Genomic DNA, 72,089 nt, shown 5'->3' with positions numbered 1-72,089 from the left:
ACTCATCTGGTACACACCTCCGTGTACGCCTCCTTACACGCCTTCTTTTACGCCCATGTGTTCTTATCTCTCTCTCTTCACTTGTTACGCCTACTGTATTCATTGCAATTGTACGATTTTACTATATATAATGTGTGATGTTAATAAAACGTTAGATATCCCCTCCTGAACCTTAGTGGTGATGGAACCCGATTCTCAGTGACTCGAGTCATCTTAATTAAAGCCCGTATGACTCAGATACCACGGACTCTGCCTCTCATTTTTATGAGCTATTCTTATTGTCATTAATGTATAGAAAAATAGTCCCGGTAATTTTATTTACCACATAATCTGGCGCCCGAACAGGGACGAGTCCCCTTCCCCACGCGCCGGCGATGTAACGCAGGCCCCTGACCCCTTCTACAGCCGTGACGGACCCCCTTTCTGTACACATTCGCAGGTTTTCCTGCTGACTCCCTCAGGCCTTCAGTTCTGCTTCCCGGTGAGTACCGTTGTTGGGAACGCATATAGACGGGTTCATTTATTTGAGCCCGGTCTAGACGGGTCTGGGTACACAGATCCGGTATAGACGTGTCCATCTAGGTGGATACGGTATGACGTGTCTCTTTATGGGACCGGTATGACCGTACTGTTCTAGCAGTGCATCCAGTATTCTAGTATTGGTTTTCGAGATTCTCAGAATTGGGTTATTTTACGTACCAGGTAGTATCTGTTCGCAATGTTTTAATATCGCGGTATGAATGATTGTTTGCAGTTTTGTATTGTGCTTCATGTGTCCACGTTCAAGTTGGTTCCAACATGCCGCTGTTTTCGAAATTACGTCAGATAGGAACCAGGAAAGGGATACTCGAAGAGGCAGTTCCCGTCCCGCCTAGGGATACTCCCGGACATTTTATGTACCATAAACATGGCTTAGATGCCATACTGTACTTAGATTTATGGGTTGACTATACTAAAGATCTGGAAGAGAAATATAGATGGCCTGTCTCAGGGACATGGGATGCTGATTGCATCATGAGAGTAGAAGAAGCACTGTGGAAAAAGAAAGAAAGACAATCCCAGAAAGATGCCATAGAGTTATGGCGTAAAGAAGCGCATAGAAGAACAGAGAAAGAAATTAGGAAAGCAGAGAGAAGTAGAGAAGCATCAGAAAAAGCCCAAGAAAAAGAATTACTAGAAGAAGGTGAACGAGTTAGAGCAGAACAATTAGACCGACAAAGAAATGCCCTTATTAAAGGCATGTACCCCCTTCTCGCTGAGGGCCTACCTAGGGTAACCCCGGAAGTACCCAGCAACTTACCGCCACCACTGATCCCGACTACACTCCGTAGCCATAAACAGACCGCAGCGGACATTTTCCTTTCTTCCTATTTAGATGATGCTGCTCCGGAGTATGTAAATGTACGTGTACCACCTACTAATCCTCCTCCCAACCCAGTTAATAACACGACTCCCCCACTGTTCCTCCTGCCATCGGTCCTACCAATCCTTTTCATACACCCGTAACCCAAGACCAACCTGCATTACCAGTAACGACGTTACCAGTAACTACACTACCAGCAACACAGCCAGTAAAACCTGATGCAAGCCTAGGCGATCCCAGTTTGGGAGCGGCGGGAGGAGGCCCCTCCACCCCGCCTCAGATAAAACGATCGTCACAACGAGAACTAGCATTACAGCGCATGCCAAAAACAGCTACATACGCAACCCTTAGACAGTACCTTACTGATTGTATATATGATCCAGTACCAGGTGAAGGTCCAATGCTCATATACTCAGTACGATTAAGACGTGTTAAAAATGATTTGAGTATTTTACCAGACATGAAGGAACATTTAGACAAAATATACCACTTCATTAGAACGGGGGAGGGACCAGATAGTATTCACGAGGCCATGGCGCAAATGAAAGTGGAGCTTCAACGTATGATCTTACAGTTTTTGATTAATTGTTTGATAAGGGAACAAGACCAGCCAAGTAAAAATAGAGAAGGGATTAAAGTCCTGACAAACTGGAGTGACAACATAGCTGCTGGTAAACATGATAAACAGAATTGTGTAGAAGCCATGTACAAAAAGATTCGTAAAGAAATCGTTGTGATACACAAGAGAGAACAGGCGGAGAGAGAAGCCGAGAAAGAGGATGACGAAGTCTCAGAGGACGATGACTTAGCACTTGAGGACACTAGCAGAATAAATTACGTAGGTAGGGCGAGACCCTTTGATAGACCCATACGACTAGAATACAAGAAACGTTCTCTTTCTCCCATACCAGAACAGTATTCCCTTGAACACATATTCCAAGCCACTGACCAAGCATTAAAAAGACGAGTAGGGAGTAGTGAACTTAGTACCATGCATGAACAGGAACTAGCCCGGTCAGCAGTACAGTGGGCCGGCAATACTAACGTATATAAGGATGACGCAGTAGCACAAACATTTTTGAGTCTTCCTCCGGAAGAACAGCGATTAGCTGGTATGTACATGATTCAACATCTCATCACATTGTACGAGAGTCAGCATTCTGATCCAGGTCCCCTATATAAATTATTGGACGATTTACTTCTAGCAAGATGGAGAGGTCTAGGTACTGAATTAATTAATGTCATTCTAGAACAACGACATAAATACAGGAATTTCCTGACTCCACATTTTGTTCCACACCAAGAAAGGAAGACCTTTTACATAGACAGACAGAATCCCTTACGAGAGGTTCATCCCATCAGAGATAATGCGGGTACGTTTCATCGAGTATACGTTTACACACCCTTGACGAAAATGGAATTATTGGAAATGAAGAAATTGCTACCCTGTCACGACAAAGATCCAGCAGGGTTCCACCGTGAATTAAAAGACATGCTCCGCATGGGAGAGTATACATATGCTGATACAATTAAAATGTTGAAAGTCCTGTTACCTGCAGGCATTTACGAAAAACTTAAAGAAAAAGAATGGGAGGTGGGAGAGAAAAAGATTACCTGGACAGAATTAGAAAACGAGGATAATACACAAATCCCTGGTACTGGTCTCGGGTATAAAGCTAAAGAATTACCAGAGTTATTGATACAGGTTCTGCTGAGATTATTGACAACTAAAAAGGAAGATTGGGATGCCATTTCAGGCTGCAAACAGAAACAAGATGAAGACACTAGTGATTTCTATTCTAGATTTGAGAAATGTTTTATTATTAATAGCGGCCTAAAGACAAGTAGTGAATCGTATCCACATCTTTTTGTGACCAAATTAGTAGAGAATACCTTACCCCAGGTTAAAAATAGAGTACTAAAGGTTGAGAGTACCTGGCAAACTAATAGCCCTTCCCAAATGTTACAGATGTTACAGTACCACCAGAACCGAATTTGAGAAGAACAGGAACACGAAAAGAGACGTATGAAAGACACTAAAATGAAAGTACTAGTTGCCCAATCAGTTCCACCCGCTGATGGTCAGAGAAAGGGCGCGCCACCTGTAAAAGGGACCTGCAACTACTGTAAACAGCCAGGTCATTATATAAATGAATGTGCTGTCCTGAAACACAATATAGCTACAGGCAAGACGAAAGAAAGACCGTGTCCTCCTAGACAGGAACACATCCCGCAGAACACGCAACCTCCACAGAACGCACAACAGACAGTAGCTGAACCCCAACCCATTGCTGCCACACAACATGTCACACAACAAATGTACCAGTATGCACAGTCTGATTACCCAGACTATCAACAGTATTCATGAAATGGCTAGAGAGGGAGGTTGGCTTGCCCCTTATCGAGGTTCCTGTAGATCAAGAGGGTCCCTATGTGCATAGTCATGTATTAGGGAAAGACAGAAAATTTTTGATTGACACAGGGGCGAGCAGGACTACCATCAGTCATGACGAGGTTCCAGGGGCACCCCTCTCAGGCTCACGAAATATTTCCCTGGGATTTTCCGGAAAGCCTATTGTTAACGAAGTGTCAAAGCCAGTTTCCCTAGAAGTTGGTCCATTGTCCCGCACTACAGACCTGTTAATTACGAAATCATGTCCAGAAAACTTGCTTGGTATAAAAACGTTGAAAGAACTAGGAGCAGTGATTTGTTGTTCTCCGGAAGGAGTGAGATTGTTTTTACGTGATTTTAAAGGACATTATGTGTTGAGAGATTTTGATCCAAGATTACAGAATGTACCACAGCATTTATGCGCTCAAGGTCCGACTGATGTAGGTTACATGCACATTACACCATACCGTGTCACACTCAAACAAGGAGTTGTACTGCCCCGAATCCGACAATACAAATTACCACCTGAGGCTGTAGTGGCCTTACTGAAAATTGTTGACAAACTAATTGCACAAGGGGTGGTTGTAGAAACTGACTCCAATGTATGTAATTCTCCTATCATCCCGATTCTTAAAAGACTGACCTAAATGCACCACCGGTCTACAGACTGGTGATTGACCTTCGAGAATTAAACAAATGCATAATACCCCAGTACCCAGTGGTCCCAGACATTTCTTCCCTATTGACTGCCATTGATTCCGAAGCTGCGTTCTTTACTGTAATTGATCTCAAGAACGCCTTTTTCAGTGTCCCGATCCATCCGGAAACCCAGTATCTTTTCGGATTCTGTTTAAATGGCCGAAGCTTCAAGTTTGCAAGGGCTCCTCAAGGGTTCACAGAAAGCCCTAGTATTTACAGCCAAGCACTGAAACGACAACTAGACAGTATTCACATGCCTCCTGACACTGCCCTGCTCCAATACGTTGATGATCTGTTGATCACAGCGCGGACAGAACGAGACTGCGAACGTGCATCACTGACAGTCTTATATTTCCTGGCCGAAAAGGGGCATAAAGTGTCCCCTTCGAAGCTACAATTCTGTGCCCAGCAAGTGGTATACCTTGGACACTTGCTGTCCAAGAGGGGTAGACAGTTGACACCTGACCGCATTCAGTTAATTGCACATCTTCCACTGCCCAAGACACAAAAGGAGGTACGTGCCTTCATTGGCCTCACTTCTTACTGCAGACAATGGATTCCTCAGTATGCATATCTAGCCAAACCACTCATACAGTTGACAACACAGGAGGCAGCAACTTCGACTGTCCTCCCTTGGACTCAGGAACATACACTTGCTTTTGATGAACTGAAGAAAGCTCTATATCAAGCACCTGTTTTAGCGACACCATGTTACAGCAAACCTTTTACACTTTTTGTCACTGAACGCGATGGCACAGCATTATCTGTTCTTACACAAGATCAGGCAGGAAAACACAAGCCTTGTGCTTATTTTTCTTGTACGTTGGATCCAGTGGCCCAGGCTTTGCCTGCGTGCCTAAAATCAGTTGCAGCAACAGCTCTAGCAATCAGACAAAGCGACTCCATAGTGTTAGGACATCCCCTGACAGTACAGGTTCCACACTCCGTGGAAGTTCTCTTAAACAGGACACAGACACAGCACCTGACCATAGCAAGACTGACAGGATATGAACTGACACTGTTCCAGCCACACATAGAGATCAGACGTTGTAACATATTAAACCCTGCTACACGTTTACCCTCAATCACAGCAGACCCTACACCACATGACTGTGTGGAAGTCATTAACACAATGACGAAACCAAGACAAGACTTGAAAGACATTGCATTGCCCGACCCAGACCTGACACTTTATGTGGATGGTTCATGTATGAATCCGGGACGCCGCCACGAGACTACAGACTGAATCCAAGCACCCGACCACAGGTGCTCGGTGGTCATTACTACGACCACCGCGTTCTACGGACCTCCACGGCTTCAATTCATGCCTGCACCGGAGTTGGACATTTAGAAATAGAAGAAAGGAACTTTCCTTGCGAAAATTAGACTCCCTGACGGACGCCCACACCACCTTGAATAATCGCCATACCTGGGCTTCCAAATTTCTGAACTCTGCTGGATTCAGCATCTGAATACCCACTGGGCCTTCCCACTCGTTTCCAGTTTAAATAACATCGCTGCATATAAGAAGGTTACATGCCTTGAAATCCCAGTGCTAGTTGCTGTCTGATCCACAGTGGTTTTTTAAACAGATTGCCAAAAACTCGTAAATTAAATTAATCCGCCCTGACGAAGTTCCACAAGGCTAATGGAACGAAACGCGTTGGCTGTGCCTGTTTTTGAAAACTGATAAATAAAGAAGAAGATACAAAATACACTATCCTTCCTTTGGACTCTGATTGTGTGCACCTTCCATTTTATGCTTTTGTATCCTTGACCTGAACACCTATTGGCAGCAGGTGTAGGAAGAAGTTTGCACCACCCAAAATTTAGGAACATAGAACCAGTAGTGCTTGACCTAGGTCTGCTGCCGTGACCCTTTTGGAATTCCACTTTATGTGGATGGTTCATGTATGAGAACAAACACAGGAGAGTTAGTGGCCGCGTATGCAATGACCACCGATACTGACGTCATAGAAACACATCGTATTGACACCTTGTCTGCCCAAGTAGCAGAGCTCATTGCTCTGACCCAAGCCTGCATTAGAGCCAAGAACCTGAAAGTAAACATATACACAGATTCACAGTACGCATTCGGAGTTGTTCACGACTTCGGTGTCCTCTGGCAAAAGAGAGGCTTTTTGACCTCTCATGGAGCTAAGATACAGCACGGTCCCCTCATTCAAGCTCTGTTAGATGCAATACACTTGCCTACAGCCATAGCCATCATGAAGTGCAAAGCACATACGAAAATCACTGACACTATTTCCCAGGGTAACGACCTGGCAGATCGAACAGCCAAACTTACAGCACAGACTCATACAGACATTCCAGCTGACACGACAAAGACTGAAACATCATCACTGACGAATTGCATGACAGTCAGGGATCCCACACAAGATATACTCGACATACAGACACATGCCACTCCAGACGAAATCAAGAAATGGACTGAACAAGGAGGGGTCCAGACAGATCAGGGATGGATGACAAAGGGAAAAGCCACATGGTTTCTCCCCGATTCTATGGTTCAAGCTATCATTAATACAGCACGTAGTCCAGCACACTTAGGAGAAAAAGCCATGTTAGACAGCATACAGAACATCTGGTCCAACAAACATTTACGTGCAGCAGCAAAACAGAAAGTACGTACCTGTATGATCTGTTGTCAGTTTAACCCAGGCAAAGGCATTCCCGTGGAACAAGGTGGATTTCATCCTCCTGACCACCCTTTTGAAGTCCTCCAGATGGATTATATCCAGATGGACAGATGTCGAGGATTCAAGTATGTCCTCGTAGTTGTATGTGCCCTATCCAGATGGACAGAAGCATACCCAGTCCCAGATTACACTGCCGTGACCACTGCCAAACAGTTGGTCCGTTAATTCTTCCCGCGATACGACTTGCCCCGTGTCGTGTACTCAGATAATGGACAGCCATTCTCCTCTGAATTAATGAAACAAGTATCTCTCTTGTTAGGGTACCAGTGGAAGTTCCATTGCGTACGACATCCAGAGGCAGCTGGCCTCGTAGAGAGGCACAATCAGACTCTGAAAACATGACTAGCAAAGATCTGTGCAGAAAAAGGCGTAGATTGGATGGTAGCCTTGCCGGTTGCCCTCTTTTACATGCGTATGGTAGCTCATTCCAGAACCGGACTATCTCCTTATGAGGTTGTCTTCGGTAGACCACCAAATATTTGGGGTACGCCTATGCCTAGAAAATTTACAGACGTTGACAGTAATATGCTGACAGATTACCTGGCTTCCTTGATGTCTGCACTACTCTCTTGTCGTTCACAGGTTGCCGCCTCTTTCCCAGACAACACCCAGGTTAAAGATCACGCCATTGTTCCAGGTGATCTTGTCCTTGTGCGTAATTTCGACCGGTCAAGCCCCTTGGAGCCGCGTTGGAAGTCACCGAAACTTGTACTACTGACAACGAGGACAGCTATTAAAGTGGAAGGTCGTAAGGGCTGGATCCATGCCCACCACGTGAAGAGATTTTACGGACTTGGCTCAGATTCCAAAGACTGTTTTGCGAAAGTTTCTGAGAACATTCCTGATACTGACACTAAACTCCCTTTTCTAGAAAAAACTCTGCAACAGGAGTATCGTTCTAAACCACGGTCTAGTAAGTCAGGCAGCGTTTAATTGTTTAAGTCCCCCTCGGGTGAAGCGGTTAGACAGGTTCCTGATATGTATGAGACTGTAGACCCAAATAGCGAGAGAGATAGACAGAGTCAAAAGAGAGACAAATATTGCAAAAATCTGCGTAGTCGATGCATAATCACTTTGCTCATTATGTTTTTTCTAAGTATTACGATTATATGTATAAGCTTGACACTACATATTTTCTTTCCTCCTCTTGGTTCACATGTACATTCTTCTTTCAATGATACTGTAGAGCACACATTCAGTGACCTGCCACCTCACGAACTATCCTATCGACTAGCACTGCGCAACAACACTTTTATACGTATGTTACACCATTCTCACCAGACCAGCAATGTCACAAATTGCTGGGTATGTGGCCGACTCCCACCTTACCAGAAAAAGAAGGGAGCTCTGCCCCTCTTTCCTTATCCGTTTTCGCACAATGGTTTGTGCGGAGCATGGTTTGCTTTAATGTCCTCATTAGACAGTAAGTCCACAGTTTCCCAAGGCGATTGGATATGGGGGGACCTGAATACAGTTATGAATAAAGCATGTTTCCCAGACAAGGACAGTCTTCCCCAAAGGACAGGGACTGATCTAGAAAATGAAGTGTACGATTTAGGAAATTTTTCCCTTAACCTCATGATTCTGAACGTCCAGTCTGAGACTAATTCAGATTTGCCGTTTATAACCGTCTTACCAGTGAAAGGTGAATTATGCGTTAGGAAAAATGGTTCAGTATATCTAGGACACAGTGATTGTAATACTGTGGTCGAATTCAGTGATAAAGGGAAGTCTACTTTCAAAGCTTCCCGCCATTCCTATTTTATTTGTGGTCAGACAGCGTATGTACGTCTGCCCTTAGATTGGGGTGGAACATGTTATATTGCGTTCCTATTGCCACCGGTATTTCTAGCCCCATCCAATTATCATTGAGATGCCCGTCTTGTGCATGTTAGACATAAGAGAGACCTTCCTCCTGTTATCGATTACTCTGAGTCAGCGTGGGACCAGTATAAGGATTACATTAAAGGATACTTATGGTTCATAGGTCCCGTCCAAAATAGTAAAATAATACGCAGGTTAACAAGAACTCTTGAAGCAGTAGTGAACGAAACTACTTTTGCCTTAGGTAACTTGACCGAAGAGCAGTCTGCTATGAGACTTGTTGTTCTTCAGAACCGCCTTGTTCTTGACGTCATCTTGGCCGATAGGGGCGGAGCTTGTAGAGTGATCGGCTCCAGTTGTTTTGTGTTTGTTCCTAATAACGCACCATCAGTGTATGCAGCAATAACAAGACTCCATAAGATAGCCCGTGAATTACATCAGGACCCATGGTCTTGGTCCGGCTTGCTCTGGAGTGTAATAGCGGGATGGGGCTGGACCGTATTGTCATTCCTAGGACTAGTACTGCTTATAGTATTCAGTTGCTGTCTCTGTCTGCAATGTGGCCCAGCGATTTGCTGCTTGTGTGCCACTGCTTGTATTCCCCGTCCACGTTCACGTTCCCGTACTCGAATGAAGAAAGACGAGCAAATGATGTTATATGAACAGATAGATGGTCTCATGAAAATAGATATATCCTAAAGGGCGCAGTAGGGGCCAAGGAGGGAATGAGGAAACAGAAATTTTTAGGTAGTCAGTGTGTCCCCCCACTGGCACCCTATCCATGTACCTATGCCCCATGTATGTCCCTGTTATCATGTAATTCCCTTCCCGTGCCTGTCATAATAATGCCCCTGCATTTCCGTCCAATGTTAGCATGTCAGTTATTAGGCCTTCCATGTATGTAATGTTAATTCCGCACTAAGGCCTACATTTCCAATGTATTTACATGGTGCACTTTTAAATATCGCGAAGCACACGTTATTGTGGCTCAGCCGAGCCAGGCCCTGAATTCAGGCTCCGAGCCTCTTCTGTCTCTGAAAGCTGTAGTTTCGGTATGCATCCCTGACCTCTACCTTACTTCCTGCCCAGCCGAGCGGTGCCCGGCTCGGCCTGGCCTGCCTGCCAAGACGGTATTTTGCCTACAGTTATCTGTTCAGCCTCCGCAAAAACACATTCCAGTCTAGTGAAATAGGTAAACATATTTCCGCCTGCAGAGCATAAGGCCCAGCCTTCCTGTCTCCATGCAAGTAATTTACTGAACCCGTTGCCATAGTGGGCTTATGGCCCCGCGCATTGCACGAAGAAATATATGCACCCACTAGCATTCAGTGATGAACGGCTTCTGCCCGAGAGACCTTTTACTTCAGATAATACATCCTCCAAACATACGATATAGAATATGCCAAAGGTGCAGGTCGTTCTGACATCCCAGACTCCAGACTCCTCTACTAGTGCTAAAGTCAAGCCCCCAGCTCTCCCCAGCTACACGTCAATCTCACGTCATGTTCAGTTGCGCACACATGTAGGGTGAAGGTTTCTGCTGACCCTGCAGACTTTCTCTATGCATCCACCCACCCATGACACTTCTATGACTCATCTGGTACACACCTCCGTGTACGCCTCCTTACACGCCTTCTTTTACGCCCATGTGTTCTTATCTCTCTCTCTGCACTTGTCACGCCTACTGTATTCATTGCAATTGTACGATTTTACTATATATACTGTGTGATGTTAATAAAATGTTAGATATCCCTTCCTGAACCTTAGTGGTGATGGAACCCTATTCTCAGTGACTCGAGTCATCTTAATTAAAGCCCGTATGACTCAGATACAACGGACTCTGCCTCTCATTTTTATGAGCTATTCTTTTTGTCATTAATGTATAGAAAAATAGTCCCGGTAATTTTATTTACCACATAATCATTAGAACGGGGGAGGGACCAGATAGTATTCACGAGGCCATGGCGCAAAGGAAAGTGGAGCTTCAACGTATGATCTTACAGTTTTTGATTAATTGTTTGATAAGGGAACAAGACCAGCCAAGTAAAAATAGAGAAGGGATTAAAGTCCTGACAAACTGGAGTGACAACATAGCTGCTGGTAAACATGATAAACAGAATTGTGTAGAAGCCATGTACAAAAAGATTCGTAAAGAAATCGTTGTGATACACGAGAGAGAACAGGCGGAGAGAGAAGCCGAGAAAGAGGATGACGAAGTCTCAGAGGACGATGACTTAGCACTTGAGGACACTAGCAGAATAAATTACGTAGGTAGGGCGAGACCCTTTGATAGACCCATACGACTAGAATACAAGAAACGTTCTCTTTCTCCCATACCAGAACAGTATTCCCTTGAACACATATTCCAAGCCACTGACCAAGCATTAAAAAGACGAGTAGGGAGTAGTGAACTTAGTACCATGCATGAACAGGAACTAGCCCGGTCAGCAGTACAGTGGGCCGGCAATACTAACGTATATAAGGATGACGTAGTAGCACAAACATTTTTGAGTCTTCCTCCGGAAGAACAGCGATTAGCTGGTATGTACATGATTCAACATCTCATCACATTGTACGAGAGTCAGCATTCTGATCCAGGTCCCCTATATAAATTATTGGACGATTTACTTCTAGCAAGATGGAGAGGTCTAGGTACTGAATTAATTAATGTCATTCTAGAACAACGACATAAATACAGGAATTTCCTGACTCCACATTTTGTTCCACACCAAGAAAGGAAGACCTTTTACATAGACAGACAGAATCCCTTACGAGAGGTTCATCCCATCAGAGATAATGCGGGTACGTTTCATCGAGTATACGTTTACACACCCTTCACGAAAATGGAATTATTGGAAATGAAGAAATTGCTACCCTGTCACGACAAAGATCCAGCAGGGTTCCACCGTGAATTAAAAGACATGCTCCGCATGGGAGAGTATACATATGCTGATACAATTAAAATGTTGAAAGTCCTGTTACCTGCAGGCATTTACGAAAAACTTAAAGAAAAAGAATGGGAGGTGGGAGAGAAAAAGATTAACTGGACAGAATTAGAAAACGAGGATAATACACAAATCCCTGGTACTGGTCTCGGGTATAAAGCTAAAGAATTACCAGAGTTATTGATACAGGTTCTGCTGAGATTATTGACAACTAAAAAGGAAGATTGGGATGCCATTTCAGGCTGCAAACAGAAACAAGATGAAGACACTAGTGATTTCTATTCTAGATTTGAGAAATGTTTTATTATTAATAGCGGCCTAAAGACAAGTAGTGAATCGTATCCACATCTTTTTGTGACCAAATTAGTAGAGAATACCTTACCCCAGGTTAAAAATAGAGTACTAAAGGTTGAGAGTACCTGGCAAACTAATAGCCCTTCCCAAATGTTACAGATGTTACAGTACCACCAGAACCGAATTAGAGAAGAAAAGGAACACGAAAAGAGACGTATGAAAGACACTAAAATGAAAGTACTAGTTGCCCAATCAGTTCCACCCGCTGATGGTCAGAGAAAGGGCGCGCCACCTGTAAAAGGGACCTGCAACTACTGTAAACAGCCAGGTCATTATATAAATGAATGTGCTGTCCTGAAACACAATATAGCTACAGGCAAGACGAAAGAAAGACCGTGTCCTCCTAGACAGGAACACATCCCGCAGAACACGCAACATCCACAGAACGCACAACAGACAGTAGCTGTACCCCAACCCATTGCTGCCACACAACATGTCACACAACAAATGTACCAGTATGCAGAGTCTGATTACCCAGACTATCAACAGTATTCATGAAATGGCCTAGAGAGGGAGGTTGGCTTGCCCCTTATCGAGGTTCCTGTAGATCAAGAGGGTCCCTATGTGCATAGTCATGTATTAGGGAAAGACAGAAAATTTTTGATTGACACAGGGGCGAGCAGGACTACCATCAGTCATGACGAGGTTCCAGGGGCACCCCTCTCAGGCTCACGAAATATTTCCCTGGGATTTTCCGGAAAGCCTATTGTTAACGAAGTGTCAAAGCCAGTTTCCCTAGAAGTTGGTCCATTGTCCCGCACTACAGACCTGTTAATTACGAAATCATGTCCAGAAAACTTGCTTGGTATAAAAACGTTGAAAGAACTAGGAGCAGTGATTTGTTGTTCTCCGGAAGGAGTGAGATTGTTTTTACGTGATTTTAAAGGACATTATGTGTTGAGAGATTTTGATCCAAGATTACAGAATGTACCACAGCATTTATGCGCTCAAGGTCCGACTGATGTAGGTTACATGCACATTACACCATACCGTGTCACACTCAAACAAGGAGTTGTACTGCCCCGAATCCGACAATACAAATTACCACCTGAGGCTGTAGTGGCCTTACTGAAAATTGTTGACGAACTAATTTCACAAGGGGTGGTTGTAGAAACTGACTCCAATGTATGTAATTCTCCTATCATCCCGATTCTTAAAAGACTGACCTAAATGCACCACCGGTCTACAGACTGGTGATTGACCTTCGAGAATTAAACAAATGCATAATACCCCAGTACCCAGTGGTCCCAGACATTTCTTCCCTATTGACTGCCATTGATTCCGAAGCTGCGTTCTTTACTGTAATTGATCTAAAGAACGCCTTTTTCAGTGTCCCGATCCATCCGGAAACCCAGTATCTTTTCGGATTCTGTTTAAATGGCCGAAGCTTCAAGTTTGCAAGGGCTCCTCAAGGGTTCACAGAAAGCCCTAGTATTTACAGCCAAGCACTGAAACGACAACTAGACAGTATTCACATGCCTCCTGACACTGCCCTGCTCCAATACGTTGATGATCTGTTGATCACAGCGCGGACAGAACGAGACTGCGAACGTGCATCACTGACAGTCTTATATTTCCTGGCCGAAAAGGGGCATAAAGTGTCCCCTTCGAAGCTACAATTCTGTGCCCAGCAAGTGGTATACCTTGGACACTTGCTGTCCAAGAGGGGTAGACAGTTGACACCTGACCGCATTCAGTTAATTGCACATCTTCCACTGCCCAAGACACAAAAGGAGGTACGTGCCTTCATTGGCCTCACTTCTTACTGCAGACAATGGATTCCTCAGTATGCATATCTAGCCAAACCACTCATACAGTTGACAACACAGGAGGCAGCAACTTCGACTGTCCTCCCTTGGACTCAGGAACATACACTTGCTTTTGATGAACTGAAGAAAGCTCTATATCAAGCACCTGTTTTAGCGACACCATGTTACAGCAAACCTTTTACACTTTTTGTCACTGAACGCGATGGCACAGCATTATCTGTTCTTACACAAGATCAGGCAGGAAAACACAAGCCTTGTGCTTATTTTTCTTGTACGTTGGATCCAGTGGCCCAGGCTTTGCCTGCGTGCCTAAAATCAGTTGCAGCAACAGCTCTAGCAATCAGACAAAGCGACTCCATAGTGTTAGGACATCCCCTGACAGTACAGGTTCCACACTCCGTGGAAGTTCTCTTAAACAGGACACAGACACAGCACCTGACCATAGCAAGACTGACAGGATATGAACTGACACTGTTCCAGCCACACATAGAGATCAGACGTTGTAACATATTAAACCCTGCTACACGTTTACCCTCAATCACAGCAGACCCTACACCACATGACTGTGTGGAAGTCATTAACACAATGACGAAACCAAGACAAGACTTGAAAGACATTGCATTGCCCGACCCAGACCTGACACTTTATGTGGATGGTTCATGTATGAGAACAAACACAGGAGAGTTAGTGGCCGCGTATGCAATGACCACCGATACTGACGTCATAGAAACACATCGACACGTAGAAACGTATTGACACCTTGTCTGCCCAAGTAGCAGAGCTCATTGCTCTGACCCAAGCCTGCATTAGAGCCAAGAACCTGAAAGTAAACATATACACAGATTCACAGTACGCATTCGGAGTTGTTCACGACTTCGGTGTCCTCTGGCAAAAGAGAGGCTTTTTGACCTCTCATGGAGCTAAGATACAGCACGGTCCCCTCATTCAAGCTCTGTTAGATGCAATACACTTGCCTACAGCCATAGCCATCATGAAGTGCAAAGCACATACGAAAATCACTGACACTATTTCCCAGGGTAACGACCTGGCAGATCGAACAGCCAAACTTACAGCACAGACTCATACAGACATTCCAGCTGACACGACAAAGACTGAAACATCATCACTGACGAATTGCATGACAGTCAGGGATCCCACACAAGATATACTCGACATACAGACACATGCTACTCCAGACGAAATCAAGAAATGGACTGAACAAGGAGGGGTCCAGACAGATCAGGGATGGATGACAAAGGGAAAAGCCACATGGTTTCTCCCCGATTCTATGGTTCAAGCTATCATTAATACAGCACGTAGTCCAGCACACTTAGGAGAAAAAGCCATGTTAGACAGCATACAGAACATCTGGTCCAACAAACATTTACGTGCAGCAGCAAAACAGAAAGTACGTACCTGTATGATCTGTTGTCAGTTCAACCCAGGCAAAGGCATTCCCGTGGAACAAGGTGGATTTCATCCTCCTGACCACCCTTTTGAAGTCCTCCAGATGGATTATATCCAGATGGACAGATGTCGAGGATTCAAGTATGTCCTCGTAGTTGTATGTGCCCTATCCAGATGGACAGAAGCATACCCAGTCCCAGATTACACTGCCGTGACCACTGCCAAACAGTTGGTCCGTTAATTCTTCCCGCGATACGACTTGCCCCGTGTCGTGTACTCAGATAATGGACAGCCATTCTCCTCTGAATTAATGAAACAAGTATCTCTCTTGTTAGGGTACCAGTGGAAGTTCCATTGCGTACGACATTCAGAGGCAGCTGGCCTCGTAGAGAGGCACAATCAGACTCTGAAAACATGACTAGCAAAGATCTGTGCAGAAAAAGGCGTAGATTGGATGGTAGCCTTGCCGGTTGCCCTCTTTTACATGCGTATGGTAGCTCATTCCAGAACCGGACTATCTCCTTATGAGGTTGTCTTCGGTAGACCACCAAATATTTGGGGTACGCCTATGCCTAGAAAATTTACAGACGTTGACAGTAATATGCTGACAGATTACCTGGCTTCCTTGATGTCTGCACTACTCTCTTGTCGTTCACAGGTTGCCGCCTCTTTCCCAGACAACACCCAGGTTAAAGATCACGCCATTGTTCCAGGTGATCTTGTCCTTGTGCGTAATTTCGACCGGTCAAGCCCCTTGGAGCCGCGTTGGAAGTCACCGAAACTTGTACTACTGACAACGAGGACAGCTATTAAAGTGGAAGGTCGTAAGGGCTGGATCCATGCCCACCACGTGAAGAGATTTTACGGACTTGGCTCAGATTCCAAAGACTGTTTTGCGAAAGTTTTTGAGAACATTCCTGATACTGACACTAAACTCCCTTTTCTAGAAAAAACTCCGCAACAGGAGTATCGTTCTAAACTACGGTCTAGTAAGTCAGGCAGCGTTTAATTGTTTAAGTCCCCCTCGGGTGAAGCGGTTAGACAGGTTCCTGATATGTATGAGACTGTAGACCCAAATAGCGAGAGAGATAGACAGAGTCAAAAGAGAGACAAATATTGCAAAAATCTGCGTAGTCGATGCATAATCACTTTGCTCATTATGTTTTTTCTAAGTATTACGATTATATGTATAAGCTTGACACTACATATTTTCTTTCCTCCTCTTGGTTCACATGTACATTCTTCTTTCAATGATACTGTAGAGCACACATTCAGTGACCTGCCACCTCACGAACTATCCTATTGACTAGCACTGCGCAACAACACTTTTATCCGTATGTTACACCATTCTCACCAGACCAGCAATGTCAAGAATTGCTGGGTATGTGGCCGACTCCCACCTTACCAGAAAAAGAAGGGAGCTCTGCCCCTCTTTCCTTATCCGTTTTCGCACAATGGTTTGTGCGGAGCATGGTTTGCTTTAATGTCCTCATTAGACAGTAAGTCCACAGTTTCCCAAGGCGATTGGATATGGGGGGACCTGAATACAGTTATGAATAAAGCATGTTTCCCAGACAAGGACAGTCTTCCCCAAAGGACAGGGACTGATCTAGAAAATGAAGTGTACGATTTAGGAAATTTTTCCCTTAACCTCATGATTCTGAACGTCCAGTCTGAGACTAATTCAGATTTGCCGTTTATAACCGTCTTACCAGTGAAAGGTGAATTATGCGTTAGGAAAAATGGTTCAGTATATCTAGGACACAGTGATTGTAATACTGTGGTCGAATTCAGTGATAAAGGGAAGTCTACTTTCAAAGCTTCCCGCCATTCCTATTTTATTTGTGGTCAGACAGCGTATGTACGTCTGCCCTTAGATTGGGGTGGAACATGTTATATTGCGTTCCTATTGCCACCGGTATTTCTAGCCCCATCCAATTATCATTGAGATGCCCGTCTTGTGCATGTTAGACATAAGAGAGACCTTCCTCCTGTTATCGATTACTCTGAGTCAGCGTGGGACCAGTATAAGGATTACATTAAAGGATACTTATGGTTCATAGGTCCCGTCCAAAATAGTAAAATAATACGCAGGTTAACAAGAACTCTTGAAGCAGTAGTGAACGAAACTACTTTTGCCTTAGGTAACTTGACCGAAGAGCAGTCTGCTATGAGACTTGTTGTTCTTCAGAACCGCCTTGTTCTTGACGTCATCTTGGCCGATAGGGGCGGAGCTTGTAGAGTGATCGGCTCCAGTTGTTGTGTGTTTGTTCCTAATAACGCACCATCAGTGTATGCAGCAATAACAAGACTCCATAAGATAGCCCGTGAATTACATCAGGACCCATGGTCTTGGTCCGGCTTGCTCTGGAGTGTAATAGCGGGATGGGGCTGGACCGTATTGTCATTCCTAGGACTAGTACTGCTTATAGTATTCAGTTGCTGTCTCTGTCTGCAATGTGGCCCAGCGATTTGCTGCTTGTGTGCCACTGCTTGTATTCCCCGTCCACGTTCACGTTCCCGTACTCGAATGAAGAAAGACGAGCAAATGATGTTATATGAACAGATAGATGGTCTCATGAAAATAGATATATCCTAAAGGGCGCAGTAGGGGCCAAGGAGGGAATGAGGAAACAGAAATTTTTAGGTAGTCAGTGTGTCCCCCCACTGGCACCCTATCCATGTACCTATGCCCCATGTATGTCCCTGTTATCATGTAATTCCCTTCCCGTGCCTGTCATAATAATGCCCCTGCATTTCCGTCCAATGTTAGCATGTCAGTTATTAGGCCTTCCATGTATGTAATGTTAATTCCGCACTAAGGCCTACATTTCCAATGTATTTACATGGTGCACTTTTAAATATCGCGAAGCACACGTTATTGTGGCTCAGCCGAGCCAGGCCCTGAATTCAGGCTCCGAGCCTCTTCTGTCTCTGAAAGCTGTAGTTTCGGTATGCATCCCTGACCTCTACCTTACTTCCTGCCCAGCCGAGCGGTGCCCGGCTCGGCCTGGCCTGCCTGCCAAGACGGTATTTTGCCTACAGTTATCTGTTCAGCCTCCGCAAAAACACATTCCAGTCTAGTGAAATAGGTAAACATATTTCCGCCTGCAGAGCATAGGGCCCAGCCTTCCTGTCTCCATGCAAGTAATTTACTGAACCCGTTGCCATAGTGGGCTTATGGCCCCGCGCATTGCACGAAGAAATATATGCACCCACTAGCATTCAGTGATGAACGGCTTCTGCCCGAGAGACCTTTTACTTCAGATAATACATCCTCCAAACATATGATATAGAATATGCCAAAGGTGCAGGTCGTTCTGACATCCCAGACTCCAGACTCCTCTACTAGTGCTAAAGTCAAGCCCCCAGCTCTCCCCAGCTACACGTCAATCTCACGTCATGTTCAGTTGCGCACACATGTAGGGTGAAGGTTTCTGCTGACCCTGCAGACTTTCTCTATGCATCCACCCACCCATGACACTTCTATGACTCATCTGGTACACACCTCCGTGTACGCCTCCTTACACGCCTTCTTTTACGCCCATGTGTTCTTATCTCTCTCTCTGCACTTGTCACGCCTACTGTATTCATTGCAATTGTACGATTTTACTATATATACTGTGTGATGTTAAAATGTTAGATATCCCTTCCTGAACCTTAGTGGTGATGGAACCCTATTCTCAGTGACTCGAGTCATCTTAATTAAAGCCCGTATGACTCAGATACAACGGACTCTGCCTCTCATTTTTATGAGCTATTCTTTTTGTCATTAATGTATAGAAAAATAGTCCCGGTAATTTTATTTACCACGGTAGGATGTCCGCCTTCAGCTTGACAGAGAAACACCCCTGAATGAACTGGGCCCAAATCTTATCATCAGCGTCGGGTAGTGTGCAGGTGCTGGCAAGTTCTCTTAGTCAAGCATAGAACGCGTCCACTGATTCTTCAGAAATCTACCTGGCTTGGCTTAGAGGGAACTGCTCGTAATCAGGATTCATGAGAGGTTCAAAATGTGCAATGAGGGCTCACTTCAGGATACTGTAGGTACAAAGTGGGCCAGCCTCCACTACTGACTTTCTACGCTTTTGAATGGTGGTGCCCCCTAAATGTTGGATCATGGGGCTGCATTGGTCATTTTCTAGTGCCAATACAGCACCAGTACCAGTCTTTCCATCCAGCTGCATGTGCAGAGGGGGTGGGGGTCGGACTTCCACTACAAACAGCTCAAGGGCTGGTACTGAAGCCATCATGGGTCAAAAGAGGTGGCTGGTGTGCAAGAAAGAAATAATGGCACTAAACAGAACAGCCAGGCAAGTGCGATGAAAGACAGGCCCTGATGGGTGGAAAACACGCTATGGGTGATGAGCCAAGCCCCAAACACGAATACTAGGAGCCAGCAGACTCCCTCCCAAGCAGCAGCGAGCAGGACTATCGCAGTGGGATGTGCACCATGCAGAAGGAGTCTCTCCTCAGCATAAGCAGACATGCAGACTAGCAGGGGCCTATGGGAAACAAAGTCACGGTGAGAAGAGTGAGATGTACGCATATTGACTCCAGCCCCAAGCAGGACACAGGCTGCACCAGCACGCCAAGGGTAGCTGCAGGCGGCCTCCTTGCTAAGATCAGGACAGCGATGAGTGGATTGCGGTAGGAATAAGGTTTATGGGGTCACAGTGCCTTGAGAGCATGAGCACGCCCGCAGAAGGGCCGTCAATACAGCCGAGCAGCTGAGGTGTGCGGGGCGGCATGGAGCAACAGGCAAGGCTCCTGTAGTCATTGCATGTTTCTTTAAATCAAATTCCTCCTATGTATTGCGGAATGTTTTCTTACAAATGATTGTTCTAATGTGTGTACTGAAACTGCAGTTGGGATTCATTCTTGGATGAACCTTCCTTCCAGCTGCATCTATTCATCTTTGCTTAGGAATAAATCCTATACAATTCATTTCCTGGATTCCTCTTTATTTCCAATACATGTTACTACAATTTTGGCGACATGGATGGTTTTTGAAACAAGAAGAACCGAATTTGAAACAAGAACAACCGAATTTAAACTAAAGAAGTGACTGCCTCTTGTTAAATTTACTACTCATCGCTCTATCACCTGGAAATTTCCTCTCAGCCTGTGAGTACTTTGTAGTACGTTTTCTTTACTCCGTGTGCCCGTTTTTCTCCTTCACGAGGAGTAGTTTTGAACTAATTTAAACGTAAATCGTACTGGGCACTTATTTCGGAAAAGGCATAAAAACGTGATTCGTACCACTTACAGCCATATTCATCAACCTGAATTGCGCTCGCAAATGGCCAGATTCTGAGAATCTGGCCGTTTGCGAGTGCGATTTTTGCATTTGGGATTCATCATCCCAAATGCAAAAATCGCTATTTACGAAATCGCATATTTGCGAGGAATTGGATTTAAGGAATCTCTAATAGAGATTCCTTAAATGCAATTCATCACTCTAATTGAAATTGCAAATTCACAATATTTGGTCGCAATTTACCACAACATCTGACTTCGTGGTAAATTGCGAGAAACGAGTAAAAAGCACTTTTGTGCATTTTTTACTTTTGCATGTTACACACACACATCTCCTCTGGACATGTGTGTGCGCAACACCTGTTCAATTGTGCATTTGAGGGGTGCTACAGGGTGTCCTTTGGACACCCCTGGCACCCTTCAAATCGCAATCTTATTTGCGATTAGCAAATTGCTAATCGCAAATAAGGAATACTCCCCATTCATTCCTATGGGCCTTTTGGCCCAAAGGAATGAATGGGGAGTTTTTCCTTATTTGCGATTAGCAATTTGCTAATCGCAAATAAGGAATCAGTAGGAATCGCAATAAATTTTGGTAATCCTACATGAATCCCGTTTTGCGAGTCCTTAATAGCGAATCGCTATAATTCGCTATTAGGGCCTCGCAAAACGGGAGATTGATGAATCTGGCTGTTGTTTTGGAAAAGGCATGACATTAGAAATTATCTGGTTTGCATAGCGATGTTTGGATTTATTTTTTTTTCTACTTCAAACAGTAAGGTTTCTACATACTGTTTACCTTTGAAAGCCGTGCCGTAACGCATTCCTGACAATGGCGTCCTGCATTGGAACATGGTCTCGAGGGAGCTTTCCATCGAATCTCTTCTTGGAATCCCGTCTGTGGACGACGCCACCATCATCACGCAGCGTCATCACGTATCACGCCTTTCAGCGTGATAGCATCATCACGCGTTTACCTACATTTTGACGGCCATTTTGGAAGTGTGTCGGGTTTCCTTGGCAACCACCTGCGTTGCAGAAATTTTGGAACAGGCAGTATTTAAAGAGGAATTTAGCTGTACTTTTTTTTATTCAAATTTCTTCTTTTCTTCGAGTATAAGGCAGCTGGAAGTCTAAAACATTACTGGAGGACATCTTTCCTGAAGTGGTTATTTCACGATTTAGAGTTTTTATTTCATTATATTTCACTAACCCAATTTTTTTGGCAGGTCTTATTTAAAAGATTTAATTTCTTTTTCTCTCTATGCCAACGGAATCTGATGCATCACAAAATACTACGCTTGTAAATTCTTCGAATGTACATTTATCTTCGAATCTGCAAATTAGCTCTCCAAAGGAGTTTTTATCTGTTCCTGGAGAACCTGTAGTTGCTTGGTTAGATTGGAAAGCTTATTTCCTAAATTATATAGCGAATTAAGAGGACGTCAATGGGGCATTTTCTCCTGAGAGGAAGAAAAGAATGCTTTTATATTCTCTGGGGCCAGAGGGGGTACGTATTTTAGAGGAAATGCACAATCATCATAGAGCAGAAGGAGATATAGATGTTTTTAAAACTGATTTATTAAATTTGGATGATCATTTTTCTCCGTCAGTATGCATTGCTGTAACTAGACATGCTTTTTTCCACAGGAAACAAGGCAAAAATGAATCTGTGGAAGAGTTTGTTTCAGCCTTAAAGAAACTAGCCAGGAAGTGTGAATTTGCCCAATTGCACGATGATTTAATCCGTGACCACGTTGTTATGTATACCAAAAACAAAACTTTACAGGATAAGTTGTGGGTTGAAGGGGACAAATGTCTTAAACATATTTTTGCTCTAGTCAAGAAAGCAGAATTGTCTGATCGTTGCGCAAAGGCTACCTTATCTCACGATAACAAGGTTCCAGAAGAAATTGTGGGGAAGGTTGTTGGAAAAAAATTGGGATTCAAGAATGTGAGAAATGAGAATATGTTAAAGGGAAAAAGATTTTCGTGATAGAGATCGGAAAAAATGTGATGGCAGTGAACAAAAAAAATGTAGTAATGTAATTTGTTATAGATGTGGCAGTTACTCCCATTATGCTACTTTTGAAAAGAGTTCTGCTAAACAAGCTAAATGTTTGGAGTGTGGGCTAATAGGTCATTTTTCAAGAGTATGTAACAGGAGAAGCAAGAAGGGGTCACAAAAGAAAGTCACATATGTTCAGTGTGAAGATGTTACTTCTGATTCTGAATCAGATAATAGTGATGTCCAAGTAAATATAATTCAAAAGAAGAAAATTGTTCTGAACATCAAAGGGGATTTGTCTTCTAAACCTTTGTGTCTCATTTCTTTGGGTGGCATCACAGTTCAAGTGGCTGCTGATTCAGGCTCTCCATTCACTATCATTCCGCAGAAAATGTGGAGAAGCCATTTTGTAGAAAAAATAGGTGAATGGTTGGAACCTAATGATGTGTCTGCAGAGAGTTACACTCGTAATGATATCAGTTATTTAGGGTTCAGAACACTCATTTTTCGATTTAAAGAAAGGCAAGCCACTGAGAAATTGCACGTTGCCTGTGATGGTCCACCGGTTCTTGGGTGGAAAGATCAAAAGTTGTTGGACATCATTCTCAACTCGAATAGCAAAGAGCAAGTTTTGGTCTCCTGTGAGAGTGTGGACACTAAGAAGTGGGTCTTAGAAGAATTTCCTGAGGTGTTTGGGTGTCGCATGGGGAAATTTAAAGGTTTCACCCATAAGATTCATTTGAAAGAAGGTTCAATTCCCAAGATACATAAAGCTAGAAACATTCCATTTATCATCAGGGATGAGGTTAAACAAGAATTGGACAAGATCTAAACAAGAATTGGACAAGATCTATACATCTACATTTACATTTACATTTAGTGAAGTAGTGTGGCTCACTGGTTAGAGGCGGCAGACCCGAGAGCAGAGGACGGCCCGGGACCAGGGTTCGATTCCCGGCGCGGCAGGTTTCTGGACCAGGGTCAGCGGACTCGATAATTCTCTCGCCTCGGTGCCCACTCTGATCAGCGATCACACTCGGCAACTCTGGGCATTAGCTTGCCTCATCTTCACTAACGGCCCCACCAGACCACCGGGGATGCCTGGTCTCACCCCGGAGATACCCATTAAGGGACCGTCTCTCAGGGAAGCCAGGAAGGGTTTCGCAGCGGTCGAAGCGCCTTGGGACCCTACGGGTAAGTAGTGCGCTATATAAATGCCTATACATTTACATTTCACAAGATGTTAGCTAATAAAGTCATTGAGGCTGCTGAATGGGTTTCGCCTTTGGTCGTAGCCCGCAAATCCAATGGCCGAGCCTGTTTGTGTGTTGACTTAAGACATCTCAATAATAACATTATTGTGGAACAATTTCCCCTCCCTAGAATTGATGAAATGCTTTCTTTAACAAGGGATGCGAAGTGGTTTTCCACTTTGGATCTTTCTTCCGATTACCACCAGGTAGTTCTGGATAAGCAAAGCAGACATTTGACTTCTTTTTGTAATCCTTTTGGTTGTTACAGATTCATTCGAATGCCATTTGGGTTGGCATCAGCCGCTGCGGTGTTTCAGAGGCTGATGACAAACCTATTCAATCACATACCTGTAGTAGTTGTATTTCAAGATGACATTCTCATCCTGGGGAAAAGTAAAACCCATCATGACACATTATTGAGGGAGGTTCTGTCTATCCTCAGGACAAATGGTTTAATTGCAGAAGGCAACAAGTGTAAATTTTCAGAAAAACATGTCACCTATCCAGGGCATGAAATTGAAGGGTCAGGCATTAAACCAAAAAGTTAATTGGTCGAGGATATTCTGAAGGCTCCGTCTCCCAAGTCAAAGGATGAGTTGAGGTCCTTTTTGGGTTTAGCGGAGTTTTATGCTAAATTTGTGAACCATTTTTCGCAAAAGACGTACAACATGCGTACTTTGATGAAAAATAACGTTCCTTTTTGTTGGACTGATGACTGTCAGAGGTCTTTTGACATCATAAAGGAATCGATTGCACGAGCTCCTGCATTACAGGGATTTGATCCAAAGGCAGAATCTATTATTACTACTGACGCTAGTGGCATAGGTTTGGGTGGTGTTTTGTCACAGGTGAATAGGGATGGCAAAGAAGTGGTGATTGCTTTTGCATCCCGTGCGTTGTCCCCTGCAGAAGTGAAGTACTCCGTCATAGAGAGAGAAACACTGGCTTGTGTGTTCAAGTTCAAGTTCAAAAATTTGTATAGCGCACTACTCACCCAGAGGGTCTCAAGGCGCTTGAGGGAGGGGGGGTACTTTACTTATCGAATATCCAAGTTTTTAGTTGCTTTCTGAAGAAGAGGTGGTTCTGTGTAAGGCGGAGGTGGGAGGGGAGAGAATTCCAAGTTTTGGCCGCTTAGAAGGAGAAGGATCTACCCCCCATGGTTGATCTATGGATGCACAGAATTGCGGCTAGGGCTTGATTGGACAATCGTAGTTGTCGGGTGGGGGTGTAAAAGGACAGGCGCGTGTTGAGGCATTCTGGTCCTAGGTCGTAGAGGGCTTTGTGTGTTTGGGTGAGGAGACGGAATGTTATTCTCTTGTTGACGGGGAGCCAGTGGAGGTCTTTTAGGTGACCGGAAATGTGATCTTGTCGGGGGATGTCTAGTATGAGTCTGGCAGAGGCGTTTTGGATGCGTTGGAGTTTTTTCTGTAGTTTAGCTGTAGTTCCGGCGTAAAGGGTGTTTCCGTAATCCAGTCGGCTTGTGACCAGTGCATGGGTGACCGTTTTTCTTGTTTTGGTGGGGATCCAACGGAAGATTTTTTTGAGCATGCATAGGATGTTGAAGCATGATGATGAGATGGCGTTGACTTGTCTGGTCATCGAGAGGGAGGAGTCCACAATGAAGCCCAGGTTACGTGCGTGGTCCGTTGGTATGGGTGCGGTTCCAAGGGCCGGTGGCCACCATGAGTCGTCCCAAGCAGAGGGGATGATCCTAAGATGAGGCCTTCCGTTTTGTCCGAGTTCAGTTTTAAACGGCTGTTCTTCATCCACTCGGCTACATCTTTCATTTCTTCGTGTAAGTTGGTTTTGGCGGTGTTTGGGTCTTTGGTGAGGGAGAGGATCAGCTGGGTGTAGTCTGCATAGGAGATTATGTTGAGGTTGTGTAGGCCTGCGATGGATGCGAGGGGACTCATGTATACGTTGAAGAGGGTGGGACTGAGTTATGATCCTTGTGGTACGCCGCAGATGACTTCGGTGGCCTCTGATCTAAAAGGGGGGAGGCGGACTCTCTGAGTTCTTCCAGCGAGGAACGAGATGATCCAGTCCAATGCTTTCCCTTTTATTCTGACGTTGCTGAGGCGTTGTATGAGGGTGCTATGACAGACTGTGTCAAAGGCTAAGGAGAGGTCAAGTAGGATGAGGGCAACTGTTTCTCCGTTGTCCAGTAGTGTTCGAATGTCATCTGTTGCTGCGATGAGGGCGGTTTCGGTGCTGTTTTTGGCTCGGAAGCCGGACTGTGAGGGGTCGAGGGATTTGTTGGATTCGAGGAAGGCGGCGAGCTGACTGTTGACGGCTTTCTCAATGACTTTGGCAGGCAATGGGAGGAGCGAGATGGGGCGGTAGTTTTTAAGTTCAGTGGGGTCTGCTGTGGATTTCTTCAGAAGGGAGCTGAGTTCGACTTGTTTCCAGCTTTCCGGGAAGGTAGCGGAGTTGAGGGAGCAGTTGATGACGTCTCGGAGATGGGGTGCGATGATGGAGTCTGCTTTGTTGAAGATGTGGTGGGGACATGGGTCGTTTGGCGATCCTGAGTGGATGGAGTTCATCAGGCGGATGGTGTCTTCAGTGGTGATTGGGTTCCAGGCGCAAAAGTTGTTAGAGGGGGGTTTTGGTTCGGAGGTGGGTGGAGCGGACTGGTCTCCGGACTGGTTTTCAAAGCTGTTATGTATGTCGGCGATTTTGTTGTGGAAGAATGAGGCTAGGGAGTCGCAGAGGTCTTGGGAGGGAGTGATGTCATTGGTGCCGGCGGTGGGGTTGGTAAACTCTTTGACGATATTGAATAGTTCCTTGCTGTTGTGGGCGTTGTTGTAAAGTCGATCCATGAATGCTGATTTCTTGGTGGATCGAATCAGTTGGTGGTATTTGCGGGTGGCGTTCTTGAAGGTGGTCATGTTGTCAGTGGTTGGGTTTTTTCTCCAGGCTTTCTCGAGGGTGAGACAGAACTTCTTGGAGTTCTTAAGGTCATTGTTGAACCAGGGGGATTTTTTGCTACCTTGCTTGATTTGATGGTTTTTCAAGGGTGCTAGTTTGTCGGCGCTGTGGGTGATCCATTGTGTGAGGTTGGTGGCTGCTTGGTTTGGGTCCAATGATTTGGTAGGAGGGTTTTGGTGGAGCAATGTGAAGAGCTGGTCGGTGGTAATTTTGTTCCAGTTTCTTCAGGGAACTGGTTGTGGGAGGTTGTGGGTTGTGGTCTTTTTGTAGTTGAAGTGAACGCAGCTGTAGTCCGTCCAATGGAGAGCTGTGGTGTGGTTGAAGGAGATGTGCTTGCTGGAGGTGATGATTGGGTCGAGTGTGTGTCCGGCATAGTGGGTGGGGTATCAACAAGTTGTTCGAGTCCGAGGTTGGCCAGGTTGTCCAGAAGGGTGGTGGTGTTGCTGTCATTTTTCTTTTCCAGGTGGAAGTTAAGGTCTCCCAGTAGAATGTATTCCTCAGAGGGGAGGGTGTGTGGGCTGATGAAGTCGGTGATGTCTTCCCTGAATTGTGTGCGGGGTCCTGGTGGCCTGTAGATGAGGGTGCCTCTGAGTGTGGTCTTGGGGTCGGTGTGGATCTGGAAGTGAAGGTGTTCGGCGGTAATGAGGTTGTGGTCGGAACTGGTCGTGATGCGGATGGTTTTCTTATGGACGATGGCGATGCCTCCTCCTGTTTGGTTGGTGCGGTCCTTTCGGATGATCTTGTAGCCATCCGGGATGGCTATGGCGATGTCGCGAGCTGATGAGGCGTTCATCCAGGTTTCTGTAAGGAAGGCGACGTCCGGCGATGTAGTGTTGAGTAGGTTCCAAAGGTCAATGGCGTGTCTGTGGACCGAACGGGTGTTGAGTAGGATGCATTTCAGATGCTTAGTGTTGGAGCTCTGTTTGGAGTTAGTGGATTTGGTGTGGGTCCTGATGCTGTCGAACTTGCAGGAGTGGCAGGTGAAGAGTCCATGGATGTGTCCTGGGGCGGCATGGTAGCAGTTTGGGATTCGTCCGGGGTTAAGTGCTGAGAGGGTAGCGGCATCGTACGTTATGTGGGTGGAGTGGATTTTGCGGGGAACAGGGGGTCTGGCGCTGGGCGCTGTCCAGGCGCGGATGGGCGTAGATGGGCCTACCTTTGGCGCACCTTCGGCGTGCATGGGGCGCGTCCGCTGCGCGTGAACGCTGCACGCAAAAGCATCTGTCATAAGTGGATAGTGGATGGGGGTGGGGCGAGGGAGGAGCAGCTGGGAGGCGGGAGCGGGGTGGAGGGACGGACTGGGAGGCAAATAAACAACAAAATGGCAGCAGAAACAAAAGCAAAACCAGCCTAAGGAAACACTCAGGCAATGCGATATAGCGCTACGATATAGCGCTACGATGTGGCACAATTTAAATGCAGGCAATGTTACAGTTCAGTGCAGCGCTACAATACCAATCTGGCACGATATGAAAGCAGGCAATGTAGCAGTCCAGCGCTACGAGATCAGGGAGCGTGGGGAGCGACCACCTCTGTCGGAGTCAGGATGGTAACAGCGCTAGTGAAGGCAGGACGATTCCTATGCTATCTGTGGGAGGGAGGAGCAGCTGGGAGGCGGGAGCGGGGTGGAGGGACGGGCTGGGAGGCAAACAAACAACAAAATGGCAGCAGAAACAAAAGCGAAACCAGGCTAAGCAAACACTCAGGCAATGCGATATTGCGCTACGATATAGCGCTACGATGTGGCACAATTTAAATGCAGGCAATGTTACAGTTCAGCACAGCGCTACAATACCAATCTGGCACGATATGAAAGCAGGCAATGTAGCAGTCCAGCGCTACGAGATAAGGGAGCGTGGGGAGTGACCACCTCTGCAGGAGTCAGGATGGTCACGGCTATGGAGTATTTTAGGAAGTTTGTTTGGGCAAAGAAGTTCCTTTTAAGGTCTGATCACAAACCTTTGACAAAGTTGTTGACTACCGAAGGTCTTTCTAGAGCTTCAGCCAGAATTGCGAGGATGTCCATGAGAATCCAAGATTTTGTTTATGAAGTGCAATATGTTCCTGGAGCTAAGAATGTAAAAGCAGATTATCTTAGTAGACATTCTTTGCCTCTCAAAGAGATAGCACCAGACCCTTGGAATGATTGGTGTGTTGCTCCTGTTTTTGACAATACTCCTACTCTCTCGAAGAGCACATGGGAGGAGGAACACAAAAAAGATAATTTGTTGCAAACTGTTTCTGATAAACTTATTCAGGGATGGGGTAAATTGGACAAACTGGATCAAAATTTAAGACCTTTCTGGGAAGTCAGAGACAAATTAAGTCAGGATGGGGAGTTTCTATGCAGATCTGAGAAAATCATACCTCCAGTGGGTATGAGAGACAGAATACTTGAATTGGGGCATGAAGGTCATCCGGGAATCACTAGAACGAAGAGAAGTATTAAGATGTTATATTGGTGGCCTGGGATTGATGTGAGCATAGAAAGATTTGTTCGCAATTGCATTCAATGTGAAATCTCTGACAAAGCACAGAAAACCTTAAATCCACCTTTGTCATCTTTAGAATGTCCTGCTTTACCCTGGCAGAGTGTGGCGTTGGATATCATGGGACCCGTTATTTGGCAAGATAATGCTGTAGGGCACATTTTAGTGTTGGTTGATTTGTTTTCAAGATGGCTCGAAGTGGAAGTTGTATCTAGGGTGGACACTCAAAGTGTCATAACATTTTTGGAAATGTGTTTTTTGAGAGAGGGTTTTCCAGCAAGTATTCTGACGGACAATGGTGTTCAATTTAAATCAGACTTAATGAAAAATTTTGTAACCAGCACTGGAATTGAGCAAAAGTTTACCGCATTGTACCATCCTAGGGGTAATTCTGTAGTTGAAAGTGCAAACAGGATGCTTAAAGGTGTTTTACAATTGGCGAAAAAGAGTAATAAAAATTTGGATGATGAATTGTTTAGATTGATCTGGTCCTATAGGGTCACAATTCATGACACTGTAGGTGAAAGTCCTTTTTGTCTAATGAGAGGGAGATTTCCTCATTCTAAAATCAATCCAGGATGGATTGGTAGAAGCAAAAGAGTGGATTGGGATGCTGACAAAGTTCAGCAAATCTATTTTGAAGTCAAAAGACAGAAACAAAAATTATTATGACAGGAAACATGGCACCAGGGAGGTAAATATCAGTGTTGGACAACTGGTACGTGTTAAGTCTGCAAGGAAGGTTGGGAAGTTACACTCAAAGTTTTCTGAACCCAAAACTGTTGTAAGGGTTATGAAAAATACGGTCCAATTGGATGATGGCACGATTCATCATATGAGTCGGTTTGCTTTGGCTGGAAAATCTGGTTTAGAAGGGAAACTCTGCAGGGATTTGGAAAGGGATTATTGGTGGTTGGATGTTTTTTCTCAGTTTGAAAGGAGAGATGGTGTTGTGAGTGAAGTTTCTGAAGCTCAGGGTTCACAGGTTCCTGCTTCTGAGGCTCAGGGTTCACAGGTTCCTGTTTCTTTGGAGTCTTCAAGTGATGTGTTGACTGAGGGTACGTTCTCTAACACCATAGGGACACACGTTTCACCACAATCTACTGCTCAACCTGCTGGTCAACTTACCAGTTTACCTCAGGGTGAGAGTTCTAATCCACAAGATGGTATCACTTTGGAGGGAATGTCTTTACCTGTTAAATTTACTAGAACTGGGAGAGAGATTGTAGCTCCAAAGAAATTTGATGATTTTGTTTGTTCTTGATTTACTTTGGTTCATCATTTAACATTAGTTTTTTTGTTTTCCTATTTTTGTTTTCTTTTCTGAAGAAGGGGGATGTGTAGTGATTGCATGATTCTTTAAATGGAATTCCTCCTATGTTTTGTGGAATGTTTTCTTACAAATGATTGTTCTAATGTGTGTACTGAAACTGCAGTGGGGATTCATTCTTTGGATGAACCTTCCTTCCAGCTGCATCTATTCTTCTTTGCTTAGGAATAAATCCTATTCAATTCATTTCCTGGATTACTCTTTATTTCCAATACATTGTTACTACAGCTCCCTGGCCGGCGAGCACGCAGCAGGATGACAGACTACGGACGCTGGCAGACTCCAGCGGGCCGCAGAGCAGGTTGCACAGCCAGAGAGTACCACACTCTCCCTTTTCACCAATTTGGTATGTTACGCAGCGTATGTAGCCTTGGTAATGTATACTGAGCCACAGTTACTTTCTCTTTTTTGCCACAATGTTGGGCCCGGGCCTTTTTTGAGTGCACACCTGTACACGTCATGGCTAATACCAATATCACCATGTGTGTGGGGTCCCTCGGGTGTTCCCCCTCCCTCACTTTACACATTGGAATGCCCACACCCCAACATAACACAGGCCACTCATAATCAGGCACATCCTGTCATGGGGTCAGAGTATGCAGTTTAGCGAAAACTTGTTGTGATCATATTTTGCCTAGAACCACTCCTAGAGTCAAAAACGTCACAATGCAAGGCATATGAATGTTTAAAATCATTTATTTTCATTTATTGAGCAGCAGCAGGATGACAAACAATGAGAGTTAATGATCTGGCCCAAAACTGTTGTTAGCAGGGGAATATTAAATGAGCCTCTTAACAACCACATTTCTAGATAATAAGGGATACCAGACCCTGGTATTAGTACAACTCAGAATGTCAATCCATGCATGGGTGTAGCTGAGTTAGCTAGAGGAGATGTACAAACTATTTAGAGCATCCTCCACGTCTGTGGGAGAAGTGGGCTGCGTGTGAGGAATACACATACTCACAGTGATGTTTGACACATGTAGTGGGCAGCAAGAATATCTATTTCTGCGTTAGACACAACTTCAGGATATGTGGATGTAAACAGTGATAAACAGTTCAGTTTGAAGTGCATTAGTTCAGCAAACTAGGCCAAAGCTAAATGTTTTAGGAGACCCTTGAAAATAGAGTGAGAAACAATTCCAGTGCATTCGGCCTGCAGCATCCTTCAAACATCGGTACATTTTGAAGACCTCTTTATGCGATGTTTTCACCATACGAAGTATATGACGTTAGAGTGGGTTGGTAAGCTCATTAGACTGACTGGGGGAAAGACCACTATGCCAAGAGTCTTGGAAAAATGTTATTGCTACTTTACATACAGCTGAAGGTCAGAGATTGCAGAGCTTTGAAGGGAAATGTAAGGGCCTATTTATGAAATGATCATTCAGGGCAGTGCAGCAAGTCACCTTGCTGCGCTGTATGATTGGGAAAGGACAGGAATATATACAGGGCATTCTTGACATTTGGTGGCACACAATGTGCTGGCCAGCAACATTGAAGGCCCAGATCAAGGGTGCCTGCGTCACAGGCAGGATTGTGTTTGTGCAGGAAGGGGCAGTGTAGTCCGTGTAGGTTGGAGCAGTGGGGCCGGATGAGGGGGTATTTCGACGGACGAGGATGAGGGAAAATTAAATAAATTATTCCTTTTCCCTCTTCATTGTCCGTCGAAATGCCCCCTCACCTGGCCCGACCGCCCCACTGCTCTGACCTGCACGGGCCGCTGCTGCAATCTTCACTGGCATGTTAATCTTTCTAGGGGCAGAATGCAGCACACTTAGAAAGAGGTAACAGCCAAGAGAAATACATATATTTCTGCTGGCTGTGCCTCAAATGGGGAGGCAATACATTCAGACGCATTCCCAGGTCTACCAACCTTGGTAAATATGGGAATTCATGAGAATGCATGGGTGGATGCGTGGGAACACTCATGCTGCACCCATGTCACGCCCTCACCACGCAGTGTGAAGCAAGACAACAACTTGTGCCACCTTGTGTTTTGCTAGATCCACAGAGCCACACAGTGCCACGCAGACTGGCCTGCGTCGCCTGGGGTGGCGTCGGGCGAGGTAAACCCTATGAAAAATAATATGCCCATTTAATTTGTTAAATGTTATTTGCTTTTTGAGAGTATCACACATGACCTGGAGTAATTAGATGTTACGAGTATTGTTGATAAAAAACACGAAAGTGTGACTTTTCGTCGCTTTTTTTCTAGTTTGCTTTCTAGTTAATGCTGCACACTACAGATCTCTTTCAATGACTGACCCGCTGTGGTCATGGGAATTTAATATCTTAACTCTTAACCCCCAGTAAACAAATGGTCCCAGAGCACTTTAGCACTTACAAACAGTGCAGACCTAAGGCTTGGAAAAATCATTTCAGGGGTGGAGAAGGGGTGAGTTCTTTCTCTGTGGCACTGGTGCAATAAGATATTTACAGGCGAGGTGGCTATGTGAATATGTGGGCATGAATGAAAAAGGAATTTACCATGAGTTTATTCTAAAATGTACACTTGCATGAAAAGAATATTGAGAAGGTAAGTTCAAATAGGTAGGTTTAAATATATTAGATTTCATGGCAGATCTAAGTACCTGGTAGATATATATGTATATTGTCATGGTACTTATATGTGGCGTTATACATAGTAAAACTGTACATACCCGTAGAAAATAGCGTTCACAATATTTTTTTATCCTCAATATTTTTTACACAACATTCTGTCCCATGATATTTGTGATATTTGTCCAAGCAGTTATACTCCTAATCTCACTTGTAATTTATTTAACTTGAAAGTCCCTGCAATATAATGTTAACTCAGTGATTTCCTTTGATTGCATATTGGTGAGTTTACAATTGTGAATCAAGTATGTTTGCATTCTAAATAGTGTTCAGAGAGCTATGGGTACATTGTTTCACCCCTTCATGAGGAGGTTGCTCCAGAGCATTGCCCTGGAAGTACACACGCGTTCCCAGACTTCACATAGCCCTTGTCACAGACGCACCCAGACACACATGGCCTTACGCATGTTCGTGGTGGATTGCTGTAATTATCACATGTGAGTGGGCATGCAGAGCCACAGGTCTCATAGTGGGCGTTTTTGTTGCAGGGACAGTCCTTCTCAAGGACACATTCAGTAGAGTTTAAGGCATATCCCCGATTACAGAAGCATCCGTTCTTGCAGTCCTTCGTGCAAGCTTTTACAGTGACGTTATTGGCCACATCCTCACAGGTTCTCCGACATGTGCCACAATTATTGTATTGCGAATTCTTCTTGCAGGGACACTCTTTCTCTGGGACACATTTACCAGATTTTAAGGCATAGTCGCCTTTGCAGACACATCCTCCAAGGCAAATCAATGGGCACGCCTTTTCTTTCCTGAAGACCATGTTGGCCACGTCTTCACAGCTAAATTGGCAGAGCCCATCGCATTCCGTATATTCTGCGTTCTCCAGACAGGTACAGTCCTTCTCAGGTATGCATGTCCCATTCTGGAGGACATATCCAGGCACACATTCGCATCCTGGTCTGCAGTCTATTTTGCAGTCCCTAGGTAGCCCCATGTTGGAGACATCTTGGCAAGTTTTTTGACAGGATCCACCGCAGGATGAGTACACCATGTTCATGCCACACTTTTCTGTAAGGGAAATGACACCATTGTAATAGATCATTTTTACAATGTCCCAATGCACTGTGGTTTCAATGCATTCTAATAACAGGCTCTGAAAGCAATCTGTATCAGGTTTAGTACAATTTGGCAACATACGAGAACAGTATGGTTTCGACTGACAGAGTTCTAAAGCCTCAGACCTGAGCCGCATGACATACAACAAGTCAGGATGGGGCAGTAGGATGGTGCACTGCAACAATATGCACGGAATCACCACCTGGATTGCTAGCAAAATGAAATATAACCATTTGTAAGTGTAAACGAATAGGCAAATGGTTTCTGTGTATCGATTAATTTGGTTTCTTAAGGACGGTTGTACCATGTATGTGTTAGTGTCCTTGATGGGACTGTGCCTTTGGCTTTAGACTGGACCTAAGTTACTTCATGACAGGGAGGATTTTCCACCCATGCATTTTGACCAGCCGTGGTCCATGCGGGTAAGTGCGGTCGGACCCGGTGGGGGGGATTTGGACAAACGACCACACTGTAAAATTAATTATTTATTTAATTTCCCCTCACAGTCGTATGTTGTCATACCCCCTCACCCAGCCTCACCGCACCACCGCTCTTACCTGCACAAGCCGCGGCTGATTTTGACACAAACTCAGATGTACAAACACTTGTAAACCTGGTTTTGAGTCAAAATGGTGCGCCTACCTGACAGAGGTGTATCAAGGAGAAATATCTTCTTTTCTCCTCGTTACTTTATTTCATCTGTCCATGTGTGCTGTATTAGACGGCACACACAGAGAGAGAAATATGCCTCTAAGGATCGTTTTTGTGCAGCAAGGTATCCCGTCCTGTACAGAGATGATCCTACCCACAATGCTGGCACCCATGCCCAAGGGTGCTTGCCTTGCCTCCAGGTAGCCATAAGTGCGTCAGTGCATAGAGGGAGCTGAACAGCGCCATATGTTGGTAAATATGGAGCAATTTTTTTAGCTCGTTCCTGTTAATACAACGCAGCTCAGCAACTTGTTTTGCTGCGCCTCGCGGCATGAATTATTTGTTCTTATGGCACAGATATTCACTCATATGCCCAAATAAGATAATTAGTAACTGAATCCCTGGTGTAGTCCTGCAGAGTGGTAAAGAAGGTGCTATCCCGCTGAAGTCCATGTTGTTTCACCTCGAGAAAAGTGTAAAGAGTACCTGGAAGTTTGGTACACTTGGAGCACAGACCTTTCGCTGTCAGCTCTGAGGATTGTGCAGCAACATTTCAAAAGAGTATTTAGCCCCTTAACCCTTTATCTCAGGGAGGGCTAACGGTCCACGGGTTAGGGGGCGCAATACTTTCTTTTAAAATGTAATGCCCCCAAGAATTTTGCGGCTGGAGCAACATCCCCAGTGGACCCCCCACGCTACGCCACTGAGATTGTGCCATGAAATTCCAACCATGTGCTGTATGTGCTGCACATGCCTAAGTCTGTGTTTGGGGGGGGGGGGGGGCTGTGAAATATTTCGGGGGGGCTAATTCTTCCAACCATAGACAGAGTGACTGAAAGAAGGGGTGAAAACATAAAAACGACTAATTTACAAGTAAAGGGTCTTTTAAACACCTGTTAAGTACTCGGGTGTGGATGCAATTAGATGGTCGCCAGCCCGCAACGTCCGGGCTGACACACACGACGGGGAGGGGGGGTTGGGGCTGAAGCGCTGAAGCCCCGTGAGCCAAATGGGTGTTGCGCGCCTGCGCAGGTATGATGTAGCGCAGGTGTTCACAAAGTGACGCACCTGCTTAGATACATCACTTTGTAAATAGAACACAACAGGTGGCATGTTTTACTCTGCCATTGCATCATAAAAAGTGACATAATAGCAGCGCAAAACTGACGCATGGCCTCATAAATAAGGCCCCATATTTTTGTTTTTAAATGTTCTCTGATCCCCTTCTCAGATCGGCACAATGTCGTGCCATTGAAATCAATTACATTGAATCTCTGGTGGAAAATATATTTGTTTTTGAATATTGACTTTGGTGGTATTTTGGGGTTGCCAAAGACTATATATGCACTTTCCCTGCTGCCGCTCTTCACAACCTAAGGTCTACACTGTTGAACTTTTTGGGAAATCCCACTGGTTCCCAGTCCAGTCACCTGCATGTTTGTCGGTGTTTTTAAAGATTATATCTACCCGAAGGGAACTAAATGGCTGCCTGAGAAAAACGTGGTACTGCAATTAGTAGAGAAGGGAACAATACATGATTATGTCCATTATAACTAGTAGTAGTAGGAAAATATTTATGAAGCCGGTCCGAGGCCAGGGAGCTCTTTATGCCGGGCCCCGGGGAAAGCAGAGTCGCAGACTAGTCTTTCCCCGGGGTCTTTCGCGCAGGGAATAGTCCAGGCAGGGGAAGGGGAGGAGTTAGGGGGTGGGTACTTAAGCGCGGGGGAGGAAGGGATTTTCCTCTTTCTGCGCCTCGCACCATCGGGAGGGAGCTCGAAAGGAGTTGTAGTTAGTGCGTAGTTTGAGGCCTAGTGCTACTTTTGGGATTGTGCTCGGAGCTGTTCTACGGCAGCTGGGGTTTATCTTGTCCTCCTGTTCTTGTCTTTTGGCTCGGGTGGGATGTCTGGTGTGTCTGCGGAACACGTCCGTGAGGCCTTGTTACTGCTTGCTAGGGCCGGCCGCGAGGACCTGATTAGGCCCGGGGTCATGGACTAGGCCTGGGTGGGGCCACCAGGGGCACGAGGGCTGCCTCGGCCGGGGTGCATGCGGCGGTTTTCGCCTGCTTGGAGGATGACCAGGTTCTGGAGGGTGGGCCTGAGGTCAGGAGGGGGGGGCGTGTTCCAAAGGATACGGCGCGGGGCGGGAAGCGCAGGACAACCTCCGCGCGGCCTTTCCCCCGCTGGACTTTTTGCCTGGGGCCTCGGGGCGGCCGTGAGGGCCGCGCCTGCTGCGCTTCTTCTCCGCGGGCCCCTGTTGGCGCCGGCCGGCGCCACGCGGGGGGAGGAGCCAGGAGACGCCCAGGCCGGGCCCGCTTTGGGCCTGGAGGGGTCGATGGTTGGCGGCGGGGCCTCTGGGCCCGTGGCCCGCTTGGAGGAAGCCTCTTTTGGGGGGGATGGGTCCGGGCTTGGGATGCGGGAGTCGGGGGAGGGGTCTGGGGGGGCTCCTATCGACTTGTCCCGGGGCTCTAGGGCGGGCACCCCGGCCGTAGTGCGGCCGCTGGCGCATGGGTTTTCGGTGGGCCGGAGCGCTTCCCCCGCTCTGGTTCCTATTGGCGGCTCGGGTTGGGTGCAGGGTTTCCAACAGGTGGGTTTCTTCCCCCGTGGGGGAGAATTCTTCGGCCACGGCCCACCCCTTCCCCCCCCGATTTGGGGTTCCGTTTCCTGGGAGGAGAGGTCCCGGGGGGAGCGTATACTGGAGCAGATTCAGGAGGTCAGGTGGGCTGAGGAGACGAGGGCCAGAGTGGGTGCAGTTTGGGGCCACGACATCTAGGGTCCTCCCACCCGCACCTCTGAGGAGGAAAGGGAGGCGGAGAGGCAGGAGGAGGAGGTTAGGCAGGCGAGGTTGAGGAAGTCAGGCCCGGCCGCCCACCCTCCCAAGGGCGCGGCCGGGGTAGGGACGGCCAGCACGGCTTTGAGGCCCGATGGTGCCGGGGCCCTGCCAGGTTCGAGCGACCTGGGGGCGGGAGGGGATCCAAGTCGGCGGTTGCCGGCAGAGCAAAGGGGGGCCTTGCGGGGCGCAACACGGCTCCGAGACGCAGGTCAGAAGCAGTAGGGCAGTCCTCCGCGGGATCGGGCAACGGCTACTGGTGGCGCCACCGGAACGCGTGGCCGCGAGTGCGTTCAAAAGGGAGTGAAACGTGCCGTGAAGGATGTGGCATGCGAAGGTGTGGATCAGGAACCGGTGCTTAAACTGGATTACAGCGAGGAGAGTGAGGAGTTGGAAGAGGGGGAGGTGCGGGATGACCTGAAAGGCGTAGGCCGCACGGCGGGGGATGACGACCTTGGTGTGTTGCAGGTCGCCCCCGGGACGAGGAAGAAGACTGGAACTGGGAAGGCCCGTGGAAAAGAGTCCGGAGGACGGCCCCGGGAGCGGACGGAGGCACTAACAGGTGAGAGTGCCTGGTGGGCGGTTTGGGAAGACGCGCCCCGGGGTGGGGAGGGGAGGAAGCGGGCCTGTAGGTCGGTGGGTGTGGGGGATGGGTCTGTGAGGGAGGGGGGGCGCCTTTGGGCGGTCCACCTGCAGATGGTGAGAAGGTGGATGGTAAGTCGGTGACTCTGGGGGTGCAAACTGATAAAAATGATGGGAAAGAGGAGAAAGGGGTGAAGGTCCCGAAGAAAATGCCTTATATGGGGTTGGCGATGCCTTTGGGGTTGCATTTGTCGGAGAAAATGAGGGACAAGATTTGGAAACATGAGTTTGTGGATGTTTTTAAGTTGCTGCACCGGGAGGTTCAGGCGAAGGAGGGTTCCAAGGAGGAGGAGTGGGAGCTGACGAGGCGGCCTAGGGTGCCGATCACTATGGAGAATTGGACTTCGGCCTTTTTGATCTATGCTAGCGTGTATTGTCAGAAGTATCTGGACCGGGCGATTGCGCTTTTCAAGTACATGGATATCATTCGTAAGGCCCAGATGCAGTTTGGTGGGTTTGCATGGCTGAGCTATGATGAGGAGTTTCGGGCCCGGGTCAGCGCAGATCCGGAAAAGAGCTGGGGGGAGGTGGATCAGGAGGTTTGGATGCAGTGGATGGCGTCTTCGCACTCTTCAGCCTCTACGCATACGGCCAGCGGTTTACCGGTGTTGTATCGGTCTTTTCCGACGCGTCCCGCCCAGGGCGGGGCGGGGGGCGGAACGGTGCCCAACACCATTGTGTCCGGTCAGCCGCCCAAACCGGGAGGGGCCACTACAGGGGTGTGTTGGAGCTACAGTCGGGGTTTCTGCTCCAAGTACCCTTGCAAGTTTAAGCATGAGTGCTCCAAGTGCGGTGGAAACACCCCATTACTCAATGCCTCTCGCTCGCCACCCCTTCTGAACAGTGGAGGAACGCTAGGGACCGGGGGCAGCCTGGCCCGAAGGGCGCCTACTCCGGTTAAGGTGGAGGCAATGGCCCCATGGCTCGCGAGCTATCCTGATCACGAGTCCGCGGCGCGGCTCTTTTGGGGTTTCACTGAAGGCTTTCGGGTGGGTTACCAGGGTCCCAGGGAGCGTCGGTGGGCGGAGAATTTGAGGTTGGCGAAGGAACTGCCGGGAGTGGTGGCTGCGAAGTTGGAGAAGGAGGTGGCGGAGGGGAGAGTTGCAGGGCCGTTTGATGACTGGCCGCTGCCGGACCTGATCATTTCTCCGTTGGGGGTGGTGCCGAAGAAGGAGGAGGGGGAGTTCAGGATGATTCACCATTTGTCGTGGCTGGAGGGTCGATCGGTGAATGACTTTATTGCGGAAGTGGACTCGAGAGTGCTGTATGCGTCGGTGGACGATGCGGTTCGGATGGTGCGGTTGTGTGGTCCCGGTGCGGATCTGGCGAAGTGTGACATTAAGTCGGCTTTCCGGCTCCTGCCTATTCACCCGGCCGATTTTGGGCTCTTGGGCATGCAGTTCGGGGGTGCCATCTATGTCGACAAAGTCCTTCCCATGGGTTGTGCCATCTCCTGTGCGTTGTTTGAGCTTTTTAGCACGTTTCTGCAATGGGTCATGGTGCGGGTGAGTGGGTGCCGCGAGGTAACTCGCTACCTGGACGACTTCCTTTTTCTGGGCCGGGCGGGGTCGGGGGATTGCAGCAGGGCCCTGTCGCGTTTCCAGGCCTTGGCTGTGCATTTTGGAGTGCCTCTAGCGCCTGAGAAGACGGCTGGTCCCAGCTGTTGCCTCACGTTTCTGGGGATTGAATTGGACTCGGTGGAGTGGTTGGCGCGCCTGCCGGCAGCTAAGGTGAAGGAGATTCTGGCGTGTCTGGAGTGGGCTGTGGGGGAACGGCGGATCCCTTTGCGGGCGGTTCAGAAGCTTCTGGGTTTCCTTAACTTTGCATGCAGGGTGGTGCGGGCAGGGCGCACGTTCTGTCGGCAGCTCGGCATGGCCATGTCGGGGGCAGTGCTTCCGCATCACAGGGTGAGGATCTCTCTGGGGGTGAGGACGGATTTGAGGACTTGGATCACGTTCCCGCAGGATTTCAATGGGGTGCCTTTGGAGTTTGATGAGGACAGGGCGGTCTTGCAATGCCAAATTTTCTCTGACGCGGCTGGGTCAGCGGGGTTTGGGGTCTTCTGGGATGGTCGGTGGTGTGCGGAGAGCTGGCCGGCCTCCTGGATCAAGCAGGGCAGGAGCATTGCGTTTTTGGAGTTCTTCTCATTGCTGGTGGCGCTGGTGGTGTGGGGGGAGGACTTTCGGGACAGGACAGTGCTCTTTCACGTTGACAACATGACGGTGGTGGACCTTGTTAATAACCAAAGGGCGAGGGACCTGCGAGTGTTGCGGCTGTTGCGTAGATTCATGTTGGCGTGCCTGCAGTTGAATGTGGTGTTTCGGGCCAAGCATGTCCCTGGGGCGAATAATGACATGGCGGATGCTTTGTCTCGTTCGCAGTGGCAGCGGTTCCGACACCTGGCGCCGGGAGCGGACGCCTGCAAGACCGAGCTGCCGGCCGGCATCTGGGCCTTGGGGGAGTGAGGATGGTTGGTCTGGTGGAGGGTTCGTTGGCTCCGTCCACAAGGAGGACATATCGACTGGCATGGTCTGAATTTAGTTCTTTTATGGGCTGGATGGGGGATGGTGTGGTGAGTAGGGAGCCGGAGGTGCTGGAGGATTTGAGGGGCTATGTGCTTTCCTGTATGGACCATGGCCTGACTGCTGCTACGATTTCTGGAAAATTGGCTGGTATTTCCTTTTACTGTGTCTTGTTTTTGGGTTTCGACCCCACCAAGGATGTGGTGCTGGCTCGCATGTTGCGGGGGTGGGGTCGGGAGAAGGGCGCCGGGAGGGGGCGCCTACGGGAGGCAGTGACGTTTGACTTGTTGGTTCGGCTGGTTGGGGTGTTGCCGGGGTGTTGTTACGACAGGGCCGAGGTGGGCTTGTTTCGTCTGTGCATGGTGTGGATGTTCTTTGGGGCGTTTCGGGTGTCTGAGTTGCTGGGCACGAGGCGGGGGGCCGGCAGGTTGTTTGAGGATGTGCGGGTTGATGCGGGGCGTTTGGGGATCTGGCTGGGCCGCTCGAAGACTGATCAAGTGGGTCGTGGTACGTGGGTGTGGTTGAATGAGTCGGGTGGGGCGGTCTGCCCAGTGCTGGAGTGGCGCTCTTTCTGCGGGTCGGAGGGGGCCCGGGGGGGTGAGATTTTTCGCCATGCATCTGGTGCGAGAGTGTCGGCTGGCCAATTGTTGGCGGTGTTGCGCATGGCTTTGGGACGCCTGGGGATTGATGGTACTGGTTTCGGTACTCATTCCTTTCGCATTGGGGCCGCGACTGCGGCAGCCCGGCTGGGTTGGTCCTGGGACAGGATCAGGAGGATTGGGCGTTGGAAATCGCGCTGTTGCGAGCGGTATGTGAGGAAATAGTTGGGATCCCAGGCAGGTTTGTTGGTGTTGCACTGTTTTTGTTTGCCTGTTCTAACATCTTTTTCTTCGTAGGTTGCGTGGGTGGCCCGGGCGGTAAGACGGTGACTTGGATCGTTGGGCACTCATTTGTGCACTGGGCGTCCAAATACGCTGACCAGCAGGTTTACGGACGTAACCTGGGACTGAGAGGACAATTGCACGAGGTGAAGTGGTGGGGAAAGAGCGGAATGCGATGGGGGCACTACTGCCCTGGCTCGCGAAGATGGTCCCACAGAGGGGATGCCCGGATTTGTTGATCATTCATTTGGGAGAGAACGACCTGGTGCAATTGTCTGGACTGGCTCTGTTGCAACTCATGCAAAGGGACTTGGATGTGTTGAAGTCAAGGTTGGCGGGGGCCTGCATTGCCTGGACGGAGCTGGTCCCCCGGAAAGTTTGGAGGGGGGCCATGAAACACGGGGCTATCGAGAAGGCCCGGAGGAAACTGAATCGGGCGATGAGGCTGTACTGTGCGGACAGGGGTGTAAAAGTCATTTCGCATCCTGGGATACGACTGGAGGAGCCTTTAGCGTTTAGGGAGGACGGTGTGCACCTGTCTCGACTGGGGAATGCGTGGTATATGATGGAGTTGCGGGATGTGGTGAGCAGGTTGTGGAACGAGTCGATTTGGTGCCGGAGGGAGTGACTTGGCAGTGACGGACGGACGGCCCCCGTAGTGGGGGGGTGGGGCAGTGTACCGCCCTACAGGGGGTCCACTGGGTGGCAGGTTTCGAAGAGACAGGGGGTCAAGAGCGGGCATACCCATCCCTTGGGGGGGGACTTGGCACAGGACGGACCGAAGTTTGATTGGAAGTTTGCAATGACTGGGGGCTGGAAGACGGTGATTGACGGACAAGAGAAGGGTGTTTGGAGCCGCTAGGGCTTAGTGGTGACGTGGGTGAATGAAACGAATGGGGGGGAAGTGTGAATGGGGGTTTGCTGTTACTGTTATTGTTGATTTATTGTTATGCGCAGTTCTGGTCTAATAAAATGGCCTTTTACGCTGACACTGCGTGGTCTGTTTATTGCGCGATGCCGGGCCCCGGGGAAAGCAGAGTCGCAGACTAGTCTTTCCCCGGGGTCTTTCGCGCAGGGGATAGTCCAGGCAGGGGAAGGGGAGGAGTTAGGGGGTGGGTACTTAAGCGCAGGGGAGGAAGGGATCTTCCTCTTTCTGCGCCTGGCACCATCGGGAGGGAGCTCGAAAGGCCGCCCACCCACCCAGCAACTGGAGGTGGTTTCTTGGGCTGGTCTGTTGCGTTGCCAGTTTAGGCCAGAGCTGCGGTAGGCAGGTTTCGAAGGGACAGGGGGTCAAGAGCGGGCATACCCATCCCTTGGGGGGGGACTTGGCACAGGACGGACCGAAGTTTGATTGGAAGTTTGCAATGACTGGGGGCTGGAAGACGGTGATTGACGGACAAGAGAAGGGTGTTTGGAGCCGCTAGGGCTTAGTGATGACGTGGGTGAATGAAACGAATGGGGGGGAGTGTGAATGGGGGTTTGCTGTTACTGTTATTGTTGATTTATTGTTATGCGCAGTTCTGGTCTAATAAAATGGCCTTTTACGCTGACACTGCGTGGTCTGTTTATTGCGCGATTGGTCCTTGTTTGTGAGATGTACATAAGTACTGCATATTTCTACGGTACTACCAAAACTATCCACAAGAGGATGCCAGATTACCAACAAATGTCACCAAAAATAGGCTTGCTGGGAAGCTTAGACATGCCACGAGAGCCACATAAGAGACAGATACCCAAAGAGATATTTGTCATAGATGACAGGTAGATTACAAATAATATGACTGGAGAATGCATTTAAACATGTATTGGTGCTACTGATATTATGTAGCACGTATCGATTTCAGAGCATTATTCTTGAGTTGCCAGAGGTTGGAACTTAACCAGGGTGCACATTTGCAACCAAATTAGAATGAAACGATATCTTTCCAGCCCTTCCAGTTATAGCCACTCCCTCCTGGAGGTATGAATGAGGCACATGGAGTTCACCCCAAATGTGAGCGTTTGGAGCAGTCACCTGTCTTGCAAGGGGAAGCATCCATGTGTTGAAATAAATATCTCTGGTGATACCCCTTGGCACCCCATACCTATCCATAGTTCAGCAGGTGCAATGACACCAGGCCTCGGGTGTTTGAGGGGCCAGTGCATCCCAGGTATGGCTGTGGTTATTAGAAAGGGATAAACAACCCAGTTCCTTTGCTTAAAATGACTTGGCACCTAAGAACGCGCGTCGAATAAATTACTACGTGACTAATAATTTTCCTATTAGTTTATGAGTTTTAATCGTATAACAAGAGAAAAAAAAATGTATGTATGTAATTTTTATTCTTTAATGCCACGGTATGACTATATGTATTTTGTTTTTTAACAATAATGTACTTTTGTAATGAATAAAATACCATAACGTATAATCTAGCTTTAATTGCAGTGTGTTTGTTATACCCTCCGTTGATTTATATATGTATGCATCTATGATTGCCTAGGAAATGTTTTTTGCACATGTTTTATCCCTTTCCTAGGAATCAAACAAATATAGTTCAGGGGGCCTTTGTTTTTCTCCAACTTTGGCAGCTAAGAACTCCATGGGATTTGCAGTCATGGCTGTGAGTGGGACGCTGTAGGGCTTCCAGGACAGGCAGAGATGAGGGCTGGGTGAAATGTGAGGGGATAAGTGTGGCTAAATGGTTAGAGCGGCAGACCCTGATGCAGAAGTCTGGCCCGGGACCAGGGTTCAATTCCCCTCCTCAGCGGGTCTTGGGCTCAAATTTCCACGGACCTGATAATTCTTGCCTCGGTACCTATTCCAATCATGGAGTCCCACTCTACTTCTCTGGGCAATAGCTTGCTTAATCTCCACAACAGCCCCACAATGCTAATGATGCCTGGCCTCCACCTTGGGGGTGCCCAGGAGTGGACGCCTCACCGGGAAAGCCAGGATGGGTTCCACAGGGGTATTCGTACAAGCGCCTAGAGACCCTTGCGGGTGAGTTGTGCGCTATACAGGTATCAATTTACAATTTTAGGGGATCTTGCGCTCTAGGTGCGCTGTGTGAATGGGATGATGGCGTTGCACCATCACAGAGATCAGGTCTGATGTAAGTGCAATGAGGGCAAATTTGCTTGTCATTGAACAGCCTCTTGCCTGCTTGCTTTTCGTCCACAGCCCCATCTCCTGGTTTTGCCAGTTACCCCAGGGGTACAATGTTTCTCTAGAAGGGCAATGGCCGCAAACTGAACACCTGGAGTGGTTTGAGGCAGTGAGGATACACTTTCATTGTGACATCAAACAGATTCATTCATTCAACCAATATGAGTGTGGAAAGATATTACAATCTAACAAAATAAGAGCATACATTGATTGCTGTACCCAGAGTGTTGTATACTGTCAATATTTTCCTACACAACTACTCAAGGAGTGGAATTACCACAACACATTGCCAAAGGTGATACTGGAGTGAGGCCAAACCCTCTGCCATTGCCCAGACAACTCACCTCCTCCCATCACCCATCTCCTGCACAGGGTGCACTCAAAGTGAGATTGAGAAAGGTTTGAGAAAAAGAAGCCCAGAGTCGCTTTTATAAAAGATACAGTCGCTGAGCTGCACAGAATCAGTTGCAGCACAGACAGACAGACAGTTCTAAATTAAGAAAGAGGGACAAGTGAGGAAACCAGAGTTCAAAGTCAACAGGTTGAGTAGGGAATGAGACCAACAGTAACAAGCAATAGAATATTAATAAAAGCAAAAGGAAGAAAGATCCGTGCTAAGTTGGTAAATTTAATTAGACTGAATACAATGATGAGCCCTCGACAATGACTATATAGCCATCGTCTTCAACCCTACTACTACCACTACTCTTGTCCCTGACCCTCTCCTTAGGGTTAGCCCTAGCATTACCATCATGTAAATTGATTCATTCGATCAATTAAATTATGAAAAGATAATCCTAATCCTATGAAACGAAACAGGAGATGTCCAGTAATGGATCCCTGCACACAGAATGATACATGTGTGACGTTTACTTACCAGTGCCATCACCATCCTGACATTTTACTGTTCCAAGCATCGCAGTTAGCACTGGAAAAGAAAAATATAAACATAAATGGAAGCATCACGTTGTCGCTTCTCTTATTGCAAATTTCCTTACAGGTAATTAAACAATTTGGGATCAAGCAAGATATCCTCCAGTTAATCAAAGATCACCGAGCTAGAATTAAACCAAAAATCAACATGCCATTTAGTTTACTGCAGCAGAGAAAATGGAATGTGTTTGACATCATATTGAACACCAGTTACAAAATACTGCTCACGAAGGGCCCGATTCACAGAACTAACTTAAGACAAAATCCTAAACTTACTACCATTTTGGTATTCAATGAAGGCACTTACCCATCAATGAGTAAGTGCCTTCTGTGAATAGCAAAACGAGTAAGTGCACTTACTCATTTTGGTATTCACAGAAAGCAAAATGATTACGTGCCTTCTGTGAGTACCAAAATGGTAGTAAGTTTAGATTTTTGTCTTAAGTTAGTTCTGTGAATTGGGCCCAACGTCCTTGATCTCATCTCAACTGAAAATATCAATATGAAAAGGTAACATTAAAACATGTAGCTTTGATTCACTTTTACAAGGGGTGACATGGTCACTTTATCAGCGAAAAAGTCTGCCACCTTATTGCAGCTCTCTACAGAGGCAGTTGTATCACTTATATTTTCATATGTTCTGAGAGACTTCAGTTTGGCGAACATTTCTTTGGAGGAGTTACTGGCCCTTTCAATTTTTTCTGTATAAAATTTACATCCGGATTTCTTAATTAATGAATAATATAGTTTTAGCTCCTTTTTGTAATTTTCTGTGACCCTAATACAATATTTCTTCCTCCATACTCGCTCCAGCTTTTTACACTTTTTTTGGCCATTATCAGTTCATCATTAAACCAAGGATCTGTTGCATTTTGTCTCTTAGGGGTCCTGGTGCTCCAAGGTGCTATCTCATCTAATGCCTCTGTATTCCAGTCTTCCAGTTGTTTATTGGCTAGGTTAATGTCTTTGTCTAGTATAAGATTTTTATCCATCAGTGCCTAAGTGAAGAGGTGGAATTAAAATGTTTCCACTTCCTTGTTGTAATTTCCTTAATTGGTTGTTCTAGCCTCTTTCTATAGGCAGACTAGATAATGATCTGACCAAGAGATTGACCCTGGCGTTCCTACCTCTGTCTCCTTAAAGTTTATGAAAATTGGATCTAGAGTGTGACCCCCTTGGTGTATTTGTGTCTCTAATCTTTGTGCTAAATTCAATGTCAACATGTCCTTGCATATTGGGCGAGCTTCTTTGTTCTGCTTGTTTTCAAAGTGTATATTCAGATCACCTACCACCAGAAAAGTTTTGTATTGGAGAACTGGGTGCACAACTTTCTCCTGTAGGCTCGCCATGAATTGTGATACTGAACCTGGTGGGCAGTAGATTAGAAAGCCAGCAATGATATTGTCTTCTGCCACTGATAGGGTAAATAAGAACGACTCACAATTTTCTAGGTCGGCTTGTTTAATCTCTGTTAGAACTGGGGGTCTCTAGTTGGCAGAGGTAGGTACCACTGTCCAAATAGGGACCCTTGCTTCAAGTCAGGGTAAGGAGGAAACATTCTGCAGATAACCCCTGCTCACCCCCTTGGTAGCTTGGCACGAGCAGTAAGGCTTATTGAAGGCAATGTGCAAAGTATTTGTACCAACACTCACAGTAACACAGTGAAAACACCACAAACTGACTCCACAACAGTTTAGAAAAAGAAAGGTATTTAATCTAAACTACACAAGACCAAAACGACAAAAAAATCCAACATAACCAGTTCAAGAATATGGTTTCAAAGGAGTTCTTAAGGTTGCGTTAGAATTGTTCACAGTTGCGTCACGCTTTAGCCAACAGTTCCTTTAGTTGCAACAAAAATTCCAAGTGAAAACCTGTAGCAGTGAAATATAAGCGATGCGTCATACCTGAGACCCTGGGGAGGTGATCCGACAACCCCGCTCGATGTAGCAGGCGTTTTGCGGTGACTCTGGTCTGTACGGGGAGGGATGCAATACCTTGCGTGGATTCTTGTGCCCAGGTTTCGGTGGAAGCAGCTCGCAAAAGGTACGATGCAACGATATTCGGGGCGGCGACGATGCGCGGCTCAGCGTCGATCTTTTACTCTTGTTGTCCCTCGATGCGATGGCTCTGCGTCGACTCTCACAACAACGTGATGTGGCCCACAAGCAAGTGGTGCGTCGATCTCACCCAGTGACGAAAGGCTCTGCGACGATACTTGCAGCAATGGTAATCTTCCCGCACCGGACAGGTGCGTCCCACAAATGAAGGAAGCGACGGCTCTGGCAGCGGCAACAGGCGCTGCCACGATCTTGGCCTTCTTAGCGGCGGGAATTTCCTCGCACTGACTGGGATGCACTCCGCAAGCGAGCAATGCAATAAACTTTGCAGAAAAATCTTTAAATCTTGGTTTCCAGCTTCCCACCACAGGTACAGCTTCCAGCGGCACCACAACTGGCCCAAGCACTCTAGGAAGGACAGAGCTCTCTAAGCAGAGTTCAGGGAAGCTGGGGGTGAAGTCCTTTTGTTCCTGGGATTTCTTAACAGGGAGCCAGCTCTTCTCAGGCCCTTGGAGATTCCTTCAAGCAAGGGGACACAGCACAAAGCAAAGTCCTTCCCCTCTCCTTGGCAGCAAAGCAACAGCAGGTCAGTCCGCAGAGCAACAGCAGGAAAGTCTTCCTTGTTCAGTTTCAGCTTTCTCCTTGGCAGGGGTTCCTTCTTGATTAAAGGATGATCTAATTTTCTGTAGTCAGGGGTCCTGTACTTATACCCCTAAAAGTCTTTGTTTCCTTTGGGCAGGAGGGCTCTGAGCCCGGTCCGAACCAGTTCTGGGTGTTCCTTGAGCACTTTGTTTTCCTGGCTTCTCTTTTCCTTTCAGAGAGAGGGGCAGGGTCGTCAGTCGCCCAGCAGGAGGTGGAGCCAGCTCTGTGGAAGGCAGGCACAGCCCTATTCAGGCCAGGTACTATCCCCTCCCACCACTCAAGATACAGATGTAGTCATTCGCCTAGGGATGACTCACCAAGCCTCCTGGGGGCTCCCCAGCCCCTGTCACTCTCAAACCAGACAGTCAATTCATAAACAGGCCAAGGCACACAGAAAAGCGAACAGCAACTTTCTAAAAGTGCTGTTCTCAAACACAGGATTTAAAAACAATCTTTCCGAAAAGATGTGTTATTAAATTCTGAGTTCAGGGATACCAGACTTTTATGTCCTACCTTGCTCCTATGGGAAGGTATGCTGGTAGCCACTGTAGCGAGCATTCCCCATGATAGCCTATGGGCAAGGTAGCCTTACAATAGTGAAAAACGAAAATGGCTGTAATTCACTACCAGAGCTTGTCACCTGCACTGGTACATGCTATACCTTTCACATACACTGTGCCCTGCCCAAGGGGGTACCTTGGGCCTTCCATGGGGGTGACCAATGTGTACAGAAATTGAAGGGTTGGGCCTGGTCAGTGAGGATACTGACCAGGAGGGCATGGCAGTTCACAGACTGCACCCAGGCACTGCAGTGGCAGGCCTGAGACACCATTTTAGGGCTACTCATGTGGGTGGCACAATCAGTGCTGCAGGCCCACTAGTAGCATTTGTATCACCAGCCCTGGCACACTAAGTACACTTTACTAGGGACGTCTTAGTGATACGAATATGCCAATCATGGATAACCAATTACAATCATAATTTACACAAGGAGCACTTGCACTTTTACACTGATCAGCAGTGGCAAAGTGCCCAAAGCATCTATACCAGCAAAACCGAAATCCAGCATAGCGTCAAAAATACAGGAGGCAGAGGCAAAAAGACAGGTGAAACCACGCCAAAGATGCCAGGTCTAACAATCTCACACTTCATTGTGGATTTATAGATTATAGCAATTCCACTGCCTATTTGACCTTCTCGATCCTGCCTTACTAGCGTATATTCACTAGGGACGCGTCCTGCACATCTGGAGTGTTCAGAAATAGAGCGTTCAATGATCTTTCCCTCAGTAAGTCATGGAGCTCATATTTGAGTTTGGCCAATGACCTGCAGTTTAGTAATGCTAAGTGCAGCTTGTCCTCTGTATTCTTGTATGTTTTACAAATTAAGGTCATGTTAGAGTGCTCACATTTTAGTGCCTCGCTATCTACATTTATATTATGCTTGTATGCTTTCTCAGTGGGCTTTGATAGTCCAAGTAACTCCTCATCTGAGTACTTAATCCTTACTTGTGGCCCCAACAGACCAGAGGTCCTGCCCCTTGCGCCTGGTCAGGTGCAGACAGGCTTCCCTTTGGCGCGCCGAAACACTCCTGCTGCGCGGCCGCATACACATCGGTTTTTAATAGGGTAGCGGGCGGGAAGTACCTCCACCGCCTCCCCGACCCGAAGTGATGCTCTGAGCAAATATGCCAATTAGAATTCCAGAGACACCAAACTTGAACCAGTAATTTCTTCCCATTTGGAAATGACACTTATAAACTGTAATAAGGCAACTGCAATGCTAACCCATGGAAGACATAGGCCTTGCAATAGTAAAGAACAAATTAAAGAGTTTTTCACTACCAGGACATGTAAAACTTGAATGTAAAAGTCGTACCTTTGAAATACATTACACCCTGCCCTATGGGCTGTCCTGTGGTTTATCTGTGGGAGATTTGCATGTACTAAAACGGAATATTGAGGCTGATAAAAGGTCAAAATAGCAGTTTAAAACTGCACACACAGGTTCTGTAATGGCAGTCTTGAAGTATGATTAAAGGGCTACTTAAGTGGGTTGGAGAATCAGTGCTGCAGACCCACTTGTAGCATTTAATTTACAGGACCCGGGCACTGGTAGTGCCACTTTACTGGGGACTTATAAGTAAATAAATATACCATATAGGTATAGGCCAATATTAACATGTTTAGAGGAGAGAGTACAAGCACTTTAGCACTGATTAGCAGTACTAAAGTGTGCGGAGTCCTAATACATGCAGGAGTCAGGTCAGAAGAAGTGGAGGAGGAAGGCAGAATGTTGGGGGGAATACCCCCTAAGGCTGAAGGGTCTAACCTTAATTATCACTGATTTTCAGAACAGAAAATAGATTAATGCTTCAGTAATGGAACCCTCTTTTAAACGTAATCATTGATTGCTTAATTGAGATGTTAAGGCTTGCAATACAGAAGCATACATTCAAGGGAAGGAGAGGGAAGGGAGAGGATGTGGCCTAAAGGGGACAGGATGTGGCCTAACGGCTAGGGTGGTTGCCTTCAAATAAGGAGAACTGGGTTCGAGTCTCGGCACTGACGCTTATCATCCTGTGATTCTGGGCAAATCAGTAAGGGCCATATGTATCAACATCTTGATTTGCAATTATCAAATAGAGGCTTTTTAGAAATCGTTATTTGAGAATTGCAAATAGGGATGTATGTAAAAAATTGCAATTGTTTTGCGATTTCTTAATATTTCTTAACTGCGATTAGCCAATTGCGAATCGCAATTAAGGAATACTTTCCCATTCATTTCAATGGGCCAGGAGGCCCATAGGAATGAATGAGAAGCTATTATTCTCAATTTGCGATTCGCAATTTTAGAATCGAAAATTGAGAATATTTTCAAGGGTGCAGGGGTGTCAAAAGGACACACAGATTCACCCCTGAAATAAGCATGGGTGCACATGTGGCGCACGTACATGCCCTAAGGGCATGCATGTGCTTCACATTGCACTTTTTGGTGCTTCTTACACTGCATTTAAGGAGTAGCAAAATTTGCAATTCCTTAAATGCAATCGCAAAATAAGGAATCGCAAATTCTGCGATCCCTTATTTTGCCTTAATACATACCATTTGGTAAAATTGCATTCGGAAACGCCGAAATTCTGCTAATTTCGGTGTTTGCGAATGCAATTTTGCTTGATACATATGGCCCTTAATCTCCTTGTTCCAAACAAAAAAAAATATTAGTATGTTCCTTAGAAACACAACTGGTGCTCATGTAAAGTGCTCTAATACCTTCGTGTCATGTTCGCCTATATAAAACTCCAAAGGAAAAAAAAAGCGAGAAAAAGTCATCTCCCAAAAAATTTGAAGCTAGTTTCATGATGCATATTGCTGATTAACTGGTTGGTATCTGACATGGGATAGCTTCTCTTTTAGAATGGTGTGTCTAAGACTTTTGATTCTTTCATTCATTGAACTTTGTCCTCGGTTTAAATAAATTCATGTATATAAATGATGTTGTAGGCTAATGTTATTTTTGGATTTTGCATTTATGTAGGTCTGGTTACATACAAACGCATGCACACACACACACACACACCCACACACACACACACACACACACCCACACATGTGCCTACACACTCAAACACATATTCCCACACACACAAAATATGGCATACAGAAAAAGACTTTAAATCTGCCCTATTCAGCTGCTGTCTTGTTTGAATGAGTCTTCTTCATACATTGGCTTGAAGACCTGTCTGTCAAGCCTTGTTATCAGCCAATGGCTCTTTGCAGATACTTCATTCTGCTGTCTGTTCTTTCTACATGAAACTCTATAAGATGCTCTTTAGAAGTGTAGGTTTAGATAATCGATTGTTAGCAGCTGATTAAAAGGACCATGAAGGGAATTCTGATAAATTGTTAGTAAAGGAGATGAGGGCAGTGCTGTTCCAGAGGTCAAGGACAAACTGTTCAACAAGTGAGCAAATATTATCCAGAAGCCATTGCACCAACTCAATAGAATGAGAAAACAATTTAGCCGTGTTCTATGACTTGTTAAAAATGGAAAACAAAACTCAAGACCCTCCCAGTGATAGTGCTATAAGCCTCTCATCACTTGCCCTTTGAAGGTGGCGAAGTTAAGAACAAGAGGGCATGTGGGCTTACATTCCCCTCTACTCCTCAAGACGATCCTCCAGACTCTCTACTTTAAGCTTGGTTTGCACTCACCTGCTGCCAGCACAAGAAGGAAAGACATTCTCTTCACCATTCTGAGAGTCGCGCTGTCCTGCAAAGAAAAGAAGTTGCATACACATGAGCATTCTATGTGGATTTGTTTAATAAGGTGTGGGTTCATGAGTGACTGAGAGTGGTGGTGAGATATGAAACGGTGCTTGCAAAGTACCTTCAGGATCTAATTATCTTCCTCTCCTACTGCTTGCAAAATACTATTGCTATTTTCGTTAAGTGATGCATATTTTTCTTCCTCACAGACCGAACTGGAAGGGAGTGCCCTCTAATGGGACAAGAGAGCAGTGGCATTTTACAATAATCAGATTTCTTTTGTGCCAAATTGTTCCGTAACTATATAATCTCACTGCAGAGGGATACTTAAGCCATTGTCCCACACAGCTGTGCAATTCCATTGAAAAAGCCTTTGTTTATTATTACTGAGCGATGACGCAGAATGGAAGGGTGCTGTTACTGTTGCATATGGAGCCGCGAGCATGTGTAAGGGATCTTCATGCTCAGGGGCCAACTAGAAGTGGCAGGACACAGCAGGAAAGTAAGTGTTTTTTACTCCTCGTTTGGTCCTTAAGGGCGAACCCAAGAATGCCATCAGTAGGACCAGAGACAGAAGCATATGCGTTATTCAGGCTGGTGAGAAGAGGCAAAGACAGTCACTGTGAGCTGTCAGTTCAGGGCTATTAACTACTCTCTCTTCTTTTGGATAGATAGAAAATAGAAGCGTTTCTTTCATTGGTTGTGGGATACATTATTCAGTAGAAAAGATGAAGGATCCAGTCTAAGAAATTTAAAATCTGAAATAATGTCTAAGAACTAGCAAAGTTGATTTATGATGTCAGAGATGGACAGAATATTGAGGAAAGGTATATCAATTGGTGATTGGACAATCTTGAAAACACAATGCCAAGCTTGGGTAATTCATCTAAAGCAACATCAATGGGTGAGAACTCTGAACCCGATAATTCAGGCCTGGAGACCACTGGCCCATTGAAGTTATTGCAGGGCTGGGGCTGAAGCAGCAGAATTGCATGGCCGCTGCCCACCCCCTGCAGCAGTGCTGGGTGAGAAGGTAATGCTTCCCAATGCCCACCCGCACTTTAGTGGACACTTTCAGCCTGCTCAGATGAGGTGGAAAGTGTTTTATGACGAAATCCTGAAAAATTGCCTGACAAAGCACCCAGTAACTCTGGGTCTGAGCAGTTACTTCCCATTGAAATGTACTTGCTCTCTCCCTGTCTCTCACTCTCACGCACATGGATCAATCTCAGTGTCTTTTTAAGTGTCCTTCACTCTCTAATACTCACTCTGTCTTTTGCTTATGTCTTCTTTTTCTCTGTGACTGTCTCTGCTTATCTTCTTTTCCAAAGTGTGGATGCTCGTGGTCAGTTTGGTCCTCTCACCCCGATATTATCTCTCGATATCGCGCTCTCGTGCACTCCTTCTCTAAAATGGTTCTTACTTAGTTTGTCTGCTTTGCCTACTTTACTATTAGACAGTGCGGTCAAAACATGCAAATATACTAAAACAATTTAATTAAATGGAGGACAATTAAATGTAATTATCGAAACGGTGAATTGAGAAGGAAAATAAATGAGACAATAGCCGCCAATCCTCACGAGGAATTCGCACGGGTTGAATATATTGCCGTAGTTAAATCACACCGTGAAATGAAGTATTGTGGTCGCAGGCATGGGTCAAAACAACGAATATAAAGACATGTTGGTGAAACCTAAGTCACTGCTCGAAGGCAGTGCGAAGGGAAACATACCTAGTGTCGACTTTGGAGCTGCAGAATGTCTTCGTCCACAGGTCGGCTTGAATGAGCATCTTCTTCCTGCTCTGGGGTTTACATAGTCCACACTATTGCCTAAGGTGCACAGAGGTGTTTCTGAGTCATTTCTGATTGTTGCATAATTTGGGTTTCATGTGTAATTAAATTTGGAGCCGACACCCGCTTCCTTGTCCTGGTTTGCGACGCTCCATCACTCCGTTGCACAACTTGCATTTCACCTTTCATTGTTTTCGGTCAGACTTGACAACGCCTCAGTCTGTAAGATGAATTGTTATGAAATCGTTCACTGATACATAGAGTGAGATTTGACCCTGCAAAAAGAAGTATTACACTCTCACCTCACATTTTGTATTATTTACTGTATAATTCTGACACCCGCGGAGTGCTTCCCTTAGAATGCATGTTGAACTATTTATATTTCAGAACCTCATTCATCACACTGCTTGTGAAGTTCTTTCCTGCCTGTAGGCATTTATACAGTAACAAATCTGTTTATGCTTTTTCCCCTGCAGGTGCAAAGCCATCATGCGATTAACTGCATCGGTGCATGGAACACTTGTACAATTAGTTGCTTCTTTTAATTTTGTTTTATAGTATCATGTTGTGTTTTGAAGCTTTTCCTTTTCTCGTTGTTGCAAGAAAAGGTGTCACAACTTGTGCAAAGGAGACACTGTGTGCAATTGTTTCAGCACTATTTGATTATTTCTCTGATCTCTGTGAACAGGGAAGGAAGGAAACAATAAATGAAAACAAAGTTTAGAATGAAGCAATCGTTGCCACGGAAAGAGAAGGTGTATTCAGCTCCTTGTGAAATCTTTAAAACCTTTTTTGTTCTTTCTTAATAAGGAAGTTGATTGCACATGAAAACGTCTCCTCTCTGTTTTTCACAGAGCGAATGAAGGAACGCCCAGGATCAGCATAGTGTGCCTACCGGGTGCAAGTCGCCCCCCCCTTTCACCCATAAAAGACATGAAGCAGGTTGTTGTCGTTCACCGCGTAGTCTTTTATTAAATCTTTAAGCAGTGTCATTTCTTTAATGCTTTATTCATCTTGATTAAGGTAGATCTTTAGATCTTTAAATGCTCCACTTATCCACATCACGGAATTCATTATAAATCTCAAAGTTATGAATTGTCATTATATTTGCAACCCACTTTCCAAGGGGCCTTCTTCTTTACCTTCAGGCTGTGCCAGCAGGCCCCAACCAAGATAGCCTGCTCTCCTTAAGTTGACCGCCCTCCGGTCAACAGAGCCGCAGGTAAATCAAATCTGCCACCACTTGTGACAACCATACCGGGGTATACCCCCTCCAATGATTATAAATTTACGCACCGGCCTCTTGGGGTAGGGCAGGAACAGCCAGGACCACCAGCAGGTCAGTCCCCGCTCCCGCCAGCCCAGAGCCCATCAATGAATGCTTGCCCTTTCCATGGGCAGCCAATCCATACCAAAGGAAGTCCACACCCTTTTCTTGGCTGGGACCCCGCCATTCTCCTCCTTGTTGCAGGGATGGGTGGGTGGGTAATTCTTCGCTGGTCTGCTGCCGCCGGAGCTGTTGGAAGAGGACAAAGAGGGTTAGTTCCGCCTCCCCCGAGGCTTTTGTACCCTCGGGGGAGGGTAGGTCGACCCTACCTCCTCAGATGACGTGTCTCCCTCCCCTATCCTATTACCTCAAGGCTGTCTCTGCCGGCTCCTGCCCCCTGGTCCCACTAAGAGCGCCACGCCCCTAGGTGCGGGTGGCGCTGTTCATAGTGTGCCTACCGGGTGCAAGTCGCCCCCCCCTTTCACCCATAAAAGACATGAAGCAGGTTGTTGTCGTTCACCGCGTAGTCTTTTATTAAATCTTTAAGCAGTGTCATTTCTTTAATGCTTTATTCATCTTGATTAAGGTAGATCTTTAGATCTTTAAATGCTCCACTTATCCACATCACGGAATTCATTATAAATCTCAAAGTTATGAATTGTCATTATATTTGCAACCCACTTTCCAAGGGGCCTTCTTCTTTACCTTCAGGCTGTGCCAGCAGGCCCCAACCAAGATAGCCTGCTCTCCTTAAGTTGACCGCCCTCCGGTCAACAGAGCCGCAGGTAAATCAAATCTGCCACCACTTGTGACAACCATACCGGGGTATACCCCCTCCAATGATTATAAATTTACGCACCGGCCTCTTGGGGTAGGGCAGGAACAGCCAGGACCACCAGCAGGTCAGTCCCCGCTCCCGCCAGCCCAGAGCCCATCAATGAATGCTTGCCCTTTCCATGGGCAGCCAATCCATACCAAAGGAAGTCCACACCCTTTTCTTGGCTGGGACCCCGCCACAGGGCGAGTAGCTTACTGGCGGGCTCGCCCTCCCCCCGCCCTACCCGCCTCAGTTTCTGGGAGCCACTTCACACCACTCCCTGTTCATGTATGAAATCACGGCTGATGGCACGCCGGGGCCTCCCTTCGATAACGTCGAAGGTGGACAGTTAATAAAGTAACTTCAGGCTGGCTGCAACTTCTTGCAGTGACATGCCTTCCTTGCCAAGCTACTTGGCAGTACTGATCTTCCGATATAGACATAGATGATTGCAAACTTGGTCCACCTCCAGGAATTCCATGTTCTGGGAGGTAACTTTAATCCCTAGTCGAATATGATGCCCAAGGAAAGATGATGCTGGGAATGAATAATGTGACGCATAACCCGCGGCTGCGGAGCCTAATCTTGGCCAATGGGGTATTGCAGTAACTGCAACATCTGCCCCTTAGTAACTGCGGGTGATCATCATAAAGGACCTCATATCTTATTAAGACTAAGGTAAGGGAAATAACTGTGCTATGCAGAGCAGAGTTTTTTTTTTTTGTTTTTGAAATTTGTGTGAACTCTGCAAACTAAGTGAACGGAGCGAAGTTCACCACCCAGGTCTACTTTAAGATGCATTCCCTTATCATCTTTTTTTTGTATCCAGAGGAGTCAACTTTAATACCTTTCATATAGACTTCTACATCTAAGTATAGAATTCATGCAATAAATGCATGCTGTAATAAGATTTTTATCAAGTTAGGCTCGTTTGTTTAAGCCGAAGGTGCCAACATTCTACCATGTTCGGCTTTTCCGATGAACTGGGATGGAAGCTAATACGTATTTCCGATTAATCCAGGCCTTTCGTCCATGACTTTTTGTGTATTTATGTAGATTAAACGCTATCCCGTACGCCGGAGCAAAGAAGTATGCGTAAGGACCCCCGCAGGAGTAGCTCAGTGATGTTACACCCGACGCAAATCCCTTTCACTAAAAAGATTTGCTTTACATGGTTTAACCTACCTTTATTGTGCATGCAATCACTGGTTACTAAGGACCCTAATGAGTGACGCCTATAAGCCCATTGCATGTATGTCCATTTTCTTGTTCAAAAGGAGGAAATGCAACACCTTTACTGCATATTAAATGTACTCATGGCGTCAAGCTTTCAAGGCATACCTTGTTACGGATGCCTGATCTAACAGGTTATGAAAATATTGTAAAATTATCACGCCACTGGCGAAGACCCGGTGCCTGGCCAGTAAAGCAATTGTTTACCGATGTATTGTGAACGGGATAGCTATGGGCTTATGGGTACTTAATGCGGCAATGCACATTTCCCGCTTATAACCCACCCATAATAACGGCATTTAATAACATTGTTTGAAATATTAAGAGAAGGTCTAGAGTAATGTTTCCCAAGCATTATTTGTTAATGGAAGCCGTCTGAAATGTGAGTCCCTCCGGCAGAGCCAATAGTGCAGAAGCATCAGGTCACAATATGCAACATAATTTGATTTGCTGAGGAAAATTGCAGGCCTATTCTATACCTTGCCTCCAAAGTAATTCTGACTGTTCCGCGCCGAGCTACCTTAGGGCAAATGCAGGTTAATTTGTAGTTACCTGCCTTTAACTGACTAGGGTTGTGGATGCTGCTTAACTAGGGCATAGATCCCAGACAAGGAAGCCCAGTACTCCATTGTCTTCCTTAATTTGTAAACTCTTTAATATATTGAGTACCACTTAAGAAACATCGCGTATCCAAATACTTACACATAAATACGTAATCATCCTATTGTAGTGCCCGTACTCCCAGTGAGCAGAGTCGTAGGTCGAATAATCAATAACTGCCACCACCTGTGGCCTCCACGGCTACCCAGGTATGGGTAAGGAGTCCCGGACCACCAGCAGGTCAGCCCCAAATCTCCCGCCATCCCGGAGCCCTGATGACTTTTCATAAGCTAGGCGTATACTGCCTGGGTGAAGTTATGTTGATGCAAACATTACATGCCTTTTGACCATACTCAGGCATAAAACTCCTGCTTCTGAATTCGAAATTCTATTCTTTTGCCTCTATTACCAAAGAAATTAATTGTTTCCATTTCAACATGCTGGCATATATGAAATATTGCATTCTGGCGCCTGACAGGAAGCCATAAGCCATGATTCCTTTGCAAACTCCACCCACGAATACCACCCTTACTCTGAACATTTATGCATTTTGGGCAATCGGTTTCACATATGTCTCCTTTTTCCAGAAACTACTCACGCCGTTAACTCAAAAAAGGGGAACTGAAAAGACTGTAGAGCAGTCTCTATTTCTCCAGTAGCTCTTTAAAAGCAGTTCTTTAGGGAACAGTTGCTCGACAGGGAGATTGGCAATTGTCTTCAAACTGTGTTTAATAGCAAATACAACCCTTTATTATGCCACCCTTTCATGTATTATGTTCCAAACAGGGCAATAGATGCCCATGTCTGTCATGTCCCTGCTACCTTTTGTCTTAGAATCTTGAAAGTAGGACCACAAGCGTAAGAAGGCAGGACCACCAATGTAAGAGGTTTTTAATTCATGCTTACTTTCTGTAGTTTCTGCTCTGCCATTGCGCAAATGTCCCAACAAGGTGAAAGAAGAGGAACATCATATGTAGGAATGGCGAAAATAGCAATGCAATGGCGGCCGAATATGCGGCAGAGTTAACTAAATTACGTACCAATAAACGCACATTATGCAGGGTACTGTGGCATATTTCGTGGAAGAATTACGTAACCCTTCTGCCCTTTTCAAGACCCACATATTCTGTCTGGCCTAATGTTTAACCCCATTAGCAGGAGCACCACCTGTCCTCGCTCAGAATTTAAACATGCATGCCCTGTATACGGCCAGTTCCACCAGTCAAAACATCATCAGAAGATTTTGTACAAAACATGATCGAGTTAGTGAACATCTCGGTCAGAATATCAATTTTAAATGTTTAGCTTTTTTAACTTCATATCGTAGTACCTTGACGATTTATCACCTCAAGCCCGACAGCATTTTCAAAAAATGAAAGGGGGTTCTTTCGGGATAAAATTAAAACCAAGACGAACTTCGATGGTTTTTTGTGCTGAACAAGATACCCGGCAATTAAACCACATACGACACATGAATCGCTAAGCTGTCTCGTGGGGTTATCGCTTAAATAAGTTCTGGAGGTAACTTCGTGGGTTAGAATTTCGAATCCCAGTGAGGCCAACTCGGGGGTTCATCCTTATGAGGTCAGTACGATCGATACCACTGGTACATGAGCCTCTATAGCCTCTCAGTGATAGTCAAAACACGATATCAAGAAACGCCATAGACACCATGTGAAAACAAAACATCAATTCATTCCGGCAAGCTGCCTAGAATACATCTCCAAAATAAATTAACATACACTACTCTGGTGTGTCACGTGGTATTATGCTGCTCCAGTGCCCAACCCAGATAGAGCTCGCCGAGCCCCCGCCCGGTCAGTGCTACCAGAACCACCTCCTGGCTGGCAGATGAGATATTGTACACCAATAATAATCCAACACCCAAGCAGACTGTCACACACTGTGTGATCAGTGTGCCAGAGAATACTGCGTTTCGTGCTTTGCTTAATGAGCGTTAATAGCGGCGCTGCATCTCTGTTTGCCAGCCAACTTCAGGAGCAGCTATAAGTGCGTGACTTCGCATTTTTGGAGGGGTGATGTGGACACCCACACCGAATGAGTTAATCTAAACGTTGGTGCGTGGTACTTGGCAGGGTTGTGCGGATGGGGTGTTTAAAAGAAATCGAACCCGGTGCTGGACTGATCTGTGTTGAGGAAGCTATTTCAAAATGTATTCAGCCTGATCCACTCTCGCTTGCTGCCTGCTGTCGGTTCTGCCCTCTTTGTTATAGCCAGCCAGGGACTGCCTTCTCAGGTCATGTTGGCAGGCTTAGACAGGAACTCAGGCCCGCCTCTCATGGAACGGATCCCATGTCTTGGTGCAGTCAGCGGTAGCATCATACAGTTTACTCTTCTCATGACACTGCCTGCAGCACTAGACCCTGGGTGATGGCACGTGCAACGCAGGACGATGGAGCAGTTGAAATAATGTAACCGTTGCAATTTCTTTAAACTACACAACTGCGGGCACAGTCTTAGATCTCCTACGCTCACCTTGCACAGGCTGCTAAGAAGCAAACCATCACCAATGTGGCTCCATCGGCCGCAGCGCCTTGTCTCACACAGGAGCTATAGCTCACTCTTAATGCCTGCCCTAGCATTTAGCCCAGTGATGCAGACACCAGGACTAAAATGGATTATTCCAACTGTCAATGCGAGGCACTTGGCAGGGAAGATGATAATATGAGAATTCCTACTTTGCATGATATTATTGCTTAATTCTGCCGGATGTTTCGTTTTTATATGAACTTGCTGAGTTTCGAAACTGGACTTGGTAGCCTTATTAATCAGGCGGCATGTGTAGGAGGGAAAAGGGGTTGCGTATTGAATTTTGTACATCTAGTGCCCAACTCCTTATATCTGACTGTAAATAATATCTCGGCATAGAAAATAGCACTCTTGTGATGGCAATTACGACACGTGATATTACACCAAATTAGACAAGGATCTGAAGCTTTTATCACATAAAACATTTACTGGCAGTGTACAAAATGATAAATGAAGAAAATAACTGGAGCACTAACCACTCGAATCAGCTACCCTACTACAATAGCTGCTGGGCGTGCCCTGCCACAGTGATATTACGAAGTCAAAATTATTATTATTTTTTTTTTTATAAAGGGAACTGAGATAAAAGAACAATATTCACTGATAGGGGCACATATTCAGTGTTCTAAATATAGCCTACAAGCATCCGCACGGTCGTGTCACATGTTTGAGAATGTCCGTGCGTTTCAAACCAGGCCATAAATGGCCGCTTACCAGTACATACCCATAGAGCCCTGACCACGAGGCTTCCACCATTGCGAGCCACGCACTGGATTTCATCCTCGTTCGCTGCTTACTTTACCGGGCTATTCTCCTGCTTCAAGCCTGGAAATTCTCCACGGCTGCATCCCCTCCGCTGCGCTTTTCCCTCGATGAAAAGCAAATAGAAAATTGTTTATGTTATTAATCTCGCTCTCGTGCAACAATTTACAGCATTGCCTACAAGACAAACAATTGACTGAGGCAAATTAAACATGATTTGGAAAAGGGGCATTTTTATTGGCATCTTTGTGAACAGTAACATCCCGTTCTAAAAGTAACCGCGATGCCGAGGTACATGAAATACGAACTCCTGAAAAGCTAGTCTAACGCAGATTGAGTAATCAGCGACCCAGACATCTAATAACTCACCTTAAATAACTACGCTGTGAGGCCCTCTCCTTTCCTCCGCGTGCAGCCCCCAGCTAGCGCTGTAATTCTTCGCTGGTCTGCTGCCGCCGGAGCTGTTGGAAGAGGACAAAGAGGGTTAGTTCCGCCTCCCCCGAGGCTTTTGTACCCTCGGGGGAGGGTAGGTCGACCCTACCTCCTCAGATGACGTGTCTCCCTCCCCTATCCTATTACCTCAAGGCTGTCTCTGCCGGCTCCTGCCCCCTGGTCCCACTAAGAGCGCCACGCCCCTAGGTGCGGGTGGCGCTGTTCAGTGGACGCGTACAGGGACATCCTCTGGCAGAGCACCTCATTCTGGGAACAGTGCTTAAACGTTTCCACGGTAAATCATAGAAAATCATGGCCTGAAAGTTATTCTAAGGCTATTGTTTAAGTCTCTGGGGGCAAAAGAAAGGCTTGTTCGTTAGAGAGACTTTCTGAAAAGTCACTGAAGGCCAACGCAAGCCCTTAGTAATCAAATTTCGAAATTTACCAATAATCTCACTGCAGTCTGTTTCGGCTGCTTGCAGCCACTCAAAACAGCACATGATTGATGGCTAGAAACCCTCTAACTAATCTAAACATTTCCAGAATAATTATTCCTTTCCACATTTTTGTTGGACTTTGACACTGAAGACAGGACCCTCAATGTGCAAAATACTTTTGACACTGTCCTAAAGTGGACAGTCAAGCTGCACAATGCAGAGAGAACCGATGACATTCGAGGGGTCAGAAAGTATGACTGTTACTGTGTGACTCTGTGATGCACCATGCATTGGGTGCCGAATATCACACATTAACCACTATTACATTGTAGAATATTTGTTTTGATGAAACTAGGGCACATTCTTGTAAGAGAGCATTTTGATTATGATCCTTGTGCCAAAACTAGACAGTGCTGATGGTAAACCATTGTTAACAAGTAAAATTGTTACCTTCTGCAATGACGTAATTCTACTATCATTTGCAAAGTCCATTACTAATGAAGTGTTCAGTGCAGTCTGACTCTCTCAAGATGAGGCCAATTTTCTTACCTCTAACGAAAGTTATTATACATCTGGAGAGCATGACTGACTATCACACTACTGCCCATGTACCCTTCTTGGACAAGGGTATCAAAAAGGAAGATCATTTGCATGAATTCCCCAGTATTCAACCTCATCAACAACACTATAAACACCCCTGGCAGTGCTGACCCACATCTCCATGCCCTCCACATCCGCCATTCGATTCTCAACGCCGTCTCATCTCACGTGTGCTTTGATGGGACTTTTGTCAATGCCTTGCCTCCGTTCTATCCAATAAAGGCAACATGTCCAAATGAAAGCCTCACGATTTCCTTAAAACCCCACACCATGCAGTATAACTTAAGGAGACTCAGATAGCATGTCACCAAGACATGCATCTCACAATATTGAACAGAGTCCTTCAGAAATGAAAAGCCTAGGAACAATTAGTTGAGTTACACACAATGTAAGAAATTGCATTATTGATTGAAGGTGGTGGGTATCCACTTAAAAACATTCACTGTCAGGGAGAACCACTGAAGTCGCTAAAAAAATCTGTGCTTACTCTGTAGTTTTGCACAGAGCACTCCGGCTTAACTTCAGGGCCTTTTAATAGGAATGTGCAAGTAGATTACACGTGGCAATTAGGCATAGTTAATTCTACCATGTAATCAAACACTGGTCTTCAAACCTGTTAATGCTGTGGCCCCCTTTAAAAAAAAAGTCCTCGGGCCTCCACCCCAATTTATTCACAATTATTCTACAAAATTGGCCATGTTTCAAAATGTCTAAGCATGTTTAAAAATTGCAGTTAACCACTGTTGCCCCTTTTTACACATAGTGCCAGTCAGGGTATAAATGACAATAGTTGTTAGTGATGGCCCATTACAAGATGCCTTACTGCTGCTCATGTTTTTAACACCTAAAACAAAGCACGATGTGTCTCTTGGCCAGAGACTGGTGACCCCTCCCGAGATCACTTAAGGTCTCCCCACAGGGGGCCCGCTCCACAGTTTGAAGACCTCTATTTTAAATAGAGAGCATAAGCACTTTAGCACAGGTAGCCAGGGGTAAAGTGAGCAGACTCACATTGCCAACAAAATAAGGAATTCAGTAGAAGCAAAGTATCAAAGTCACAAGGTTTGGGGTAATACCACACCAAAGGTATCAGGTCATCCATCCACTGAAGATGATCTGACATTCAGAAAAGTTTCTACGTTTGAATAGAGAGGGTTTCATCAGGATCGATGCCAAGCAGCATCTGATTGACGTTGAAGCATACCTTGGTAAGGGCTACAGCTTTGCCCGGCCACTAGTAGCTTTCTTGCATTTGTCAAAGACCACACTGGGCTCCTACTCTTTAGCAGCCCCCATCATTGAACATCACTTCAGATCCAGCGTGCAGCTTGACCAGCCAATGACTCCTCAATGACCACTTTTTACATAAAAGTTTTTAAGCTGGAAGTTAAACTTTCCACCAGAATGAACAGGGTCACTTTATCCAACCCACCATCCATCATTGTTTGCCTTAATATTTGATTTGACCAGATCTAGCACGACCAGATACTCCCAGTTGACTCTAAGTGTTTTTCAAAGCATACAACAAAGTGATGGATGAATTATTGAATTAATCTGGGCCACTGGTAATCCCCCCGGCCACATCTTTAATTTGTACACCATGCCACCTAAGTATGTAACCTGCCAAATGCAAATAAATCTAGACCCTACCCTAAATGGAACAGTCCAGCCTGAAGTGCCAGGCCAGGTCCTCCTTGAACCGGAACACAAGCAACCCGGTGTCAAATTGTGATGGCATGGTGTGCAACATTAATGGACTGGAATGTGGCCTGAGTAATTGTCAAAAGCCAAAATCAATTCCTTCATGCCATCCATCACTTCAGGCTTTGTGCAGGTGGCTGCTATTTTTAATTCAAAGGTAAAGCAATTGTATCTCCTGTGTTACTGATTGGAATTTGTTGGTTTTGTTGTAGTCTTGTTTATTAAAATGTATTTAATTTTTCTAAATTGTTTTGGGATTTTTCTTATGTCATGTTTTACTTTATTACATTGCCTCTAAGAGTAAGAAGAGGGAAGGCCAGATACCCCTTCTCCAAAGGGCTGACAATCAGGTTTTGCTGCTGCAGAGAGTGGCTGCTCCCGCAAAGATAGGCCGATGTACCTCGGGCAGATAGGCAAGTAGGTTGGTCCCGGTATCTCCTCGGATCTCACAGCAATTTTTAATCCCTAGTTTTGATTTTTGCTATCTAGACACTTAAAAAAAAAAAGATGTCAGCAACCCTACATTGGGGACAATACAAATGTATTATGATCTACAACCATCATTTTCATAAGCTAATATTCGAACGTAGTTGACATACTCATTTGTGATAGTCAATATATTATTACACACAATTCCATTATTACAAAAACAAACTAAGAAAACAAGTTAGCGTCAGCACCTTGGATTCCCAGCCCAATGACGGGATAATGTTACTAATAATAATATAATGTAATAGTAATTGCCCTCATTCGAGTTTGAGTGCCACTCTGTTATCTGTACTCACAGTAGCTGCCTGTGTATGCAGGTATGTCTCTAGTGGAGCCCAGATATCTTTCAGTAGTGATTGAACAGGCATGAGTTCCCAATACTGTGTAACCTGCTCCTGACAATAGGCAGCATCTCTAAGCCAGTAAGACACGAGCAGCAGTGCGCACCTACCCCACGTCATTGACACCCTACGCTTGGCTAATGGCAGAAGGACCATTGTTAGAAATGGGGGTCTCTGGTTGGCAGAAGTAGGTACCTTTGTCCAAATAGGAACCCTTGCTTGTAGTCACAGTATTTTTCCGACACACAATTTAAAAACCATCTTTACTAAAAGATGTGTTATTAAATCCTGAGGTCAGGGATTCCAAACTCCATTTTTCTATCTTCTCCCTATAGGAAGATATGCTTGTAAAATGTTATACCCCATTCGCTCCTTCGGGACAAGATAGCCTTTCAATAGTGAAAAACGAAATTGGCATTATTTCACTATGAGGACATGTTACACACACCAGTACATGTCCTCCTCACCCTGCCCAGGGGAGTATCTTGGGCCTAAAATAGGGGTGCCCTATATGTAAGAAAAAGGAAGGTTAGGATTTGGCAAGTGGGTGCACTTGCCAAGTCGACATGGTGGTTAACAAACTGCTCACAAGTACCGCAGTGGCAGGCCTGAGAAATATTTTTTGGGCGACTCATGTGGGTGGGACAATCAGTGCTGCAGGCCAACAAGTAGCATTTGATTTACCAACCCTGGCACACTCAGTGCACTGTACTAGAGACCTACTGGTAAAACAAATATGCCAATCAGGGAGAACCAATCACAATAACAATTGACACAGAGAGCATATGCACTTTAGCACTGATCAACAGTGGTTAAGTGCCCAGAGTCCTATAGCCAACAAACACAGGTCAGGAAAAAATAGGAGGAAGAAGCAAAAAGTTTGGGGATAACCCTGCAAAAAGGCCCATTTCCAACAATCACCATCTGTCTATGCCTATCTGATGGTATCGCCTGAACAAACACAAACAATGACACTCTAGATAAGCCCCCTAGCAGGCAGCCCATGATGTCATCCACTGTACTAAAAATCCCTTCCTTGTATGCAAATATGGTAGAACATTTTTACGCTAGGTGTAAAATGTCATTGTCTGGAGCGTGGCTTCTTATATAGCTAGAGACCTGCCTATTCCCACCTGGTCATGCTTACTGGGGTATGATATAGTCTGCGTATACATTTCAAATGAATAAGCTGAAGGCAGTAGTTGGAAGATGGCACATGTAGTAATGAGCGAGAGTACTAACACTGTACGTCAGTAAATGGTAGTGTAATATCTTCGGCCCAAGCTCTCCTACTAGTAGGAAAGCTTCCTGGCGCTGATGCCTGCATCCCTGCATAAAGCTTGGAGACCAATCTGTGTTTTGTGGGGATGTGAGAAATGTCTCTAGTACCTGGAATGATCAGTGGTGCACTAGGGAACATTGAATGTATCAAAGAACGTAGCTGTGCCATGGGGAAGGGTTTCCGACGGCACTATGAATATATGATTGGAGTATTTGCACCGATATTCGAAAGTCCAAGTATGCGCAATCTGGTGCACATTTATTTATTTTATTTATTTATTTAATGCATTTTTATAAAGCGCTGACTTTACTCGAAGGTGTCAGAGCACTGTACAATAGAACCAGTTACGTTACTTGAGAGAACTATTGCAGGAATAGAACAAACAAAAATAGCATGCCATAGAATCGGAACGACGCAGGCAAAAGGCACACAATCTCAAGCACAGCATGAACAGACTGTACAAGCAAAACTAAGAATAAATATGAAAAATTATACAATGACTAAAGAACTTCCTGGCGAACAATAGCAGGCCATAGAATCAAAACAACGCAGGCAAAAGGAACACAATATCAAACGCAGCAAGCACAGGATGTACAAACAAAAATAAAGATATTTGTGACAAATTTACAATGACTAAAGAACTTCCTGGTGGGGTCTAAGAAGAAGGGAATTAGTTCTGAAAGTGTCTTTGGAATAAAAGAGATTTGAGGTCTGCTTTGAAGATCTGGATGGAGGTGATGGCACGGAGTGAAGGAGGAAGCGAGTTCCAGATTCTCACCGCATTACCTGAGAACGATTTTGCCAACAATTTTTCCCTTTTGAAGGAGTGGGGTTCAAGAAGGAACTTTTCCGCGTTCCGAGAAGGTCTTGAGCCTCCAGACAGTTTGAGTTTATTCGCCAGAGAGCGAGGGGAGGAAGATTGCAAAGCTTTGTGGGTGATGCACGCTGTTTTGTAGATAGCTCTAGCCTCGATGGGAAGCCATCGGAGTGATGTCGTCACTATGTTTGGACCCTGTAATGAAGCGAGCTGCTGACTGGAGGACGGATTTGAGGGGGGAGAGGTGAGACTTGGGAAGGCCAGTCAGAAGAGAATTACAACAATCCAGTCTAGAGAGAACTAGTGATTGGACCAAGGTTTTTAGGGCCTTTTCTGGGAAGAACCGACACCCCCCCCATAAAAGGCGCAGTTGATAACGTGCACTCTTGGCCATGGAGCTGATGTGTGAGATTAGGTTGAGTCTTTTGTCAAGTATGACACCTACGGATTTAGCGCAGTCCACAATGATGGGTTTACTATTGAGTAGATTCGATTGATCCATCCAGGATTGAACAGGAGGCGGGAAGAGAGAGTTAGATAAGAGGAGTAATTCCATTTTGGAGGGATTGAGAATGAGTTGGTGAATTAACATTCAATTGTGAATAGTATTGAGAGTAGAGCTGAGTAGTGAGAGATCATGAGGGGAAGACACCTTGAGGTAGATTTGGTTTTTATCTGCATAGAGATGGTAAAGGATTCCAGATTTGTTTAGGAGGTTCCCTAATGGTTCCAGATAGAGATTGAACAGAGTGGTAGCGAGGATAGAACCTTGAGGGACGCCTTGACCAACCACCAGTGGAGACGAGAGACTGTTTGCAATCTTGATCATTTGGGATCTGTCCGAGAGGAAAGAGGCAAACCATTTGAGTACTGTGCCTTCCACGCCCATTCTCTGTTGAAGAATGTTAAGGAGGGTGTTGTGATTTACAGTGTCAAAAGCTGCAGAGAGGACAGGAAGAATCAGAAGGCACGATACCCCCAAATCGAGAATATGCAGCGCATCATCGATCACTTGCAGCAGGGTTGTTTCAGTGCTGCAGTTTTGTATGAAGCCCGACAGGAGCATGTCGAGGAGATTATTGTCCATAATGTGTTGGGAGAGTTGTTTTGCCACACATTTTTCTGTGACCTTTGCGAGAAAGGGGAGATTGGTGATGGGGCGGAAGTTATTGAGGTAATTTGCATCTGCAGAAGTTTTTTTTAGAAGGGGGTAACATGTCCTGTTTTGAGGACAATTGGGAGGGATCCTTGACTGAGGAAGAGATTGACTAGCATGCTCCAGTAGGAGAGAGTGTTTGTATAGAAATCAATGGTGATGCCACTGGGAAAGGGGTCAGAGGAATGGTAAACAGACAAAATATTGACTACAAAATATCGAATGGCCATAATATCGAGTACAAAATATAGGCTGGACAGAATATCGAATGGACAGAATGTAGACATCAAAAATATCGTTTTGAAGGTAAGTAATGTAATATCGAATTTTAAAATATAGATAGTCAAAATATCGAAGTACATAATATAGGTTATTAAAAATATCAAACATTTAATAATATCGAATTTTTTATAGTGTATTTTATGTGTTAAAAGTGTTTATCTATACTACTATTATAAAGAGAGAACACAAACCTTTTGGCAAGGTAAACTCGGGAACCACAGCGCCAATCCACACACCCGATACATTGTAGAAATTGTCAGGGTGTGCAGATGGACATAGGCTATAAAAAATAAAAATAAAACGTACATTTAAAAATATAACTTTAAAAAAAAAGTAGTGCCCTGAAAGTAGCGCCGGCCGCGACGCTGCTCTGGCAGAGACGTAGCCCTGGCGACGTGCGTGATGACGAGGAGGAGAGACATGGAGCTGCGGTGAAGTGAGCATGGAGCTGCAGTGAAGTGAGGAGCGCGGGCGCGTCATGGCGAAGAGGAGCGGCGGTGAAGTGAAGATCGCGGGAAGGCAGCTCAGGTAAAGTAAATGCTAATTGAAATCAGGGCGGGAGGGGGGCAGGAGCGGGTGTGCACAGAGAGACAGGCAGGAGGAGTGGGGGCGGGAGGGGGGCGGGGCGGGAGCGGGTGTACTGCCCCCAGCCCCTTTCTGCCCCTTTCTGCTAGTTTATGTTATAATGTAATTTAATTAATGAATTTAATGTTATTCAAATTTTGCGTAATGTAATTCTGTAGCGGGTTGTAGGTTTATAGGGGAATAGGGTGGGAAGTACTTTAATTATAATTAATTAAATATTTAAATGTATTTATTGGTATTTGCTTATAATTAATTGTTAATTAATTTTTATTTTGTAATTAATTAAATTTTAATTGCCAATTAATTTTATTTAATTGATTAATTGATATTTATGTTAATTTAACTAATTTAATTTCTGTAGCGGGTTGTGGGTTTATAGGGGAATAGGGTGGGAAGTAATTTAATTATAATTAATTAAATATCTTAATTTATGTAGTGTTATTTATTTATAATTAATTGTTAAATAATTGTTATTTGTTAATTAATTAAATTTTAATTGAGAATTAATTTTATTAAATTGATTAATTGATAATTATGTTAATTTTACTAATTTATTTTCCGTAGTGGGTTTAAAGGGGAATAGGGTGGGAAGTAATTTAATTATAACTAATGACATATGTTAATTTCTTTTGATATTTATTAGATTTTAATTGTTAAGTAACTTTTTAATTACTAATTAATTAATTGTTAATTTGTAATTAATTAGTATTAATAGATAACTAATTGTAATGAATAATTAAAATTTGTATTTGTAATTAATTAAATATTATATTATATTAAATTGGTAATTACTTTTAATACTTTTTTTATAGATATTAATATATAATCAACAGTTTCCTTAAAAGCAGGAAGACGCACTCAGGAATACTGCAGCATAACGAGTTTATTGCCCAGTCAACACGCTACGCGTTTCGACAATGAATCTTGTCTTGATCACACGTGATTAACCCCTGTAGGTCAAACCATAATATAGACATCACCAACACCAATACATTTAACATACATCTCACATACAACATCAACGAGAAATATGTGGAATTTCTGGATACGGCCATAGAGGTGATTGATAACAATCTCACCTCGAAACTCCACAGGAATGTTACGGCAGGGAATACCCTCCATCATGCCCTCAGTGCTCATCCGGATTCACTCAAATGGAGTATCCCGTTTGGAGAGTTACTGAGGGCAAAAAGGAATTGCAGCAGTGAGGAGAGTTTCGTCACCGAACAAGAAATTATGTTGCAAAGATTTAGAACAAGAGGGTACCCAGAGGAGGTTCTTATTAAGGCAGTCCACAAAGTGTCACTTATTAATCATAGTGATACTTTGAACCCCACAGATATTAAGGACAAGGATGCGAAGACAAGTACTCGTGTCATAACGACATTTAATCCACAATCTGACAAGATCCGCAAAATCCTGGCCAATAATTGGAACATTCGTAGGGCAGACAATATAGTGGGCCCAGACCTCGGAGACAGACCTCTTATCACATATAGACGAGGAAGGAATCTAAGGGACATGCTTATCAAAGGTGACATAACTGTCAACAAACGCCATATACAAGGACTGAAGGGATTCTATCCCTGTGGGCATTGTAGAGCCTGTACTAACAGCACTATGGTCAAACATATTGATATACCAGACAGGCAAGAACCAAAAATGATCAAACAGTTTTTGACATGTACTACCACGTTTGTCATCTACGTACTAGTGTGCCCGTGTAAAAAGAAATATGTAAGTAGCACCACAAGTATGGCCAAGAAGAGGGTACAAGAACACCTCAGGGCCATTACACACGTGGACAGCCATTATCCCATCGCTAGACACTTCCAGGAATACCACAACTCTGACAACTCCCTTCTCAGATACTTTGTAATCGAACAGATCAATATTGGGAGAAGAGAGGGGAACCATGAACTAGCGTTGAGGAAGAAGGAATCACG

General features: G+C 45.6%; 1 protein-coding gene and 1 long non-coding RNA gene across 2 annotated transcripts; both read right to left on the bottom strand.

The window, feature by feature from the left end:
• Positions 1–31,418: 31,418 nt before the first annotated feature.
• Positions 31,419–54,859, bottom strand: LOC147701346 (von Willebrand factor-like). Its single transcript, XM_086930051.1, has 4 exons — positions 54,733–54,859; positions 52,947–53,004; positions 45,975–46,025; positions 31,419–34,382 (listed from the first exon to the last, which is right to left on the bottom strand). Exons 2-4 carry the CDS (start codon positions 52,984–52,986, stop codon positions 33,667–33,669), a joined length of 807 nt encoding a protein of 268 aa, XP_086786177.1. The 5' UTR covers positions 52,987–53,004; positions 54,733–54,859; the 3' UTR covers positions 31,419–33,666.
• Positions 54,860–55,735: 876 nt separating this feature from the next.
• Positions 55,736–62,489, bottom strand: LOC147701345 (uncharacterized). Its single transcript, XR_015297173.1, has 3 exons — positions 62,391–62,489; positions 61,984–62,127; positions 55,736–56,308 (listed from the first exon to the last, which is right to left on the bottom strand). It is a non-coding gene; the product is annotated as an uncharacterized LOC147701345 (long non-coding RNA).
• Between the last annotated feature and the right edge of the window lie 9,600 nt (positions 62,490–72,089).

Source organism: Lissotriton vulgaris, chromosome 7, assembly GCF_964263255.1.
Source record: "Lissotriton vulgaris chromosome 7, aLisVul1.2, whole genome shotgun sequence".
NCBI classification, from domain to species: domain Eukaryota; kingdom Metazoa; phylum Chordata; class Amphibia; order Caudata; family Salamandridae; genus Lissotriton; species Lissotriton vulgaris.
The sequence above is the reverse complement of the archived record's forward strand: the minus strand, read 5'-3'. Positions and strand labels throughout refer to the sequence as shown.

What these genes read in the sequence shown, in the direction of transcription:
- LOC147701346 (XM_086930051.1), bottom strand. Translation starts at nt 52,986, where the DNA reads ATGGTGAAGAGAATGTCTTTCCTTCTTGTGCTGGCAGCAG. An exon ending in CCTTCTTGTGCTGGCAGCAG is followed by an intron (nt 46,026 to 52,946) that starts GTGAGTGCAAAC and finishes TTTCTTTTCCAG; the next exon opens with TGCTAACTGCGATGCTTGGA. An exon ending in TCAGGATGGTGATGGCACTG is followed by an intron (nt 34,383 to 45,974) that starts GTAAGTAAACGT and finishes TTTCCCTTACAG; the next exon opens with AAAAGTGTGGCATGAACATG.